Below are 72089 nucleotides of genomic sequence, written 5' to 3'. Positions count from 1 at the left end.
CCTCAATATGATGGTGGTTGATTTGGAATTATGTTAAAAATTTCATTCATTTATATAATATATATATTCTGATAGGGTGCGAGGAAGAACGGGACCCTGACAAGAATTAAAGGCAAGGAATATTTTGAGAATTTGAAGCTTCAACAAGTAAGTGAATAGCATTCCATTCAATTTATTTTAATAGCCTTTTTCTGAAATATTTTATTCCTATGAATTATATTAGTTTTGAAAATTATGAAATAACAATGAAGGACAAACGAGTTATGAGACGTGCACTTATTATTTTCAAAAGTGTATTTTCAAGATTGATGAAAGTATTTTTGTATGATTGTTAAGCTTTGGAATGTATTGGCTATTCAATTACTGCAAGTTTGGTATATTTGCTATAAAGTATGATTTTCATAAATTTTGAGAATTGAAATAGTTCGTGCGAGTTTGGCATTGAGAATGGTAATTTTATTACAGTAGTAATTATTCTTCTCACATGTTTGAAACGTGATTTTTAAGAGGACTCAAAATAGAACACTGCTGCTAACGGCAGTTCCGTTAGCCCGTAGTGCGCTGTGGTTAAACACTAGCTAGTTTGGCTCGTAAGCTTTGTTCTCACATTTGATATTCGTGGGCTTTGTACCCGCGTTTGATTTCGTGGCCTAAGCCGCGTTTGGTCATTTACCCTCGTGGGCTGTGTGTCCATGTTTGTTTTCATAGCTTCGGCTGCATTTGGTTACTTACCCTCGTGGGCTGTGTGTCCACGTTTGTTTCGTAGCTTCAGCTGCGTTTGGTTAATTACCCTCATGGATTGAGTGTCCACATTTGTAATCTGTTTTCTTGAGTTCTCAAAATTTTAAATGTTGATTAATATGTGTTTTTGAAATTTACTTGATTTCGACTAGTAATTTGTATCACTTTGAGTTATATGAGAGCAGATTGTTTTCTTTAAGCATAATAATATAAATTGTTTTCAATTTACTCTTATTTTATAAATATGGTTATGACTTGCATGTTTACAAATTTTGGTGGAATTGCTTTTAACTAGCTGACACTATTATTAGAGATTATTGATTAAAAATGTAAGAACTTTTTAATGGGAATTCTATTCACTGGAAAATTTATTTTGGCCTTAGATTTGTTAGCTGAAGCTGATCCCACCATCGACCTCCAAAGGGAAAATAGCTACAGTGGGTGGACCTTTTGATTGGTATTATTGCTTTAATATAAATATATAAATTTGTATGTCTTTTTGATTTGAAAGAAAGAGTATATGCTCCACATAGGTTGTTGATGAACCTTATTTTTGGTCTGTGTATTGATTACTAGCTGGAAGGAGCTACGCTCCTGATTTATACTAATATTTATAAAAAATTTTGTTGTAAAATTTTTGAGAGATCCTAGTTATAGGGGAGGTTCTGCCAAAATTTCTACAAAAACATTGACACTTTCTTATGATAATGAATTTAAAGAAGTTATTTTAATTCTCATATGATTTGATTGAATTTTGTTCTTTTCTTGAAAAATGGAATAAATATTCACTTGGAGGCTTACGGGAATGTGAGAGTGGTTCACACCCGTGCCGGTCACCCTCTATTTTGGGGCGTGACAGTTTCTAACATAATTAATGATAAATACATATACCTTGACAACTGTCCATGTTGCTGCTGTATCAAACTGACTACTGCCCTTTACTAGTTGTTGAAATTGTTGATCAACATTAGTGTGGTACGTGATAATGGCCCTAACGTGAAATAGAAAACTTGACATGAGAAATATTTATACAAAAAGAACAAATTACATATATGCAAACAAATTAATGAACTTACTAATTAATCATTTTCATAATATATGGTCTGTTAGATGGATGGATACTCCGAATAGGGTCAAGGTACCACACCCTCCCTAAAGTTGGATTAATCATAAGCAACATTCAGTGTCCCCTATGATAAAAATTACAATTAGAAAGTATCATATAAATAATTAAATTTTTAATAAATTAAAGTAAAGCATCGTAAAATAACTTACCCTTCACTATAAGGTGTTATAAATATTGTGTTCTTGTCAACACCACGTTGCTAGAAGTACTTTGAAAGCTTTTGAGATATTTCCAATCCTTACTTAGGACTCATTATGTCATGGCCATAAGGAGAGACCATATGAGGACTGACAAATATAATCCTCCATGTTATATCTCTTCCAGTAAGCATGGTAGTATAGAGGTTCCTTGAATGTTGAAATAAATAGAACAATATATGATTAAAGTGTGTGTGTGTGTATAGCTAAATGTCTAATGAAAGGTTTTAGAAACATACCTCATATATAAGTTACATAGAGCAGTGGTAGCCTCTGCATGGTTGAATAAATCATCCAACACCTCATTATTGACTTGGTCAAAAGACTGTGGATCAACATATATGTCTGCAAGGAAAAGGAGTAGCACTCCTTCTTGCATCTCGACATAGGTCTTAAGTAATTACTAATTTTTATTGGGTGCGACTTGACTTTTAGAGGCTTGAGGCTGAAGGGCAGATGGGCTTCAGGAAGAACCAATGTCTTCTGGGAAAATGTGATGGATTCCTTCAATTTGTCAAAGCTTTTCTTATCCTTTTCCCTCTTTCGCTTAGTAGTGAATGCTTTCATAGCCTTTAGTGCTTTCTTTCACACCGGCTTATCAACAGGCTAATTTTTCCAATATATAAGATTGTTAGATATCAACTATAAAAAAAATGCAAAAACTAGTTAATTTTCAATTATGAGTTTAACAAATATACCTTTGGAGATGGTGCCGAAATATGAAGAAGACGAACCGGTCATGCAATAAAGCTGAGCAATGCATCTATTACTGTCCTTGCATTCGGAATGGGGTAGGGTAAATCATAATTAGGATCCTTAACTGTCTTTAAAGAGACTATCATTGTCCCTTCAGGGATGTGTTTATTATGAAGCATCACTTGCCTAGCAATGTTGTACATGCGCCTCAATGCAACCATATAGCCGTCTTCTACCAAACAATCAACGTCGGCCTCACCCTACACAAATTAAAAAAAAGAAAAAAAATTATGTAATATGAATAATAAAGGTAGTATTATGTGTAAAATTATAGTAAAATGACTAATAATACCTCAAGTAGGAGTTGAGATGGGACTGTGCAACTATCATTCACACTAGGGCTACTGTTGCCCAGTGGAAGCCCCAACTTATACCGGCTCAATAGCATGTCAATGAGTCTAGATTGTTCTTGTCTCTGTTGTGATTGTGCTAGTATCTGCTGCTTCTGTTCCGCTAGCTCTTGCCTCAACTCTTGAACCTTAGCAGAAGAAGTAGCCTTTTTACTGCGCTTGAACACATCACCAAAGTAATCTTTTCTTGTGACTCCAAAGCCAATGCCCCGAACACAACCAGGATGGTCAGTATTCTCCAATACATTCTCTAATATATCCTCATCAACAGTTTGAGTGCCTGCTAACCTCTTGAGTCAAAGTCTCCCATGAAGCAGAAAAAAGCAAAATGAATAAGTAAAAATTAATAACATTATATCAATATATCATTAATACTTACTATTGCTTCAACAACTGCTTTTGTTTTTGGGTTGTCAATATTACCTGCTTTATTTTTTCGAGCCTCAGCCTAAATCCTGCCATGAGATATAGAACCCTCCAACGCTTGCTCTTTCTTAATCATGCCTTTTCAACTCCCGCATATCCCTTGTGTCCAACCTTAAATGTATATTCATTCTTCTTCACCAACTCTTTATTTTTGGCACTTAATGCCTTTGAAAAAAATACAAAATATGGAAAGCCAATTAATATAAAAAGGAGGTGACAACAAAAGCAACAATACATAAATAAAATAACATTAATATTACCTTGAACTTTAGACTGCGGTGTGAGTTAACAAATGCTTTCCATTCATCCTCACTTACAATTGTCGAAATGAGGGAAGGAACTATATCTTTGATACCCTTTATGTTAGGGTTCACTAAAAATTTATGAGTAATAAAACTTCTAAAAGATCTTAGGGCTATCTTAGCTTTTTGTAGAACAAATTTCTTGTGCCTCTCCTCAATCTCAAATCTTGACTGCAAGATGAACTTGTCAATTTAAACAAACGATTGCAAAACATTAAGTTAAAAAAAAAAAAAGCAAAGTGATAGTATCTTACTGTTAAAGTTCTCCACACTGCATCCTTCATTGCTAGAGTTGTATTCTTCCAAGATTTTAAAGTAATAGGCACTGAGGACTTCACTGCCACGCCAATATAACTAATAAAGTTATGATTGTTAACTACTGGATTCTTATTATTCCACTTGACAGTAAATTTTCTTCTTTCGTTTCTTGCTTTAGTGACTTCCTCCATCACAACCAACCCTCTCCTCAATTGTTCTTCCTACCTATCAAGGTTAGCCTTCTTCTTAGCCGGGTCATCACGCTGCCTACTCAGACTACTAGATCTAGATCCAGTATCAAGATGGTCATGCTCAGTAGCCATTTACCTGTGAAAGCAATAATAATCAAGATTAAATAAATAAAAAATAATAAGTTGAAAAAAATTAAAAAATAATAACAACACGTGCATTTTCTTTAATAAGTCAACAATAATATAACTACCTATTTATGTTGTTCTTTTTCCTTTTTTGTTTTAACTACTTTTGTGACTAATTTCTTCTTCACTTTAACAACCTTCTTCTTTTGTTGAATTGATTTCCCCTTCTTAGAAATCCAAATTCCTTCATTATGATCATGTCTTATGTAGAAAGCATTATCTTCAATACTGTCTACACCATCATCATTTTCAAATGGTGTCCCATGAAATGGATTAACCTCAACCTCATCATTTCTTCGACTTTGCTCATTTTTTGCATCTTCCATTTCTTCAACTTCCTTGTTACTCCATAAAACAATAGACCATTTCTTATTAGCTGGATCATGGACATAAAAAACTTGTTTGGCTTGGGAAGGAAAAATGAAAGGATCCTCTATGAACCCTTCCTTATTTAGATTAACCCTAATTAACCTAGAGTCATTAACATCTACCCCATTCTTATATTCAACCTACTTGCAACCGAAGACTGGAACTTGAAAGGAAATGCAATCTAACTCTTAAATATGCTCAATTACCTGGAAGTAATGCATTTTTATGTAAATAAGCTTTTTATCTTTCGTACTAGAAATGTGCATGCTATCACCTATGGTGGATACACCACTATTTTGCATTGTACTTCGATCATCATGCTCCTTTGTGTAGAACTTGTACCCATTGCTAGTATAGCTAGTGTAAGAGAAGACATGTTTACTCGAACCTTGTGCCGGCCATTTTAATCTATCAAGAATTGAATTAGGATCAGTATTGTACTTCCCTTTGATATGCTCTTTCAACCAGTGAATGAACTGTTTATTGTGCAATTTGATGATCTAACTCTCTAATCGATGATGGTGCTGCCTTTTTAGCTCTGCCTTATGAATTTTTGCATACTCATCAATCTCTGGAGAGTTGTACAGCAAAAAAGGTGTACTTTTTCCCATTGGTCACTTGAGATAATGACAACTTTTCTTCCCATTATTCATTCTGTAGCTTCATCATCAACATCCCTTGAATTCTTTAAGTATTGACCGCAAAAGTGAATAGCCTCTTCATTAATATATCGTTCAACAATGCAACCTTCTGGTCGACTCTGACTTTTCACATACCCTTTCAATACTTTCATATTACACTAAAAAGGGTACGTCTACCTCAAATAAGCAGGGCCGCATAATTGTACCTCCCTAACCAAGCGAACGGTTAAGTGGACCATGATATCAAAAATGTAGGAGGAAAAAACATCTCCAACTCACATAATGTTTGCACAATTTGGCTTTGCAACTTCAACAACTTGTTAGGATTAATTACTTTACTACAGAGGCACCTAAAGAAGTAACATAGCTTTATGATTGTACCTTGCACATTATCAGGTAAAATACCATGTATAGCAACCAGAATAAAATTCTCTATTAAAATATGGTAATCATGAGTCTTTAAACCCTTTAACTTTAGGTCATTTATTGAGACAAGGTTTCTAACATTTGAAGAGTAACCATCTGGAACCTTGATTATAGCAAGAAACTCACATAAACTTTTCTTTTCTTTTCTAGACAGTATGTGAGCTGCTGCTTGAAGAAATGTGTGAGTTCCCTTCTCCTGTGGTCCCATTTCTTCTCTTATGCCCATTTCAACCATGTATAACCTTGTATTGATGCCATCTTTCATTTTTCCTATAATATAAAGCAACATCCCAACAAGACTATCGCACATATTTTTCTCAATATACATTAAATCGAGGAAGTGTCACATATTCAAGGTCTTCCAATATGGCAACTCAAAGAAAATTGATCTTTTCTTCAACCCACTTGTTCTAACATGCTTTGCAAATGGTTTACAGATTCACCAGTCAATTGCTTTGGTGGCCTCTCTTCTTTTATTTTTCCATCAAAAGACTTTTTCCACCGATGAAATTGATGTTTGTCACCCAACCATTTATGATGCCCAAGGTACACGTTCTTCATATCATGTTGCAATCTCATTATACGTGCTCCCTCTTCACAAATGGGACATCCAAGTTGTCCTTTAATACTATACCCTAATAGATTATCATACGCTTGAAAGTCATTGATTGTACCAAAAAGCATGGCTCTCAAATTGAATATCTCTTCTTTATAGGCATCATATACCTCCACATCTGTCTCCCACAACATCTTCAAGTCTTCAATCAATGGTTCTAAGTAAACATCTATGTCATTCCCAGGTTGCTTGGGCCTCGATATTAGCAAGGATAGCATCATATACTTCTGCTTCATGCAAAGCCAGGGAGGAAGGTTATAAATGACTATCATCACAGGCCATGTAATATAGATACTACTCTGCATAGCATGTAGGTTCATCCCATCAGTAGATAATGTGAGGCATAGGTTCCTATCTTCTTTTTCAAAATTAAGGTACTTTCGATCAAGCCTTATCCATTTAGGAGAATCAGCTAGATGCCAAATCTTATCATCTTTAATCCTTTCATCTGTATGCCATGTTAAATTCTTTGCCTCTTGACATATGCTATACAAACGCCTAAATCTTAGAATAATAGGAAAATACCACATTGCCTTCTTCGCACTCTTCCCATTTTGCTTATAACATGATGTCTCACACTTAGGACAATAGGTTAGCTCTTCATATTCATTCCTAAATAAAATGCAATCATTAGGGCAAGCATATGTCTTCTTATAGCTTAGGCCAACTACGTGTAACACCTTTTTTGCATCATATAGCCAACCCAGAAGTTTATTATTCTTCAGTAGTATTAGTTTGATTAGAGAGAGCAAGCTTGAAAAACTTGTATCACTCCACCTATTTATTGTTTTCAAGTTGTACAATTCTAACACATTAAATAATAAAGTGAACTCAGTACAAACCTCGTACAAAAGTGTCTCTGCATCAGTTTTTAACCTTTCAAACTTCTCTGAAAAATTCTTGAGTTCCTCTTCCATCACATCAACCAATTCTTCAAGACAATCGGCCTCATTTGCATTTGTGTCAAAAGATGGTGGTGATGAACAACTTTTCATAAACCTTCAGCTACTATTATTCATATCTTCAGGTGTCTCCCCATGCTTTACCTAACACTTGTAACTTTGATCAATTTCATACTTAAACAAGTGAAGTTCGCATGTCTCAGGATAAATCGACTTTACATTGCCACAACTTAAACAAGGACAAACAATTCGCTCATGATTTTTTTGCATTATTTATCACAAACTTAACAAATTTTGCCACCCCATCCCAATAGTCTTTAAATAGGCGATTGGCAGACATCCACTCCTTATCCATAATGCCCTTATTTAAGAAAGATGGTAAAGATAGGAAGGCATTTAGTGAGTCACGAGTTTAATTACTTCAACTACACTTATATTTGTTCTTTTCAAGAGAAAAATTAAAATTAAAATAAATCAACAGCCTAACAATTTCAAATAAGTATTGCCTAAGTATTATGCCCTTTTACACTATTTTAACCTACAAAATTTTAAACTAATTCAAGAAACAAGATAGAAGTATAATTAAACTCCCTCCAGACCATAATTAACAATAATCATATTTGCAAGACTAAATTTTTTTAAAAAATTTGACAGCATAACGGCATAAAACTAAGCATTTTCCAGGCGTACTACCCTTTTTTAACAAATTGAACATTAAAATAACAACAAATTCATATTAAAAATCACTCAATCAATCACATTTAACGATTGGTAGTAAATACAGAGCATTTTCGGTCAACCAAAATTCAAGCACATTGTATATGAAATCATCCCCACTGTAAATAATCATAACCCATTCAATCTATGTTCAAATAAAATACTCAAATTTTATACAATTTCTTAAAAAAAACTTACCTTTTTTTGTTTTGCCGATGTAACCCACGCACGTAACCATGGTTGAATGGAGATGAACCACGAACCTAGTAACTAGAATGGAAGAGGAAGATGAAATTAGGAAGAGAGAGAGGAAGGGGAAGAGGAAGAAGGAAGAGAAAGAGGGAAGAGGAAGAGGAGCGAAACATAATGCAAAGCACTTATGTGTTTGCACACCACAAGACAGAAGACGAAAATGGAAATGAAGGCAAGCGACGGTGTTTCAACGATGGAATATGGAAGGGTTTGGCTAGAAATGTGGACTCGGTGCTTGGGGAAGGAGATTCGACAGTGGGTATCTGGTTTTACAAAGGAGAAATGAAGTTTTGAGCATCTGAGAGTAACGGCTTCAGGAGAATGAAGAGGCGATTTAAATAAAATTATTCAACAGTTCTATTACAGAACCGTTGAATAAACATTTATTCAACGGTTCCTTCATAGAAACTGTTAAATATTATAAATGTTTATTCAACGGTTCTGGTTAAGGAACCGTTGAATAATAAGATGATGTCATAAGGCAATTTTAAAAATGTTTATTCAACAGTTGCTTATTTTAACCGTTGAATATTCTGATTCTTTATTCAACAGTTGCTTTTAATGAACCATTGAATAATATGGTGATGTTAATAGGCATTTTTGTGAGGAGTTTATTCAACAATTGTTATATTTAACCATTGAATATATATAAAGTTATTCAATGGTTATTTTTTTAACCACTGAATATTAGCTTTTCAAAATCTCGCCTTTTTTTATTTAACATTTTTTCTTATAACTGTTGAATATGAGGCGTTATATATACCATATTTTTTAGTAGTGACATTTTTAACCAACAATAATACTAGATGGCCATTAGTAACCATCATAATCATTTAAAAGCAATCCAAGCCCATCAAATTGATAATTAACTAATGAGTTATGCTCAAATCAGCCCAGAATCATGCATAATTTAAAATTTGACAGCATTAAAAATTCATCCACCTAAGAACCACAGTATCATCCAAAAAACAAGAAATCATGACATCAAGCAATTTCAACATCCTTTTTAGCATGGAAAATAAGTTTCAATCAACATAACAAAAGCTTAATTCAAGTTCAACTTCCTTGAAAAATACTTATTTCTCATCAAACTTCTTGATTTTCCTACTTGTACCCTTGACATATACTTTTCTTCATTAGAGGATCTTTCACGACCTATAAAACATAAGACTAAACATAAACTTACTAAAAACACACAAAGATCAAACTAAACACATAAAGAAAGGTCAAGAGATTGGGTTACCTCCCAAGAGTGCTTGATTTATAGTCTTTCAGCCTGACTCTTCATTTCCTCAAGTTGCATCTGATAATTGGATGGTGGATGCTTGACAATCCACTTCACCACCCTAATAGTGCTTCAACTGTTGACCATTCACCTTGAATTTTTCACCGTCTTGGCCTTCCAATTCAACCACTCCATTGGTGAATGCTTGAACCACCACAAAGGGACCTGACCATCTAGATTTCAACTTCTTAGAAAATAATCTCAACTTCGAATTGAAGAGTAAGACTTGTTGTTTGGCTTCAAATTTCCTTAGGATGATCTTCTTATCATGCAGCCTCCTAGTTTTATCCTTATAGAGCTTTGAACTCTCACAGGCTGGCATCCAGAATTCTTCAAGCTTATTTAATTGTAAGAGCCTTCTTTTGCCACTAGATTTGGAGTTAAAATTCAGCTTCTTCATAGCTCAATAGGCCTTATGCTCTAATTCCACTGGCAAATGACACATTTTCTCGAATACCAATTGGTGGGGAGACAAGCCAATATAAGTTTTATATGCCGTGCGATAGGCTTACAAGGCATCATCTAGCCTCAATGACCAATCCCTTCTAATGTCTCCCATAGTCTTCTCTAGAATAGACTTGATCTCTCTATTTGAAATTTCAGCTTGGCTGTTAGATTGTGGATGATAAGCTAATGCTACCTTGTGTTTCACCCTACACTTCTTGAATAGAAGTTAAAATTGATTGTTATAAAAATGAGTTCCTCTATCACTCACAATAGCTCTTTGGGCTCCAAATCTTATGAAAATGTGTTTTTTTAAATTTCAACATGGTTTGGGAATCATTTTTCACACATGTAGCAGCTTCCACCCACTTAGAGACATAATCAATAGCTACCATGATATATTCATTGCTAAATGATTTAGGAAATGGTCCCATAAAGTCTATTCCCCACACATCAAAGAGTTCTACCTTTATCATGTTGTTGACAGGCTTCTCATTCCTCTTAGAAATCTTACCAATTCTTTGACAATGGTCATATTGGAGCACAAAAGCATAAGCATCCTTAAACAAGGTTGACCAATAAAAACCGCTTTCAACAATCTTGTGTGTAGTCTTCACACCTCTAGAATGTCCTCCATATTCTAAAGAGTAGCAGCTATGAAGCATATCATGTTGCTCACACTCTGACACACATAGCCTTATCAACTAATCACAACATTGTCAGAATAGATGAGGCTCATCCCACGCATAATGCCTCACTTTAAATAGGAACTTCTTCTTTTGATAAGGTTTTAGATCATGAGGAAGAGCATGTCACACTAGGTAATTTACAAAATCAGCATACTAAGGTGCCTCATTACACTTCATCGTAAAAAGTTTCTCATTCAGGAATTCTTTATTGATTCCTCCATTAGCTTTTTGTTGAGCATTAGTACTCAACTGCGACAAATGATCTGCCACTTGATTTTCAGTTCCCTTCCGGTTAACAATCTCTAAATCAAACTTTTGCAGTAATAACACCCATCAAATTAGATAAGCTTTTGAGTCCTTCTTGCTAAAAAGATACTTTAAAGCTGAATGATTTGTGTATATAGTTACCTTAGTGCCCGCAATATATCCCTAAAATTTCTCAAATGTAAAAACCACTGCTAGCAACTCCTTCTCTGTAGTGGTATAATTGAGTTGAGCACTATCAAGTGTCTAACTACCATGTTAGATGTTTCCTTATCTTTCTTTACCCAAGCACCATACCAACTGCATAGTCACTTACATCACACATGATGATAACAGGTAAACTCCAATCTGAAACTACAAGAATCAGCACAAAGATAAGCCTCTTTTTTAGCTCTTCAAAGGCTTCCAAGCGTTTCTCATCAAACTTGAACTCAACTTCCTTCTCCAGTAAATTGCACAATGGCTTGGCTATTTTTAAGAAATCCTTAATGAACTGGCGATAGAATCCCGCATGTCCAAGAAAACTTCTAATGCCCTTAACATTTGATGGTAGAGGTTGTTGCTCAATCATTGATATCTTGGCTTTATCCACTTAAAACCCTTCTTTGACACTCAGTGGCTGAGAACAATGCCTTCTTACACCATAAAGTGACATTTTTCCTAATTCAATATTAAATTGGTCTCCTTACATCTTTGCAAGACTGCTTTCAAATTGTCTAAACACACATCAAATGAAGAACTAAAGACATGAAAATCATCCATTAATACCTTAATGGTCCTCTCAATCATGTCAGAGAAAATAGACATCATACAACATTTAAATGTTACTGGAGCATTGTACAAGCCAAAGTGCATGCACTTAAATGCAAAAGTCCCATATGGGTAGGTGAAGGTGATCTTCTCTTGATCCCTTAAAGCAATGATAATTTGATTATAACCAGAATATCCATCCGAGAAATAGAAGAATTCTTGACCAGCTAGCTTATCCAACATTTAATCAATGAAAGGTAGAGGGAAATAGTCTTTTTGTGTGCTTGCATTCAATTTTTAATAATCCATGCACACCTTCCACCCTATTACGATACGCGTAGGGATCAATTCTTCTATGCACACCTTCTACCTTGTTTAGGGACACACTGGACTGGGCTCACCTAATAACTATCAGAAATAGGATATATGATCCCAGCAAAAAGCCACTTCAAGATTTCCATTTTCACCACTTCTTTTATCACTGGATTCAATCTTCTTTGATGCTTTATCAAAGCTTTATGCTCATCATCCAAGAAAATTTTGTGCGTATATAGAGATGGGCTTATACCCTTAATGTCAGTTATAGTCTATCCAATAGCCCTTTTGTGCTCTCTTAGAACTCTCAACAATTTTTCCTCTTGCAAATTAGTTAGGATAGATGACATAATTACTAGCAACAAATTCTCCTCCCCAAGATACATATACTTAAGATGTAAAGGTAATGGCTTCAATTCAAGTATTAAAGCCTCCTCAATGAAAGGCTTGAGTGGAGATGCCAAAGCAGTCAATACATTAAGAGGCTTCACTAGGCTAAATTGCTTAGGTGGAAAAGAATCCACACTAAATATCCCCATGTACTCGTCTTCCTCCATTTTTACAATATTCTTTTGTCCTAATATTAGAGCTGCTAAAAGGCCTTCAACCAAACAATTATTGAAGTCTTCATGTATCACCTTATCAATAATTCCCATGTAAAAGCATTGAGGAGATTTATTCAGAAACTTCATTACATTGCTCATGTTCAATACTACTTGTTCTTTATTTACTCTCAGTGTAATTTACCCTTTTCAACATCAATGATAGTTCGGGCGGTAGTTAGGAACGGTCTCCCCATAATGATAGGAATTTCCCAATCAACATCACAATTTAGGATAATGAAGTCCACTAGAAAGATAAACCGATCTACTTTCACAACACATCTTCAATAATCCCTTTAGGACAAGAAATGCTTTGATTAACGAGAAGGAGTGTCATTGTTATCTGTCTTACCTCTCCTAGCCCCAACTTATTAAAAATGGCTAAAGGCATCAGTTTTACACTTGTGCCCAAGTCGCATATGGCCTTCCCATCAAAATGTTTCCCAATATTACATGGGATGTAAAAACTACCAGGATCTTTTAGCTTAGGTAGAAGCTTTCTTTGTATGATGGTACTGTAATCTTCGGTCAATGCTATAATTTCAAATTTACTGAAATGCCTCTTTTTAGATAAGACATCTTTTAAGAACTTAGCATATTTAGGCATCTGTTCAATGGCTTCAGTAAAAGGAATGTTAATATGAAGCTGCTTAAATATTATTAGAAACTTCTTGAACTGAGCATCTTCCTCCTTGGCCTTGAATCTTTGAGGGAATGGAAGTGGGGGTATTATAGTAGGAGAGGAAATTGATTTTCTCTTTTTTTCTTCCTTCATTAATTCAACCTCTATATGTTCTCTTTCTTCTTCATCATGAGAAGCTAAAACTCCTTCTTCCCCCTTTTTCTTCTCATCCCTTTTTTATTTCTTGTTATCATCATCTTCACATAATATTTCTTCATCCAACCCCTCACCATCATCAAAATTAGCCCCATTGTAACTAGTTACTCTTGGGTTTATCACATTAGGTAGAGTCATACTACTTCTCAAGTATATAGCATTGCATTCTTCTTTACCTTCCCTCTTTGGATTAGGGATGGTGTCACTTGGTAAGCCTCCCCTATTTAAGGCATTTAGTTGTGTAGCAACTTGGCCCATTTACACTTTAAGGCCCTTAATGGCTGTTTTATAGAAAGCGAAGGTAGCTTTATTCTTAAATCGATCTGCCTCTTTATTCTCTAAAATTTGAGCCAACATTTGCTCTATCTTAGAATCACCTTCTCTTGGTTTTTCTGGTGTGTCAAAACCAAGAGCAATAATCGATCTAGGCCTAGAGGATGAGGTTGGATTTAAACTCTGCCCTAGACTCTATGAGAAATTTGGGTGATTTCTCCACCCTGTGTTGTAGGTTTGTGAGTACGGATTATGTTAAAGAGGTCTCCGTGCATTATTCATGTAGCTTATTGTTTTAAGAGTGTAAGGACAATGATCTAACATATGTCCTTTACCACATTATTCAAACCATGCGATGAAGCTTGTAATGCATTTACCCCAAAAGAAGTCTCTCTTTTCATTTGAATCTCAAGACTGTCAAATCTTTGATTTATCACCTCTAATTAAGTAGTAAGCTCCTTAGAGGAGCTAGATTCTTCCGAACCTCCCTTAGCATGTTTTCTCTTATGGGATTGTTGCATGGTAATAGAAGCAATGTCTTCATATAAGTTATACAACTCATTTACCTTCATCTTACCAATGCCACCATTAGAAGCATTATTCAACATGGTCACTGTTGCATCATCTAACCCATTCTAGAAAGCTTTCATGAGGACGTACTTCTTTTGTTCATGATTAAGATAGCTTCTTACCAACTCCTTGAATCATTCCCAAGCTTCATAGAAAAGTTCCCCCAGTTGTTGTTCAAAATTGAGAAGCTCACCTCTCAATGTTGCTCTTTTACCTCTCAGAATAAACCTTGCCTTAAAGCTACCAAGTCATCCTATGTTTCAATCAAATGCTCAGGAAGAGAATTCAACTAGACTCTTGCTTTGTTTTTTAAAGATATTAGGGATAACCACAATCTTAGTGCGTCCTTAGAGACACCGTTTTGCTTGAAATTCTCACATACCTTCATGAATATTGATAGAGGATCATTAGAGTCTTTATTAGAATTACCCTCAAATTGTCCATACATTAGTATCATTTGGATCATGACTTGTTTAACCTCAAAGTTTCTAGCTTGAATTTCTAGTAACCGGAAGCTAGAATGATAAGATTGTGCTTCCCGGTCAAGAAAGTCATCTAAAGTAAAGATATCTTTCTCATCTTGATCAGCTCCCTCCATATTGTTGCCAAGAAGAGGAATGTCTTCTCCAAATTCAAGAGCAGCTTCCTCACTTATTTCACCTTTTTCTTCAACCACTCCTTCAAGAACAACTTCAAGTTTATCGGGAAAGAGTCCTTGCATGCGTCAATAAGGTACCTAAAAGGTGAAACTAAGGAACAAGTATCAAACTTATCAATAAAATTTAAAACTATAAAACAAAACTAACTAAACTACCTATACCTATGAAAATGTCAAACAAAAAGCTCAAGCGTAACCTACTAACACAAAAGCAAAAATTAACCAACACAAAACAATTGCCACTTATCCTCAGCAACGGTGCCAAGAACTTGTTTGCTGTCAAGCATTACCGCAAGCGTATGGGTTGTCACAAGTGTAGAATATTCTAGAGTTATCGTTCCCACGAGGATTTAGGCAAATGAGGATTAAAATTTACTATTGAGCTTTAAGATAAGTTGAGCAAAATTAAGAGTATTTTTGTATGTGAAGGTAATGAAAATATGATTAAAATGGTTTTAAAGCAATTAAAACTTGTTAAAACCTTGACTTTCAGAGGTGAGGAACTAGGATTATCTCTCTCCTTTGTATTTCATAAAACTTAAATTAATTCCTCTCTAATATATTTTTAATGAAAATAAGTGTTAGTCCAGGATTCTAATTCACTTGAAGAAGCTTTCTCAAGTCAAAATCAAGTATATTTGAAAACACTAAAATTTTACAATCTCTAAAAAATAATTAGCGAAAATAAATTTTAAGCACCAATCTTAATGTGACTATAAAGGGTTAATAAAATATCTTTATTTTACCAATAAAACCATCCATTTACCTTTGTAAATTTCAAGTCCAATACTATTTCATCTAAGTTCTATACCTAAATTAGCTCTCTTAAGCACAACTCAAGTGAACAAAACAATATAAATGGTGATCAAGCACTTAAAAGCAGTAAGCATAGGATAAAATAAATACATATATATCATTAACTACCAAAAGAGAGGAACATTCAAGTATTAATCCATATAAAGGTTTGAAATAATCCTAAAATAAGAAAACTAGCTACTCATGTTCAGAAAAGAGCCATAAATGTTACAATATATGGCATCCATATCAGAAACAAAGAGAAAAAAGAGAAAAGAAGAAGAAAAACTGAAGGAAATCTACTTAAATCTCTTCAAATCTTCAATCCTTGGCCAAATCTCCTTCAAGAATCCCAAACCCTAGTAGAGTAAATGTCAAAGAATCTTTGCAAGTCATGGTCTACGATCTAGAGGCATGTTTATAGTTTTTCTACCCTAATTTTTTCATTCTAAAACTCAAAACGCGCAGCAAAATTAAAGTCGTGCACCATGACTTGTTGTCAGTGCATCGTGATGCATGTGGCAAATGTGGATTTGTGCCACAACATGTTGGCAGTGTGCTACAACGCACGTGCATCTTTAGGACTCCTCGCCTCTGTGGCGGCACATGACACAACCTCTAATCTTCTATTTTGGCTCCTAATTTTTTGCTGTTATACTTCCATATGCATCTTCAATCATCATTTGGCTCTATGTCCTTGAAAATATCTAAAATAAACCACCTGAAACAGTAAATATAGCTATAAGATCTTTTCAAGTTTAAAATCAAAGTCAGAATCTTTGCAAAATTCTCAATAAACTCTATTTTCTATGTCAATTTGGAATAATGCTCATTTTCCTTTATTTAACTCAAAATATTCACAATTGATCTAATTTAGCACATAAAGTGTAGGAAAATGCACTGAATTGATATTAATTTCAATAGGTTATCAAACACTAACGAATCTTGCTAGTCATATGCAACTTGATATCTCATTTGCTATTAATTTATTAGCAAGATATAGTTCTTTACCAACACTAAGAATGGATATGGGATTATTTTATGGCATTGTAATGGTGTTAAGCACGTTTTTTGTTATTTTAGGGGTACTATGGTTGTGGGATTATTTTATTCCAAAGTACTTAAAGCTAACCTTATTAGTTATACAGATGCTGGATTTTTTTTCTGATCCTCATGTTTGTAGATCATAGACAGGGTATTTGTTCAAATATGGTGGTACAGCCTTCATGGCGATCTATGAAACAAACAATATTAATTAGCCACATCATCTAATCATGCAAAAATTCTAGCCGTACATAAAGCAAGTTGAGAATGTGTGTGGTTAAAATCATTAGCTCATCACATACGACCTACTTGTGATCTATCTTCTAATAAAATGATCCCGACAATCATATATAAAGATAATACTACTTGTATTACCCTATTGAAAAAAGGGTGTATTAAAGAATATAGAACATAAAATATTTCATCAAATTCTTGTTACTCACAATCTTTAAAAGAATGGTGGAATTAATATCCAGTAAATTTGTTCCAAAGAAAATCCAGCTGATATGTTCACCAAGTCACTTCCTACTAAAATATTTGAAAAACTTGTTCATGATATTGAACTTCATAGACTTAGAGATATTAATTGATGCTATCAAGATAGCGAGTTAATACGCGCTGTACTTTTTTTCCCTTGTTTAAGGTTTTTTCCCATTGGGTTTGCCTAAGAAGGTTTTTAATGAGATAGCATTGAGTAGCATATCAATGAATGATATACTCTTTTCTTTTGCTAGGCTTTTTCCCACAGGGTTTTTCCTAGTTGAAGTTTTTAATGAGACACATTCTTATATAATAGACATTCAAGGGGGAGTGTTATAAATATTACAAGGATAGTGGATGTCCATCTTCATCACCTCTTCATCCTCATCTTCTCCCATGAAACTCCCACCATCATGAGAGTTGATTACCCCTTATTTGCTTTTATCATTTGTGTAACCTTTGATGTGTAAGACCATGCCTATAAATAGGGCATGTAATTTGTATTAAATGACACAATAATTCATAATAAATTCTCTCATTCTCTAGTCTCTATTTCTTCTCTCAATATCTTTATTTTCTAGTTGCTTAATTTTATAACATGTACATCGTTTTCTAATTCTCCTTTTGTTTTGCTTATGTTTTTTGTAGGTTGGTGTTACTGAATGAGGCAATATTTTTCTTTTAAATATTTTTTAATAATTTAATGCATTTGCAATAATAGATTAAATTAAAAATAATTTAATCTGTTAATTTTGATTTTGGTTTTTTCTTTTTTCTTTACAATCTTTTTTTTGCATATAACGTGTGTTTCACTTTTAATTTTCCTTTTTTTTTATGCATGCAATCTGTTATTTGTTAAAAAAATACATCTTCTAAAATTTTATTTATTTAAACTTCTAAAACACTCATAACTTCTTTTAAAAAGTTTCAATTGTTGAATAGCAAGTAATATTTAACTTCTTTTTTTTTGAAAAAAAAATTGGTATTATATGTTCATGAGAATAAGTATGGTTATATTTATTTAAGTTCAAGCAATAATTATATTTTCTTTTAATAAATATAATTTCTAAAAAATTATATAGATTAAACTTATAATACACTAAGAATTTCTTCTTCTAAAATATTACAATTATTGAATGGCATGTAATATTTAAAATCTTGTTTGATATAAAAATGGTATTACATGAACATGAAATTAATTATAGTCATATTAATTTTAATTATGGAGATATATATTTTTCTTAAAAAAATGGAACCAAATCCCTTAAAATTGAAATCCCTAAATTCCCGCGAAGTTGATAATATAAATTGGAACTAGTCTTTGCTCGGGGGGGGGGGGGGAATTGGAACTAGTCATATGATTTATCTTTTGGAGTATCTAGACTGTAAGATTTGAATGTTGCATCTTTTTTTCCATTTTTAATTATATTTTAATTTTAACACTTTTTTAGTTTAAATGAAGCAAAATACAAAACAATATCAATCTTGACACTTGTGGCTAATTGACTAACTGTAGTGGTACACTAAATCCAGACACAAATATAATTATGTGTGGAGAAAAAGTGAATGAGCTTGAGACGGCTTGACGTTCGGCAAGTCTGATAGCAGCCATCGTCTCTTACAAGTAATTTCTATTTGAAAAGGGAATATTAGAGCAAAATATAATAGGGACTTGGACAAAATTAAAAACCATGTCTGATATTCATGCATGGGGGTTGAATGTTCTTTTAAATAATAAGCACGACAATCAACGCATTTATTAGAAAAAAATGGAAATTGCCTGATATAATATTTACATATTTTTTTTCTCTTTAAATTATCATTCTAGGAACGTTTCGGAACATAAATTTTTTTGTGTACAATATTTCCTTTCAACAATTAAAGATGGCGCAGTGTTGCCCTTATTGTTAACAAAAATTAACTTTAATTGTTAGTTGAGTAGAAAATTATAAAATAAAATCTCAAAAATTGCAAAAAAAAAAAAGACCCAAAAAATGATAAATAATTACCTTATAAGAAAATCACTGTAGATTAAGTATCTTATATTACAAATAAATTCTAAGAAACTAATGTTATTTTTAATCCACATAAAAGACCAAGATACCATTTTAACTAGTTATTATGATAGGCGACCTAGTGATTATCAGATCACAATTACTGGTGAGTAACTAAAAAATAATATATTTGTATTAATAATATCTTATTAAAATGTTAGTACTTTAATAAATAATAATTTATTTATTATTTAGGGTTTTGAAGGAGAACTTATAAATAATGTTGGTTGTTGATTTATAATTTATTACACTATTTTAATTTACAATTCAGCTAGTGTGAAAAACACATTCATCTATAAATTATGGATACACTAGTTGAGATGTTAATATTCCAAAGACAATTTATAAATTTTTAAGGAATATTTATAAATAATAATATTTAAATTATTTAATATTTTAGTATTAATATTTAAAAAGATATTATTAAAAAAAGTATTGTATATTTTTCAATTTCTTACTGTGATAAACTTGAGTCATAAGGTACCAACTCATAACATAAAGTAATCAAAACCAATTATCAACAATTACTTAAATGTCAACCAAATCAATGTTCAGAATTACTTTTGAATTGACACGATACTTTGACATTTTTGGGTCATGAAATTACCGATGTTATCAATAATAGTGATCCCACAATCAGTCACTAGCGTGTCAACGTGGATGGTCAAAAATGATATTTTAGTCTTAATTTGCACATGAAAAATGACTCTTGTCTCTTGGTATTTATTTATAATATGAGAAACTTAATTGTTATTAATTTTTTATAAGATGCCTATTTGTAATTTTTCTGAGTCATTTTCTATAATTTTTCAAGCCATTTTCTGTTTTTTTTCTGGTCAATTAATGGTCAAAGTTAATTTTCATTAATGATAAGGAAAATATTGCACCCTTTTCAATTGTTGAAAGGAAATATTATAAAAGAAAACAATAGTTTAAGGTCCCATATGATCTAGAAGCTAGCTACAGTTTAAGGGTAAAATTACCCATTAACCCTAACCTTAATATATGTTATTTAATTTTGAAAAATATTGTAGAAAATATTTATATACTTTTTATGTTATACCGTTCTCATTACTTACATATACTTTATGGTTGGCCTATTTCAAACCATGGACTGTCTATGGTTAAAGATTTTCTATTATAGTAAGCTTTCTTATTGGGTTATTTCTGTTTTTGCATATCACTATCTGGTGAGGTTAGATTGAAATATTGTTTAAGTCTAATTAGGGGTAGCTCTTCTAAAGATTTTAATTTAATTTTTTTATTCATACAAACTCAAACTCAAGATTTCGTACTTAAACAGTCATGTAACTCTTTCTACTAAGACCAATACCTATTGATTATTAGTTTATTTCTTTATTATTAGGGTAGAGCTAATTGAGTTTAGTATTGGAGGACAATTCAAAATCCCATAAGACTAGTTTACCGACTTTTTGATTCAATACATTCACACATTGCAATTTTGGTCAATTACTTTTTTTGCATAAACTCAATTTTTATCTATAAAACTTAGTCTCTTACTTTTTTCTTTAATTAAGTATTAATCTTGAGTTTTGATTTTCTTGATTTTCTTTTTTTAAACTATTTTCTGTGCATATAATAACGTGTGTTTAACAACTAAAAATTTGTGTTTGAAACTTATAATACACTCATAACATCTTCTTTTTGAAAAAAAGTACAATTATTAATAACATAGAATACTTAAATTCATTTTACTATATAAAAAAGGTATTAAATGAACATGAAATTCACTATATTTATTTTTATTTTAATTCTAGCAACAGGTATCTTTTCCTAAAAAAAATTATAAGTGCATCTTTTGTTAAGAAAAAATAGAAGAATATTTTCTCAATAGAAAATAATTACGGTTGCAAACTTCTTGCTAGGTGTATGGTCAAATTAGGAGAATATTTTACTAATTAATGTAATGGAAAAAATTGTAAATGCATGAACTTTCTAACCTTAAAGCACGTAAGTTGTTAAAATTCAAAATTATAATTGGTCTTACATGATTTGGCTACATGCATATAAATTATAATTAGTTGGAGGCTATATTTATTTATAACAATATTTTACAAAAATTTTATAACTGCATATAAATTAAATAATTATAATAATCATTTGTAAATTTCACAGCCATATTATGGCTATTGATATGCTTGTGGACGTTACTGTCACCGACAAAGGTTTTATTTTCATTTTAATTATATATACGTGATATGTAATTCGTATTATTTAATTTGGGCTTAACAATTTATTCAACCTGTTATGTCGTACCTCTATCTTTCAGTTTACACAAAATATATTTTTATTCGCACATGGTGCTTGACCCTTGTGGCAAAGTAATCCCTTTGAATGGGGTGATCCCATGAGACTAGTTTAGCCACTTTTTAATTCAATATAGACATATATATTGTACTTTTTATTCAATAATAACTCTATTATGCTGATTAGATAGACTCAATTTCTATCTAATTAAAACATTAAAACATTTGAGTTTTTACAATTCAAAATTGGAATTGGTCTTATATGATTTAGCTACATGCAGGTATACCTAGTTGGAGACCGTATTTATTTATAACAATATTTTACAAAAAATTTACAACTTCATCTAAATTTAATAATAAGAATCATTCAAAAATTTGTTGAACCTTAGTTTTGATAATTACAAAATAAGAGAAGTTTGTGTTTTACAGGCTTACTACTTAAGAAATAACTGTTCGTATAGGAATTGGAGTCTAGCTCTTTGTGTTATATTTTGACTCTTGTTTCTTATTCCCAAATAGGCACTCTTATTTTCAAATAAGTACCTCATCCCCAAATAACCAAGAAACAAATTAGAGAAGTTTGTGTTTTATGGGTTTAATATTTAAGAATTAATGGTTTGTATGGGAATTGGATTCTGGGTCTCTGTGTTATATTTTGACTCTCGTGTCTTATTCCCAAATAGGCACTCTTATTTTCAAATAAATGTCTTATTCTCAAATAACCAAGAAACACATACTCACTTCCCATATCCTCTCATATGATGTTTTTCTCTAAAAAATTAAGTATTAGACTTAATCTTTATTCCATAAGGACCCCTTGTGTTACTCAAAAGATATATCAATTGATCTTAGAATCAAAAATTCAAAATCTGAGAACCATTGTATTTTTTCTGTGAAGTGGTTCTTATTATAGAATAGCTTATTCGTAAATGTGGTCTCTTATTCTCACGTATAAACTCTTTTGCTTATTTGGAAATAGCTATCTTTATTTAGGAATAATGGGTCTTTGCTTCTAAGCTATTCTTGATACCTTTTTCATAACATTATATTTTAGGAATAGCTTGTTTAAGAATAGCCTATTTAGAAATAGCTTATTTGGGAATAGTTTTTCTTATTCTCAAATGAAGACTTTTAGATCAATGTGTACATAAACTTCTTCCAATATTAGTTCATTACTTTGAAATAGTCATCTCAGCTTCCTCGTTGAAGTTGTTCTTCACTATTTCTAAATAAGCTCACTTATTTTGAAATAAGCATGATGTTTCATGCTCTGCTTTTTGCATGAATGACAAGGGAACTTCGAAACTTATTCTAATCCCTTTCCTTTTACCTTTTGAGAGTTGTGTTAGTTATTTAATCTTCCTAAAATCATTTTAAATGCAACTTTGGGTTAGATTAAACACTTATTAATCTTATCCCAAAATCCTTATTCCCAAATAGCTTCATTCTTTTGAAAAAGTCTCTCACCTACCTTGTCAAAACATTTAATGCAAAGAGACATTACTTTCCTTATTTGTCATGAGAGAGGAAACTCCACCATAAAGCATTGTTCCATTGCCAGAAGATGATAACTCTAACGGGTATATTCATGAGTTTAACGGATCATTTATGAAGCCCAACTATAAATTGAAGCATTTACGAAAACGCGAACAAGAACACACTAGAACGAACAACACAAGCTATTTCATTTATTTTTTGCCAACTTTTTGAGTTTATATTCATTATAAGTGAGCTTCATTGATTATATATCAACTCTTAGATAGAGATTTGATCAAGTAGTTCATTGTTAAATTTACTTTGTTCATCTCTATTTTTCATTCTTGAAACAAATGATCTTAAACTTGAAGAGTATAAGAGGGATAAATCATTACCAATGTAAGGGAGAGTGATTTAGACTTTTGTGTAAGTCTAAGATTGTAACTGCCTAGAGACAGAATTAATCTTGGTGAAGTTAATGCAAAAAATCTTAAGTGATACTTAGGGACTTGATGCAGGCTCAACTGATTGGAGCTAAACAGGAATAAACAATATGTGCAAGCTTCTCTTCTTTACTCTCTAGTATGTTTGGTGATATTATTCTAAACTCATCTCTCTTATTTTATTATTAGCCACAGTTTTTTTAAAGCCCAATCATCCCCCTCTTGAGTGGACTTTCTAAATTAAATAGCCATAATATGCTATAGATAGTGTTTGAATTTTCTGTTGTTGTGAAATTTCTAAGAGTTATATGACTTGGAGCATGTATGTACAGTCTGAGAGGCATACATACAATGTGGTTGAGGACGTTAATGTCACCCACAAAGGTTTTATTTTCATTTTAATTATGTTATATATACTTAATATGTAATTTGTGTAATTTAATCTGGGCTCTGCAGTCTATTCAACCTTTTTGCCTCATATTTTTTTTATCTTTTCATTTCACACAAAATATATCTCTATTTAACTAGCATATAATATATTTTGTACTTTTAGTCAATTACAACTACATTATCCTAATTACATAAACTCAATTTCTGTCTTCAAACTCAGTCTCTTGCTTCCTTTTTACGAATTAATCCTTTAATTTTAATTAATAAACGAATTTTGCTCTTGTTTTCTTTTTTCACTACCATCTTCTGTTCTTTTTTTTTTCTGTTCTTTTCTCTCTCTCTCTCTGTTTGTTTTTTTTGGCCAACACTACTATCTTCTGTTCATATAAAGTATCTTTCACTTATAATTTACTTTTATTTTATCTGCATGTGGTCCATTTTTCATTAAAAAGTACAATATCTAAAAAGTTATAGATATAAAAACTAAAAAAGCACTCATAACTTCTTCTTTTGATCGAAAAGTGACAATTGTTAACTATAATATAATATTTAACTTCAATTTTTCAAATAAAATTTTGGCATTATATGAACATGAAATTAATTATTGAAATACTATTTAAATTCTAACAACAAATATTTTTCCCAAAAAATAATATTAGAGAAATCTCCTTTTTAAAAGAATTAGAACTATATTTTCTGAAAAAGAAATTAATTATGGTTGCAAAATTCTTGATGAATTGACGTTCAAATTAAATAGGACATTTTACTTACTAAATGAATGAAATAAAATGTAAGTGCTTTTAAACTTCCAAATAAAATGAATGAAATAAAATTGTTCATGAAAAAAATTTCAAATAAGGTATATAAATTTTGCAACTTTACACCCTCACTATGTGAAACTATTATTATCAATGGCGGTTTTACAGGTATCTCAAGGATGCTTTTGACATATTTATTTAATGCTATGCATATTTCAAAACTCAAACTCAAAATTATAAAACATTTTTAGTTTGCAATGTGTAATTAATAAGATTTTTTTTGAAAAAGTACTTAATAAATAAATCATGCTCAATGCTTCACTTTTAAGTGAAACAACATATTAAATAAGAGCAAACATGGAAATATAATATTATTTCAAAAATAATTAATTAATTTATTGGGAGTGTAATTATATTTTTATATTCTTTTAACGGAGGAGCAATATTAATCTTGCCACATGTAGCATTTGACTAACTGTAGTTGCCACTAAATCAAAACACGATAAATATAATTAGGCGGGGAAAGTGAATGGGGTTGACAGGTCTCATGGCAGCCACCCTCTCTTCCAAACAATTTCTAATTGAAAAGGGATATTAGAATTAAGTATAATAAGGACTTATACAAACCTGAAATTTGAGTTCAAATATTTTGCTTTCTTGAGTTTAAGATTACTGTTTCATTAAACACGTCAATGAAAACATTTATTAGAATAAAAAGGAAATTGCTTCTTACAATATTATACAACATTTATTGATGTAAGCTACTTAAAATATTATATTTGTTTTACTAATATCTTATTAAAATGTTATTTCTTTAATAAATAATAATTTAAATATTATTATTATTTAGAGATCTTCCAAAACAATATTCAAGTCAACTTTTCAAATGTATCAATTTTCCAAAAATTACAACTTGACTAACCTACCTGTGATTTAAAAGTGAATGTATTAGTCATAAATTTTTGGAGGATGTATAAATGTTGGATGAAGATTTATAATTTATCACACTATTTTTATGTACAACTCAACTACTGTGAAAAACACATTCATCTATAAATCTTGGATACATTAGTCGTAATGTTAATTTTCAAAGGAGGATTTATAAATTTTGGAGTCATATTTTTAAATGATAATATTTAAATTAATTAAAATTTAATTATTAAATTTTAATAATATAATTATTAAATTTTTTTTGTAATTTTATTCTTTATAATTATAATTATTTTTTCTAATCAATAAATATTTAAATGAAGAATTATTAATTTTTATTATATAATGTATAACATAATGATATTTATTATTATCATGATGATCGTCGTAATTATTATTATTATTATTTACCATTACAATAATTACCATATTAATTATTGTTGTTGTGTTTAATTAATTACCATAATAATAATATTTAATTATTAATAGTTATCTTTTATGAAGAATAAAAAATATAATTATTAAATTTCAACTAATATGTAGTAGTATTATTTTTTTTATAAAATACTTATTTTTAATTTCTCTAGGTCCATTTCCACAATATTTAAAATTACTTTTAATAATTTCCAATTAACAATATATCAAAGTTAACTTCTGTTAAAGGTAAATGGAATATTGTATGTTTTTTCAATTATTGGAAGGAAGCATTACACCCAAAAAGTCCAAGGTCCCAAACACTTGTGGACTTAATAGTTTTAGTACAAAATTACTAATTAATCCTAGTCTTAATTCTATATGTAGTTATATAGAGGTATAATAATAATAATATAAAATTAAGTACATATAATATCATATATATTATCAAATATAATAAATATAAATATAATCTTATAAATGTTCTATTATTATTTAGAGAGGAATATGAAACATACAGAAATATTATAATTATAATATATACACATGAAATTATATATTCCCTTCGTTCCAAATTATAAGACACTTTTAGACAAAATCTCACATACCAATAAATCTCATTAAATATATATAACAACATATATTTCTAAAATAAAATATAAACTTTCAAAAATACCCATAATTTAATATATTGAAAAGAGAAGAGACATAAATTAATTATAGAGAGATAAAAGATAATATTAGAATTGGTATATTTAATGAAACCTTAATTTATTCAAAGTGTCTTATATTTTTGGATGATGAAACTTCTTTAAAAGTGTCTTATAATTTGAAATAGAGAGAGTACTTTAAATATTATATAAGTTTGATTTACGAAACCGCCACCCTCTTGTGGTTATAAATAGTGGTCATCTATCGCCAAAGCCATACTCATTTCGAAGAGGATTGCTCCAAAAACATCCCAACAAGAAGCACACACATCAATGGCTTCTCAACCCACCAATATGTATCACCAAGCCACCCACTCTCTTCCTTGTTTTCCTTCTTCAACTCTCCATCTGAATAATTCTCACTTCTTCCGTCATAGGATCTTTCAATATGGTAATCTAAGCTTCATCTTGCTGTCTTTTTAAGTCTATAGCTATGCGTGTATCTTCCTCTGCAAGTAAATAAAAGCTTACATATATAGTATTGTTATTGTTTATGTCGTTATAGGGGTTTTGCCGCCATTGAAGGCTGGAGTCACAGTTTCAAAGAGAAACTCTGATTTCAGAGCAAGAAGCAGCAGTATGAGACCGGAATTAATATCTTCGGAAGATGAAGGTTCGACGCTCCCAACATATAATTGGACTAAGGAAGAAGATGAAAAAGCTTTGGAGGTAATATCTAGGATTATTGGACTATCTAGGATTCTAAACCGTTTTTGGCAGAGTGTTCCCCTTCAACTTTTCAAAACAATGCAATATTCCTCCTACCCTTAACAGTTAATTTTGACAGTCATTTGACCACAAAATTACCCAAAAGAACCCAAAAGATTATAGATAAGATCAAGGTCCTTTTCTGTAATTTTCTGAGTTCTTAGTTGTATTCTTTGTCCTTTTCTGTAATTTTTTAAATTTTCTAACAACTAATGGTCAAAATTAACTTTTGTTACCGGTAGAGGTGAAATTGCACCATCTTCAAAGGTTAAAAGGAAGCATTGCATCACAAAACAGTTTAGGAGCCGTTTGACTGCTGGAAATGATTGGAATATATATTAAAAAAATAAGAACAAAAATAAACTAAATTATCCTCCCCTCCTATTAAACATGAAAAACTTAATACCACATATCTCAAATGTGAAAATTACCACACCCATCATAAATCTAAAGAATCATGACTCCCATTCTCATAAACTGATTTACACTCCTTTCATGAACATGATTGACTTATCTCTTCTTTGCATCTTAATCATTATCCTTTTATCTTTATTTTTTTAATATGTTCCATTCCATTTCTTTCCAACAAGCAAATGGGCCTTTAGGTTCTAGATTTAGATGCTATTGGATCTATAGTTTAAAGATCAAAATGCACTTTAGCCCATATATATATATGTATGTATGTATGTATGTCTGTATACATGGTGAGTTTGATGTCATATATATTGTTTTGATTTGGAAAAAGGATTCTGTAATGAATGAGGAGATCAAAAGGAGAGTGGATGCCATCAGATTGGACTTAGAGTCAAATGAAGGAGAGAAGAGGATATCAGCCTCAGCTTATCCCACAGCAATGGTAGCTCTGATTGAAGATGTGAATGGAAGTGGGTCCCCTCAGTTTCCAGAATCTCTTCAATGGATAATAGACAATCAGCTTCCTGATGGTTCATGGGGAGATCCTCATATATTTGTGGCTTATGATAGGCTTATTTGCACCTTAGCTTCTGTTATTGCTCTAACACGCTACAACGTTCATCCTGAAAAAGTAGAGGGAGGTAATCACACACTGAATTTATATTATATTGTATTTGTGACCCCTCATAGGATTAAATTAAAGTAACGACGTATGTGTACTTGTTATTATTGGACATAGGGCTACAATACTTCAGAGAGCATGTGAACACACTGGAAACGGAGAACAGAGAGCACATGACATGTGGGTTTGAAGTCATTCTGCCGTCACTTCTCCAATTGGCAAAGAGTTTCAACATTGATGTGCCCAATGACTTCCCTGCCCTCCAAGAAATATTGGCAAGGAAAGATGCCAAGCTCAAAAGGTACATTAACATTATTTATTTCATTGTCCTTGAACTATTGACTATGTTATAGCTCAATTCTTAAACTTTGACTCTTGGTCCTTATAGCTTTGACCTAATTGTAATTCAGCTCCTGAACTCTAACCTGGTACAACCTAGTTTGTATAGTTTTAACCATTTAAAATATTGGTTCTTATATTTTATAAAGAATAAAATTATTTTGAAACTTAGGGACTAAATTTTTTAATATTTATAAAGATTAAATTTCAAAATAATTTTAATCTTTATAAAATATAGGGACCAATATTTTAACTGATTAAAATTATAGTGATTGAGTTGCATCAAGTCAGAGTTTGGGAATTGAGTTATAACCTAGTTAAAACAATAAAGATTAAATTACAATGAGTCAAAGTTCAAAGATTGAGTTACAATATAATTGAGTCAAAACTAGAAGGATCAAATGATTCATTTTTCTTTTATTTCTTTTGACATGCATTTTGTTTTGGCTGATTTATGATGGGAAAATTAAAGGATACCGATGGAGCTGTTGCAGAGTGTGCCAACATCATTGCTGTTCAGCTTGGAAGCAATACCAGAGCTTCAATGGCAAAAGCTTCAGAGAGTGAGAAGCAGAGATGGCTCTTACTTGTTCTGTCCCTCTTCCACTGCTTTTGCTTTCAATCAAAGCAAGGACCTCCACTGCCTCAATTACTTAAACAACGTGGCTCAAAACTTTAACGGCGGAGGTATATATACAGATAAATGTCCTTCAATTTTATGATTATGATTTCACATTGAACAAAATTATTTTAATCTAACTCACTAAACTTCTCTAAAATTTTAGTCCCAGAACTATATCCCATAGATATCTTCGAGCAATTATGGATTGTTGATCGATTGGAGCGCTTAGGGATTGCCAGATACTTTCAATCGAAGATTAAAGAGATTCTAGAGTATATTTACAGGTATAACTGTCTTCTCCTAGGTTATCATCCTTCTTCCTTTATCTCAAATTGTAAGACACTTTTGGGGGAGATTTGGCATGCAAAAATATAAGATATTTTGAAAAAAAAATTACTGTCTCATTAAATAGATTTATTCTAATATATCCTTTCTCTCTCTCTATTTAATTTCCGTTCTTCTCCTTTTCAATATATTAAATGAACAATATTTTTAAAATTTTATAATTTTTATCTTATCATTTGGGACGGATGAAGTACTATCTCTTAAAAATATTTAATAGAGGGTAACATGGGAAATTATTATAAAAAATTCATGATGAGACTTACAAATAGGATAAAAAATTCTTCCCTCTCCATCTTATAAATAAGACGGGTGAGAATATATTATACTGTATTTTAATAACTTAATGTAGCTGGAGTTAAATTTAATGTCAAAATATTTAGAAGGTAAGAGATTACTGTGATCAGGTTATTACCTTACTACTACTTATTACAACTGGAAGTGACAGTTGTGTGAATAAGAGTGATTTTTCCAGAAATTAGTAAAGTGAAAGGAACCATCTTTCATAACACTCGTTTTTGTATCAGAAATTGGAATGAGAAAGGTCTTGGATGGACAAGATATTCAGATTTGCCAGACCTTGACGATACAGCAATGGGATTCAGACTACTCAGATTGAATGGCTATGATGCTTCCCCTGGTAAGTAAAATGTTAAACGTTCATATAAATAATACAGCTACAAATAGATATAAAGTACTTTGTAATTAAATAAATTTTCAAGAAAAATATAGATTAATGCAGTCGGTATCGTATTTGATAGGCGTATTTAAAAATTTTGAGAAAGATGGAGAGTTCTTCTGCTATCCCGGTCAATCAGATGAAGGAGCAACAGTGATATTCAATTTTTACAGAGCAACTCAAGTTCAATTCCCAGGAGAGATGATTCTTGATGAAGGCAAGAACTTTGCAATTAATTTCTTGTCGAAAAAACAAGCTACTAATCAAATCCTTGATAAATGGATCATATCCAAGGATCTATCTGGCGAGGTATGTATATTTTATTTCAATATTCAAGTTTTTTTTATTTGTATTTTAAATAACAACCGTAGTTTGATTTTGTATTTTTTTATTAATTGTCCTAAATAAAAATAACAGGTAAGCTATGCGTTGGATTTTCCATGGTATGCAAGCTTGCCTCGTGTAGAGACTAGATTTTACTTAGAACAATATGGTGGTGGAGATGATGTCTGGATTTCCAAGAGCCTTTACAGGTAACTAAAGTCTCAATAAGATATTCAGATTTTGCTCTAATATATATATATATGTACACAAAATATTATATTGAACTCAAATAATTCTTTCTTTTTCTGTTTTTGACAGGCTGCACAGAGTAAATAATAACAATAATCTTGAACTTGCAAAATTAGACTATAACACGTGTCAAGACTTGCATCGTAGAGAATGGAAAAGAATCCAAGAGTAAGGAAAAGCCTAAATCTCTTTTCCCTACTTAATTCGCTTCAAAGATAATCTGAGAACTTAACAAGAAAGAAACTTGAAAGAAAAAGTAATGACGTCCAAGACACCCTAATTAATGTTTTAGGAAATGACAATTAAAGAGCAAGATCTTTTATGCTTCTTTGGAAAATACCAAGGGTCAGAATGCCCCATGCTCATCAGAAATAGACAATGACTTTTCAAAACCAAAAACGCAATTGTGAAAATTAGAAACTCATTTTTCAAAGAGTAAACTTTCATTATCTACTTTTTTGCCTTTCATTATTTACAACTACTGCATTTTTTTTATTTTCTGTTAATTTTTGCTTTTTAGAACTCAAATAATACAAGAATATGAAAATGAGGATTTGGATAATTTAAGACTGAAGTTCTGGCATTTACAACAGAGTCTCCAATTTTTACATTGACATTGGCCCTTAATTGCCACTTCTTGAATAAGAGGTCTTCAAGTGTAATGACTTTTCTACCAAGATCCTTCATTCTCATTTTTCTCATTCTATTAGTAACGATCCGATTAGATCAAAATTGTTAACTGATGACATTTTATTATATATGATGGATTTTTATAGGTGGTACTCAAAATGGGGACTAGAAAGTTTAGGATTGAGTAAAGAAAGGCTTCTTTTGGCTTACTTTTTGGCTGTAGCCAACATATTCGAGCCTGAGAGATCACAGGAACGGCTTGCATGGGTCAAAACTTCTGCTCTTATTCACACACTTACGTCCACATATCATGACCAATACCAAAGAAAAGCCTTTGTGCGTGATTTCAATAACGTCAGTAGCTCCTTAAATGAACGGTAATTACACTTCTCAGAGAGCGGTAATTATCTCCTAAATTTTAACTTTAATTAAAACAATTACTTAATTATAAGCATTGTTATTGCAGATGGCTGAATAAAAATAGAAGTAGAGAAGGGTTACTGGGGACTTTAACAGAAACTTTGCATTGCTTTTCTCACAGCTCACCAGCGGCAAGTTTCGATATTCTTCATGATATGGTTAGTCTCTCTAGTTACAAAGCTTACTTTCATGAACTTTTGATAATGAACAAGAACACGAGTGATTTTAAAGAAAATTAAAAAAAATGTGGGACAATTGATTTTGTATGGGGGGAAATTGCAATTTTAAAGGCACGAAGTGTAATTTTGACTGAAAAGTAAGTGTAATTTTTTATGGGTGGAAATTGCAATTTTAAAGAAAATGTGAGTATGTCCCTACCCATGGAGGGTTATGACCAGTGGATGCCTAGTGAAGTATCATGGATTGGAGCTGTTGGAGACGTTCCCTCTTAAAAAGGGGTGTCATTATCATGAGCTCTTTTAAAACGACTCTCCTACCTAACATACTAGTCTTTTAGGATGAGCTTTCTTTGGACTTATTCTCATAAAATAATAGTAAAACCAATATCAAGTAATTTCATTCAGCATTATGATGATTTGCAGTGGAAGAAGTGGCTATTGGGATGGCAAAGCGAAGGAGATAAGTGGGAAGGAGAAGCTGAGCTGTTGGTGAACATGATTAATATTAATGGCGGCTGCCAACTTGCTAATGACTTACAGAGCAATCCTCAGTACCAGAGACTCCTCCAACTCTCTAATCAAGTATGCCACCAATTACGTTCTCTCCAAGGCACCAAGGTGATTATTACTTAATTACCAGCTTCAAATAAGCATCATTAATAAATGAGATTATTTTTTATATCTTCTTAATGGTAATGTATGGATTGGGTGTTATAATTCACTAATGTGTGTGTGTGTGTGTGTGGGGTTTTAAAATTATTATCAGGAAAACAATAGTGGAAGCTACATGGCCACTACAAGTGTCAGCTCCAACCCAGAAATAGGGGTGAAAATGCAAGAGCTAGTGCAATTGGTGCTCTCTCCTAATGGCATGGATCTCAACATGAAGAAGACATTCCTCAATGTGACCAAGAGTTTTTACTATGCTGCTCACACTGATCCAGACACTATCAACTCTCACATTGAAAAAGTTCTCTTTGAGAAAATCATATAATCTTCAGAACTGCTGCTTGAATAACTTTTCATTGTGTCTTCATGTCACCTCCATCTATATATTTGAAATTTATATTTACTTTTCTAAAATAACTTCATCCGATGTGGAACGTTCTACATCAACTCAATTGTACACTCATATTTGAACATTCTACCACAAATTAATTTTGTTGGTTCCACAGGACAAGCTTCCAATAATAAAATGTTACTTTTTTTTTTACAAAATACATTTTATTGATATCTTATAAGTTATATATATATATATATATATTGTCATGTTTATGAACTATGAAGCCCAGATTTATTTATCAATACGAATACAAATGGCTAACACTTCTGGTTCGTTTACACCTATAAGAAAGGGCGGGCTTATATTCAGGTTTACTCTATTTTAATTGAATAAACTTGATTCTTTGCCGTTTCTATTCTTGCTGATCAATAAAAAAAAAAAAAAAGTGAATAAGCTTGATCGTACGAAAGCTTCACTCATTTAAGGTTCCGACTAAAAGCTCTACGTACTCATTTAAAATGTTAGTAAGAACCTCGTAGGCACAAGATCTATTTATAGCTACAACTTAATTTGCAAGTACACGGACTGTCTCAAGTAAGAAGATGATAAGTAAAGTATCTTCTAAAGAAACTTGGTATTAAATATTATATTTTTTGATAATATAATTATGAAATTTATTTGAATTATTTGTTTAACATATTGATCAAATTTTAAACCCGCCTTGTTTGATGCATGTACGGTTTAATGTCAATAATTAATTATTATATTAATTAATGAATAAAAATTCACTTGATCATTGATGATCATCTTCTAAGATAGATTAATTATTATATTTCAAATTGTAATATTTTTTTATAAAATAAGAAAATCAAAACAGACCGTCAATCAGGATATGGATCCAAAATGAACCACATCTAGAAGAGACTCAATAAATTAACATGTTTCAAAATAAAAAAAACTTATTCTACATGTACGCAGGACAGACCTTTTTATAATTTTTAAAGATTTGAATATGACGATATCTCATTTCATAAAATTCATTTAGACTTTTTATTAGCAATATGCTCTTCTCCATACTACCTTCGTCCTAAATTATAAGACACTTTTGAATATATCAATATCCTAAAATATTAGACAATTTGACAAAAACAAAATATTAACGATGCTTTTTCAATATTATCCTTCCTATTATATTCTCTCTCTACAGCATTCTTTTATAAATGAAGTATTAAATAAAAGAAATATATTTTTTGAAATTTTATATTTTTGTTTTTAAAAATAAAGTTTTAAAGTATATTTAATGAGCTTTATTGGTTTGCATAATTTTGTCTAAAAATTCATTATAAATAAGAATGGAAGAAGTGAGTAAAAACAAAAAATTCTAAAAGCAAACATCTTTCATCATATTTCCCAAGCCTTTTTTTATAAATGATATTTATAGTTGCAAATCATGATGTTGAGGAATGCGCTTGTGTGTTTAGAAGTAACCTCTCTAGCTCAATGAAATCATTAGGATTAAATCTTGATTCCAATATACAGAATCAACATAAAAGAGTTCATCTTCATTTATGAGAAGTATCTTATGTGTACTAGTGAGCAAATATAGTCGAATTAGGTATTTTCTTGACGTGTTATTTATTCAAGGATGTGGCAGCCTATATACGCAATTGCCTCCTCAATAATTTTGTTTTTAGATCCTGACTTTTGTTGACATTGCTTTGTGCTTATTAATTATTAATCACACGAAAGAACAATAAATTAACAAGGAAGTGTCTTTGACACGGAAGGATACCTAATTAGAGGTAAATTCCAATATTTTAAATTTATATAATGTGTATGTGTGAGTGTCAATGTAATTTACATTTTTTGGGTGATGTAACTTATGTTTTTATAAAATATATTCCTTGATATCAACCATAGAAAAAATCAAACATCGTAATTTTTTGGGTGATGTAATTTTACCGTAGGAAGATTTCTAAACCTGGTTTTAACTTTCATAATTCCAATTTTGTCAAAAGAAATTGTATATTTTAGTTAGCTTTCCTCCACACAACCTACCTATTTTGAATAATTCGATTTTCTTCAGAAGAATTGAATGCCATCAAAATTATGCGCAAATACAAAAGAAAGTGTTCAAAATTGAGTCGTAGATTCATATTACTTGGCTTTGTGTCGAAATTTTTTTAAGCTTCTTTTCCAAAATAATAATACATAATCCATTTCGCTGTTCACTTTCATTTGTAGTGCAACATTTAAGCTCCATTTTGTATATCTATAATTATAACAACTTTTTATGTCGTTATAAAAATTAATTGTAGAGAATAATGTATTCAAATTAAAAATATCAACAATATTAATTATTATTCATAAATCACAAATCTTAGATATTTGGACAGTTTGGCTAATCAGCATAGACTTTCTTAATGGCAACTGATGCGTGATTTCGTGTATAAGTTTGTTGAAATGAGGAATTTATTTTGAAACAGGAAAGTTAATTTAAATACTCCCTCCATTTTTTGAATACTCCCCCTGCTTCTTATTATATGACACTTTCAATCGTTTTATGTATATTAAGAAAAGTTAGTCTTTTACTTGATATCATAAAAAAGTGATATGTTTAGTTTTTAACTTGATATCATAAAAAAGTGATATGTACTTTTATTTTGACCCTTGACTTTAAATAATAATCCAACTATATTAAATAATTTCATGCTAATCAAAAATGGGTGAAATTGGAAAAAGTAGTTTAATCATTATTAGATATTCTATATTTTAGACCAAAAATTATTTCTAGAAGGTGTTTTATAAATAAGACTGGATGGAGTATAAGAGAAAATAGCTAGCTCACATAATTTAATAATGTTGGTTAGGTATAATAATTATGTCTACAAATAAAAAAAAACTAAACTAAAATATCTTTGTGCTCAATCAAATAAGTTTGCATTAATGTTTGCTGTCTCACGAATGAAAACTATAATTTTATTAGGGGTAATTTAAGAAAATTGTAACAAATGTTAATTGAAATTTATAATTTTGCATATAAATAACACATTATTAATTTTTTCTTAAAAGTTTATATATAGATGTTACATACATCTTGCCTCCTTAAAATTTATGTAAACTTTGTAGTATACACGTGTTTTAATCTAGCTTGCCCCCTATTATTAAATCCTTGCTCCGCCCATGTTTCCTATGTTCAGAAATGGAAGAAATAATCGGGACACCAACAAGTGAATTCATCTTAAATCTTTTTTTCAATATTCAGACTCATTATATTTGATATAATAAAATACTAGGAGACTTTTCTGAAAATATTTTAGTTGAGTAGATTAATAATATATTATGGGATGTCAAATCACCTCTTCAATTATCTTGTAAATGGGAACAAAGGGAGTAGTGACTTATCAACACAAACATCTTTTTTCTTATTTTTGGGATCTATATTGATATACAGAGAAATGAAAGTCATGAGTTGGTAAATTTAATGGAGAGAAGTTTCCAAATACTGGTCTCATTATTCAAATTTTGACTCAAAGAATGGGACCAATCATCAAGTATTTCATAAAATGGAGTCCGATTTTGTACTAAAATTTCATTATTTTTGTCAAACTTCCTTTGCATGACCTACATATTTTGTACAATTCAATTTTTTTTGGAAGAATTACATGACATCAATAGTATGAGTTACAGGCTGACTGCTGACCTTTCCCTTTTAGAGGAATTGAGAACCAATTTTTGGCCATCAGTTCTCAAATGTTAAATGAGTTTAGGAGTATAATATGTAGCATCAAGAGATGAACATGTTACGTTGATTGTAAAATATGCAGCTAGCCTAGAAATAATCAAACATGCAAAGTCATGGGTAAGAAAATTTTACAATGGGAAGATTTCTAAACCTGTGTTTTATTTTCATAATTTGACTAAAAAATTTGGGGGGGGGGGGTAATCAAGTCAAATACTTCATAAAGCCAAGTCCAATTTTGTTAAAAAAAAAATATTTTAGTTAGCTTTCGTTCACACAACTTACCTATATTTTGTCAAATATGACTTTATATAAAATACTAGTTGCTAACAATCCTGTTAACCCTTGGCATGCTATAGTTAAAACCTAACTAGCTTTGTACTTGTGGGCATAGTACTCACATTTCATATTTGTGAGTTTCACACTCACGATTGTTAATCGTGGGTCTCATACCTACATTTGATTTTACAGCTTCAAGCCACATTTTGTTAGTATTTAGAGAGAATGATGAATAAAGATCTTATAAGAATATTAATGTCAAATTAGGATTTTTCAACACTAACGTTCTCAAATTTCAATACTCCTCCAACCATGTTTCAGTATTAAAGTTTTAAGTTTGACGTTAATATTCTTATGAGGTTTTTACTTGTCATTCTCCCTAGTATTGGACTATACGTCCATGTTTGTCTTTGTAGCCAATGAAGCATTTAGTTATTTACCATCATAGATTATATATCCACATTTGTCTTCATGCCTTTGAGCTGTGTTTGATTAGTTACTTCCCTTTGTAAATTGTGTGTCCATGTTTATAATTTGTTTTCATTAGTCGTCCTTCACAAAGCATGGATTTTACTTAGTTTGTTTATTTAGATATATACTCCATTTGATTTCTAATAGAAGATGATACTACATTCTTCATTATTTTGGCCTAATAATTCATGGTTTGAATGTCCATCATTTATCGTCGTTCAAATTGAAAACCAGTGATGAAGGATAAAATAATGCTAATGTAAGCATGGACAAAAGTTATAAAAGATTCATCGAATTTGAAGCAAAGTATTGATGCTATATTAAATTGTTTCTTTATTATTTGGTACATGCTTACTGATTATATTCCTTATTATTGTTTTAATTTCTATAATTGAGACATTATTTACCAGAAAATATTTGTCTCAGATGGAATATCTCTGATAAATCATTGAAGGGGTTTTACTACTGAATTGAAGTGCGACATCATTTTTGGTTTAATCTCTATCTTGATGTAAAATTTGAATTTATATGTTGTATTTTATACATCATGTTTTAGGTGTTTCACATAGACTATAGTTTGGATTCTCATTTGTTTACCTATATTATTGTAAAATTTTGGATAAATTAGTCTACTGGCTTAAAAAAAAATATTATGCCCAAGAAATATGGACTAAATTTTTAAAAATTTGGGAGTTTGGCCTGTTCACATTAATATATTAGAGATTTATCATTAGTATACAAGAGTATATCATTGACAAATATAATAGATTGATCATAATGAAAAATATAATAAATATTAGACTATTTGCTTAGTTTTGTCTAATAACATGGACTATATCTACAAGAACCCTTAAAATTTTTGGGAGCTCATATTTATAGGGGAGATTTTGATGAAATTTCTATAGAAATTTATATGGTTTTTTTTTTATCATGAAAAGTGTATATATCAAATAATCTTCCTCTATATGATAGATACATTCATGGTTGAAATTGGGCACATCTTGAGTTAAGACTTAAGGGATATAGTTTGTGCATATATCCTGTGCTAGTCACAGATTAAATTTTGGGGCATATCAATAGCAAAAACACAAAGAGAATAAGATATTTGAAGTCATTGGAATTCCAAATGAGAAGGCTGTAGATGGAATTTGAAAAAAAATCCAAATTCATATATTTTTGTGCATCCAAATGAGGGATTTAGTTCAAATCCAAATGTAAATTCCTAGAAATCCAAAAAGCACCAATTGATTATTATTTTTGACGAATCTAGTAAGAAAGTTATACTTAAGAAAAGCTTTTGAAAATTAAAATTACGTGTATTCTATTTGAGATTAATTGTTACACGATAAATTGAATGGTTTGTCAGGTAAAATGTTGCCATTATTTTATCATTAAACTATGACAAACGATTTTGTAATTTAGAAATCCAGAAAAAAATAATATGAGAATTAATAAATTACAATACATTATGCCTTTAGGTCCTGAATTTTGTTGACATTGCTTTGTGTTTATTAATTAATCACGTCAAAGAACAATAAATTAACTAGGAAGTGTCTTTGACACGGAAGGATACCTAATTAGAGGTAAATTCCAATATTTTAAATTTACGTAATGTGTGCGTAAGTGTGTGAATGTAATTTACATTTTTTGGCTGATGTAATTTATGTTTTTATATAATATATTTTGCGATATCAAGCATAGAAAAAATCAAACATGCTTAAAGTCATGGGTTGGAAAACTTAGCTGTGGGAAGATTTCTAAACCTGGTTTTAACTTTCGTAATTCCAACTTTGCCAAAAGAAATTGCATATTTTAGTCAGCTTTCTTTTCGTAGAGCCTACCTATTTTGAATAATTCGATTTTCTTCAGAAGAATTGAATGCCATCAAAATTATGTGGAAATAGAAAAGAATGTATTCAAAATTGAGTTGTGCATGCATGTTACTTGGCTTTATGTGGAAATTTTCTTAAGCTTCTTTTCCAAAATAATACTCCCTCAATGCCAAATTTTATCTCACATATCAATAAAACTCATTAAATATACTTTACAACTTTCTTTGTTCAAGACAAAAAATATAAACTTTCAAAAAATGACCATCATTTGACACTTCAATGATAAAAGAATATTGAAGGGAGAGAATATATAGGAAGGGTAATATTGAAAAAGTTTCATTAATGAAACCTTATTTTTATCAAAGTTTCTTATATTTTGGGACTCTAAATCTTCCCTAAAAGTGTTTTATAACTTGGAATGGAGGGAGAAATCCATAATCCATTTTGCTATTGACTTTAATTTGTAGAGAAACATTTAATTAAGCTCCATTTTGTAAATATATAATTATAACAACTTTTTATGCCATTATATGCAAATATTTTACTAAAACGATAACTGTGAGCGAAAAATTAATTGTAAAGTATAATGTATTCAAACTAAAAAGATCGACAACATTTATTATTATTCATAAATTATAAATCATAGATGTTTGGACAGTTTGGCTAATCAGCATAGACTTTCTTAATGGCAACCGATGCATGATTTCATGCAAAAGTTTGTTGGAACGAAGATTTTATTTTGAAACAGGAAAGTTAGTTTAAATACTCACACACAGTTTAATAAAGTAGATTAAGTGTAATAATTATGTTGGCAAATAAAACTAAACTAAAATATCCTTGTACTTAATCAAATAAGTTTGCACTAATGATTTGTCTCGTGAATGAAAACTATAATTTTATGAGGGGTAGTTTAAGAAAATTGTAACAAATACTTATTGAGATGTATAATTTTTCTTATAAAAAACAAATTCTTAATTTTTTTCCTAGAATTTTATATATAGATGTTACATAATTCCTGCCATATTAAAATTGATGAAGACTTAGTAGTATATAGGTTTTTTAATCTCAGCTCTCCCTTGATATTAAATCCTTGTTCCGCCCTTGTCTCCTATATGTTCAGAAATGGAGGAAATAATTGGGACACCAGCAATATATATATATATATATATATTTTTTGCATCTTATACCTTTTTTTTCCATATTTTGGAATGCTGAATCACCTTTATAATTATTTTATAAATTTTATAAATTGAAACGAAAGGAGTAGTGACTTATCAAAGCACACATTCTTTTTTTTTTTTTTTTGTGATCTATACCCACAACAAAAATAAAAGAACTTTTGGTGGCAACTTTTAACCGTAACTAAAAAATTGCCACCAAAGGTCTACTTTTGGTGATAACTTTTAATTATTGTTGCCAAAAGTATAATTTTAACATTTTTTGTGGCAACTTTTAATTGTTGTTGCCGAAAATATAATTTTAATGGTGACTCTTAATAGTTGCCCCCAAAAATAACTTTTGGTGGCAACATTTGTCATCACTAAAAGTATTTTTTAAAAATTTAAATATAATCTTAAATTACATGAAATAATTTATAAAATTTTCATTTAAATTATTGGAAAAATTTTTATTATTAATTATTTTAAAAATTTAAAAATAAAAAAAATATTCAAAAGATATTTATTAAATTAAATTTCTTATTTTTATATAGAAAAAAAAATATATGAAATATAGGATTGTGAAACAAAAAGAATAATAATGAAGATGTATTAAGTTTAATTATTAAATTAATTTTTAATTTAGTGTTATTCATAATCTTGTTTTACACATATATAGCTCATATTTGTTTAAGAATTATATTATTAAGCTAGTATTTTAATATGATATAATAAAAATATTAATGGATTATTATTTCAATTATAATCAGATTAAGTTGTACATAAGTTATTACTTACATACAAATGCATAAATGGCATTAGGATGTTAAAGTTGTACAAATGTTATAAAATGCAAATAACATTGCAGACTACTTGACATATTATGCACTTGATGCTTGGCCTAGTATACACATGGTGTCTACTTCGTCTGTTGAGTTAATGGCTTTTGGACAAGGATTTCATGTGATTCTTTATTTTGGTTTCCATTATTATAAAAAAGAAGTTACTTATAAGATTTTCCTAGGGAAAATGATAATAAAATTCCTTTGAAATATGTAAATGATAATTTGACCCCTCAAAATACCATAATTCCCTATAAGTCCCTAGGGACTTTTTTGTCATTAATGAATTTATATAAATTACAAAATTACCCTTGTTGAAATTAAATGATTCACAAGTTTTTTTTAAATATTCACAACTTTTCTTCTTATACTTGCAACAATGCAACAGCAAATAAGAAATTTAACATGTAAAGTTATGATTTGTTGTTGTCTTGTTGCGAATATAAGAAGAAAACTTGTGAATATTTAAACAAAACTTGTAAATTATTTATTTTCAACAAGGGTAAATTGATAATTTAAATAAAGTCATTAATGATAGAAAAGTTCCCAGGGACTTCTGAGAAATTATGACATTTTGAGGGATCAAATAATCATTTATATATTTGAAAGTGATTTTATTATCATTTTCCCATTTTTCTAACTAATTATTACAAACAAGAATATGAACAATTATTCAAATCCACCACGCTATGAGGTAGAGAAAGATTGGAGGTTGGCTACATTGATCACATATAAGATCCTTATAATTGTATTGTAAAAGTTATTAGTACTCATTAAAAATTTAAAATTGTACAAAATGACTATTAACAAAATTTATGTCGTTAAAATTAATTTTTATTAAAAATATTTTTAAAAGATATTGAAAAATTATAGATAAAATATATATTTTAATAAAAAGGGTAACATTTAAACATTTTGATGGGAGATAAAAATTTAATCATTTAAATTAATTTTTGAGAAAAATATGGAGAAGATAAAAGTAAAAAATATTTAACATAAACTAATACAATATATATTTATAAATAAATTATATATTTAACAATTTTTATTCAAAAGATAAAAATAAAATTTTTAAAAATAGTCACAATTTTTATAATAAAATTATTTAATATTTAAAAGTTATTTATTTTAATTTTTTCAAAATAAAAATAATATTTGCTAGTAAAAAATAATATTTCATTAAAAATATAGTATGAATGGTCATATAAATTATTTTTTCATAATAATAATTGAAAAAATATGATATGTGTATATATTTTTAATAATATATTATTTAATATATGTGTGTGTAGTTAAATAACATATCTTTAATTTTGCATATAATAATTGCAAGTGCATTTCACTTCAACTGGATAAAAAGAAAAACTTAAGACTTGGAGGTAGGAGGTCATGGGTTCAAATTATGACTGTAGCATATTTTGCAACAAATATGTAATGTGTTGCATGGTAGTGATATGGCATGAGGTGACCAGTAACGTGGCATCATTGGCTAAACACATGGTGAGTGACGTGGCACGAGGTGCTAAAATGGTATGGCATCATCTGGCATACACGTGGCGGGTGACATGGTATCCCGTGGCATAAAATGAATTATTTATTTTTTTAAAAAAAAGTTTTCATGGCGACATCTATCATTGCTAAAATGAAGTTTTAGCTGTGAAAGTTGTTGCTAAAAGTATGCTTTTAGTGAGAACAACAGAAGTCATTGTTTTTGTAGTGCAATTGAAAGTCATGAGTCAATGAATTTAAAGGAGAGAAGTTTCCTAATACTGGTCTCATTATTCAAATTTTGACTCCAAGAATGGGACCAATCATCAAGTATTTCATAAAATCGAGTCCAATTTTTTTCTAAAATTTTATTATTTTTGTTAAACTTCCTTTTGCATAACCTACCTATTTTGAACAATTCAATTTCCTTGGGAAGAATTGAATGACATCACTTGTATGAGTTACTAATTGACTGCTGACCTTTCCCTCTGAGAGGAATTGAGAACCAATTTTTGCGCATCAGTTCTCAAATATTAAATAAGCTCAGGAGAATAATTTGTAGCATCATGAGACAAACATGTTACGTTGATTGTAAAATATGCAGCTAGCCTAGAAATAATCAAACATGCTAAAAGTCATGGTTTAGAAAAATTTACAGTGGGAAGATTTCTAAACCAGGGTTAATTTCATAATTTGACTAAAAAATTGGGGGACAAATCAAGTCATGTATTTCATAAAGCCAAGTCCAATTGTGTTCTAAAAAAAAAAAAGTTAGCCAGCTTTTGTTCGCACAACCTACCTATATTTTGTCAAATATGACTTCATACATAATACTAGTTGCTAACAATTCCATTAGTTCTTGGTGTGCTATGGTTAAAACATAGCTAACTTGGTACTTGTGGGCATAGTACTCACGTTTGATATTTGTGAGTACCACATTCATGATTATTAATCATGGGTTTCATACTAGCATTTGATTTCATAGCTTCAAGTTACATTTGGTTAGTATTTACTCTCACGGATTATATGTTCATGTTTGTCTTTGTAGTTGATGATGCGTTCAATCATTCACTCTCATAAACTGTGTGTCCATATTTATCTTCATGCCTTTAAATTGCATTTGATTAGTTACTTGCCTTTGTAGATGTGTGTCTGCGTTTGTTCTTTGTGTGTCCATGTTTGTTCTTTGTTATGATAAGCTGTCCTTCACAAAGCATGGTTTTTACTTAATTTGTTTATTTACATATATACTGCATTTGATTCCTGCTCGAAAATGTTGCCACATTTGTTAATTATTTTGGCCTAATAATTCATGGTTTGAATGTCAATCATTTATCGTCCTTGAACTTGAAAACCAATAATGATGGATAAAATAATGCTAACGTAAGCAGGGACAAAAATTATAAAAGACTCATCGATTTCAAAGAAAAGTATTTATGTTATATTAATTGTTTCTTTATTACTTGGTGCATGCTTACTTGTTTATATTCCTTCTTTTTGTTTTAATTCTTATAATTGGGACATTATTCACTAAAAATTATTTTTGTCCCAGAACCTCCTGATGGGGTTTTACTACTAAACTGCAGTGCGACATTATTTTGGTTAATCTCTATCTTGATATAAAACTTGAATTTATATGTTGTATTTTATAAATCATATTTTAGGTACTCCACATGGACTATAATTAGGATCCTCATTTGTTACCTATATTATTGGTCTGCTAGGAACTGAGCTTTTGAATTTTTTTTTTTTGTGCAAGAATGTTGTTGTAAAATTTTTTGGGAGGTCCTATTTACAATACTTTGTTGAGATTTCTATAGAAATTTATATGACTTTTTTATTATCAAATAATCTTATTCTATATGGTAGATACATTTATGGTTTAAATTAGGCAAAACTGGTGTTGAGACTTAAAGTAGTTTGTAAATAGTACTGTAGATGGAATTTTAAATTAAAAGGAATTTTAATAAAATGTGGATTTTGATTTGAAACAAACCCAAATTCATATTTTCTTCTGTATCCAAATGAGGGATTTAGTTCAAATCCAAATGTAAATTCCTAGAAATCCAAACACACTAATGGATTATTATTATTAACGAATCTAGTAACAAAGCTATAGTTAATAAAGGTTTTTTTAAATTACGTGTATTTTATTTTATATTACTTGTTACAAAATAAATTGAATGGTTTCTCAGGTGAAATGTTGCCATTATTTTATCATTAAACCATGACAAATGACTTTGTAGTTTAGAAATCCAGAAAAAATAATATAGAATTAATAAATTAATTACAATACATTATGCCTTTAGATACTGAATTTGTTGACAATGCTTTGTGTTTATTAATTAGTCACATAAAAGAACAATAAATTAACTAGGAAGTGTCTTTGACACGGAAGGATACCCAATTAGAGGTAAATTCCAATATTTTAAATTTATATAGTGTGAGAGAGAGGGAGAGAGAGAGTGTGTGTGTGGGTGTATCATTGTAATTTATATTTTTTGGGTGATGCAATTTATGTTTTTATATAATATATTTTGCGATATCAAGCATAGAAAAAATCAAACATGCTTAAAGTCATGGGTTGGAAAATTTTACTGTGGGAAGATTTCTAAACATTGTTTTAACTAAAATAATTCCAATTTTGTCAAAAGAAATTGTATATTTTAGTCATCTTTCCTTCGCGCAGCCTACCTATTTTGAATAATTTGATTTTCTTCAGAAGAATTGAATGCCATCAAAATTATGAGCAAATAGAAAAGAAAGTATTCAAAATTGAGTGGTACATGCATGTTACTTGGCTTTGTATGGAAATTTTTTTAAGCCTTCTTTTCCAAAAAAAAAAAATACATAATCCATTTCGCTGTTGACTTTATCTTGTAGAGAAACATTTAGTTAAGCTCCATTTTGTAAATATATAATTATAACAACTTCTTATGCCTTTATATAAAAATATTTTGTCATAAATATTTTACTAAAACGATAATTGTGAGAAAAAAAATTGTAAAGTACGATGTATTCAAATTAAAATGATCAACAATATTAATTATTATTCATAAATGATAAATCATAAGTATTTGGACAGTTCGTCTAATCAGCTTGGACTTTCTCAATGGCAACTGATGTTTGATTTCATGCAAAAGTTTGTTGAAACGAGGAATTTATTTCGAGAAATAAGAAAGTTAGTTTAAATATACTTCCTTCATTTTTTATTATTAGAGAAAGTAACCAATTTACTCAGTTTAATAAAATTGATAAAGTGTAATAATTATATTTTTAAATCCTAGTTCCCATGTCTCCTATGTTCGAAAATGGAGGAAACAGTGGGAAGCCAACGTTATTTCCTTGCTTGTTTCCTTTTGCCGAATCTATGGGTTACCATTATGAATAGGACAATCCTATATGACTCAACTAGCCCAAGCTCTCAAATTGTGAGAGGTTACTAGGCTAAAGGTTCTCACATTCACTCTGAAATAATGAATTTCCCCTTTCTTGAATCGTAGAGGTGTCATATTCTTGACCCATACCATTTTCCATAGGGATTCAATGATATAAGGCAATACCAAACCCTTGTCACTTCCCCAAAAACAATGACAACACAAGGCGATATATATCTATGTGTGCATGCACATTTACACTGACCGCTAGCCACCAAGGCCACTTGTAGTAGAGGCTTATACCATGTGGATTTAAATAAATTCTCTTTCCTTATGTGAACTCCTACCCAAACATGTCATCATGCCAAAACACATTTCATACTCATAATGCATGATAACATATTCTCATGCTTAACTTTAGCAATAAATGAGCCAACATGCTTGAGATTCACTTTATAAACATCAAAGCATTTCAATAGGATATTATAGTATACCCACCCTCTTTACATGATTTTCTAAAACATATACATAATAATTTCATATTAAAATACACACGACGCATTTCAGAAATCTCATAATTACAATTCCAAGCATGTACAATAATTTAAGTTCCTAATTACTACAACCCTTGGTTTTACCAACCATCTTTCCCAGTACAATGCACAATAGAACTTCCTCTTGCTCAAGAGACATAATGAGATATCAATCTACATATTAATATGATCATCATTATAATCAATGACTAATTTATAAGAACTTCCTCTATTTAAATCACTAACCCAACAACCCCAACTTGTTCATTACTAATCATCAGCTCACATTTCTAACTCCCATTAACTTGGTTTAGACTTCCATTAGCCTAATAATCATCACGAGACACTCATTTTGTCATTACTCTCTTACTTAGTTCTAGGGTTTAGACATGTAGTAATCCATTTGAAGTTAGAATAATGGATAGAACATCCCCCATTTTTGGAATTCACTCCAACAACCCAAAAACATAAGGAAAAAAATTCACAAGTGCTATATATCTAGTTCTTAATAGCTCCTAAGAGTTGAAAATACCAAACCTTAGTGGAGAAAAGTTGCCACTCTAAAGTTCTCATGTTCCTCTCTTTTGTTTTAGACGATAATCACAAAATTGATATATCAAATTTTGCACAATCCAACCTGACACATTGAAATAGATATTAAACAAAAGCAAAGTAGTTATAAAACTGAGAAAAATAATATGATCTGAGATGAGCCTCAGATATGTGACTTCCATTTATAGAGGCTCTGTACTTATTTACACATTGATGTATACATGCATGCTAGCTCATAGCTAGAAATAACAATGTGATACACAATAACATATTCAATTCAAACTATTTAACAATATTATACATGTAATCTTCTTGCATTAGGTTTAATGCCATCAGGCTTAACACCATAATTCTTGAGTTTTTGTCTGGGCTGTTTGGGCTTAGCTTTAGACTTAACCTTGGGCTTAGTAGCATCCTCAACATCCCCCTGAAATGAGAGGGTGGTACTACTGACCGAGTTTACCTTGAAGTGAGAGAAACCGACCTAAACACAGTGGCTTAGTCAAACAATTAGCTAGCTAATCAAAAGAAGGAACATAATGCATAGCAATATGTCCACTAAGAACATGATCCTTAAGAAAATGAGCATCAATCTCAATGTGCTTAGTTCAAGCATGAAAAACAAGATTGGTAGCAAGGGAAGCAGCACTGGTGTTATTACACTAGATTATAGAAGGAAGATGAGTTGGAAAATATAGCTCATGAGGTAAGGAATGAAGCCAAAGAAGGTCAGCAAATGTGTTGGACAGAAACTGATATTTAAACTCAATGCTGGAGTGTGCAACAACATGTTGCTTTTTGGATGACCAAGAAATGAGAGAATCTCCAAAATAAAAAAGATAAGCTCCTATAAAACAACAATCATCAAGGCAAGAAGCCCAATCTGCATTAGAATATGCCATGAGAGACAAGGGAGAAGCATGCTTGAGATGAATCCCCAGAGATAGAGTGCCCTTAAGATATCATAATAAATGCTTGAGAGCTTGCCAATGAGCAGTTGTTGGGCCTACATAAACAGACTAAAGCCTATTAACAGAAAAACTTAATTTAGGACAAGTGTAGCACAAATATTGAAGGGCACCAATAGCTTGACGATAAGCTGAAGGGGTAGCAAGAGAAGTCTTATAAAGAGCTAAGATAATCAAACTAGTACTCATAGGTGTAGTTGTAGGATTATAATATATCATATCAAACTTATGTAATAGATCAGTGGCATATTTACTCTAAGTAAGATAAAACCCAGAAGAATCATGAAAAACCTCAAACCCAAGAAAATATTGAACGGGACCTATATCCTTAAGAGCGTACATGGAATGGAGACGAGCAATGAATTGAGTAACATTGTTAATATTATTACCAGTCACAAGAATGTCATCAACATAAACTAAAACTAGAAGAATCTAGTTTTTGTTGATAAAAATCAATAAAGAAGAATCAATTTGACTGCATTGAAAACCCCATTCCAGTAACACATTTTTGAGAGGATCATACCATACGCAAGGCACTTGTTTGAGATCGTAAAGAGCCTTAACGAGTTGCAAATATGAGTAGGTCAATTAGGATCAAAAAAACCCTAAGCTTGAGTCATATAGATAGTCTCATCAAGAACACCATTAAGAAAAGCATTATTAACATCAACTTGACATATTGGCTAGTCAAATGAAGTAGCCAAAGTGAGAACAATATGGATGGTAGATGGCTTGATAATTAGACTAAAAGTCTCACCAAAGTCAACACCAGGTTCTTGATGAAAGCCTTTAGCTACTAGTCACACTTTATGTGTCTGAAGCAAACCATCTAGCCTGTATTTTGTATGCCAAACCCACTTGCATCTAACTAAGTTATAGTGAGACTTATAGGGCATCAAATCCCGTATTTTGTATGCCAAACCTATTTAATGATACCATTCTTAGCTCTTGTGATCATTGGATGAGAAGGTTGAATGAGAGGTCATGATAGAGCAGGAGGTGGAGAAGATCTGACAATGTAGTAGATGATAAATAAGGTAATTCATCAGAAGGAGATACTACATTAATGATCATAGCTAAACCAAAACTATCAGAAGATGAGGTGGAATCATTAGAAGTAGCGTGAGTAGGGTCAAGATTATCAAATTTAGAGACTTCAAACAATTTAGAAGGATGACCACTAGTCTGTACAATAGGAAAAATAGGGGTCATGTCATCAATAGTAGATAAGAATGGGAAAAAATTCTCATTAAAGATAACCTATCGTGAAATTTAAATTAGACCCTGAGATTTCATGCACTTGAAACCCTTATGATTGCCACTGTACCCAATAAATATACACCGTTCACTCCAAAACTAGATTTATTTTGATTATACAACCTAAGATATGGAAACATCCAAACACCTTTAGATTGCCATAGTTTAGAACTTTATGCCATAGAACCTCAAATGGAGATTTATTCTAAAGCATAAGAGTAGGTAAATGATTAATAATATGTACACTGGAAGTAAAGGCATCCCACAACAAATAAAGAGGCATATAAGCCTCAGCAAGTAATGATAAATGAACTTCAACAATATGGCAATGCTTGTGTTCTACTCTGCCATTCTGAGCAGAGGTATAAGGACATAAAGCCTGAGTAATAATTCCTACTTTGTTAAACAATGACATAAAAGATTGATATTCACCTCCATTATCACTATGAAACATCTTTATTTTCTTATCAAACTAATTCTCAACCATGTTTTTAAAGTGTTTGATGGCAGACAAGGCATCACTCTTAGCCTTAAGTAGAGATAACCACGTGTAGTGACTAAAGTCATCAATAAAACAAATGTAATAATGAAAACTAGAAGAGGACATAATAGGTGCAGGTCCCCACAAATCTAATTGAATCAACTCTAATGGTATCGATACTTGAGAATCAGATAAAGAAAAAGGAAGGGTATGAGATTTGCTAAGTTGACAGGCATGACAAAAATATATATTCTTATTAATCTTAGACACAATACTACAAGCTTTCAATACATTTGTAAGTGTTTTAGTGGAATAATGCCCAAGTCGCTTGTGCTAAGTTTGTAAACTAAAAATAAAAAGCTTGTGCATCAATAAGAAATGAAGCAACAGAAGTAACAAATTGAGGTGTGTGGTCAGCACGATAAAGTCCACCTTCACGAGGCTTCCCTATGAGAACCACTTTGTTTATTTCCTTGTCTTTAACATAACAACAAACAACATCAAACATGATTAAAGCATCATTATCAATAGCCATTTTGTGAACACTCATGAGATTCTTCTAAATCTTAGGAACAACTAGAACATTATTCAACATCAATTGTTGAGAACTAGAGTTACAAAATTGAGCAGAAGTAACTGTATGAATAAGTAACTTGTGTTTACCTCCTACTTCAAGAGTACCTGACCCAACTATAGCAGGAGTGGAAGAACTAAGAATATGATGAGTAATATGATAAGTTGCACTACTATCAAAGTACCATGCTAGATCATTAACTACTTCAGGTGTAGCAAAATATGTTGCAGGTTCAGTAGAGCGTGAGTAATTTGGTTTTATGAACTGCTTATCATATCTATTAAAATAGTCAAATGCTGTGTGTCCTGGCTTAGTGCAGAGTTGACAAGGAGGTTTGTTGCTTTGGCCAAAATGACCTCGTCCTCATCCACGATTATTTCTATTAAAACCACCATGACTAAAACCACCACAAGGAGCATCCCTATTCTAGACACATGAAATAGAGTCAAACTAAATAGAGATTAGAAATGGCATTGTTCAAACTTGCTGTAGAAGATCGATGCACATGATCCAGTCTAGACTCATATGAGAGTAGCCTAGACTGTAGTTCAAGCTAAGTTAAATTCTCTTTATCAGTAAGTTGTATAACAATTGGAGTATAGTCAGAATCCAAACCAATAAGAGTTGCCATGATCAGCGCTGATGTCGACAACGAACTACTAGCTAATGCTAGATTATCAAAGAGAACTTTTATTTTGTCTATATATTTTTCCATACTTAATTCAACTTTTTTGCGCTCAATGAAACTCATCTTTCAATAATAACACTCGAGCTTTTGATTATGCTCTAATGAGTTGTTGTGTAGCACTCCACAATTGGGTTGAATGACATAGTGAAGCATGTGTGAACTAATATCTGGACCAATCGATCCAAGTAACCATCCAAACAACAATTGTTCAGTAGCAACCTAGTCTTCATATTCAAAATTAATTTTTACCTCATCATTGATAAAAGTGTATTGAAATGGATATCGCTTCATTTTGAGCAGATATCCATCCAGTCAATGTCCTCTTACAATTAACAGGACTTGAGAACTCTATAAAATGTAATTTTCACATTCCAACTTGATCATGCCAGCTTGATTCAAGCTACTAAGTAACAGAGTGACTTTTGTTATCACCATTGGCACTGGAGGTTTCGATCGACGGTGTGTCACTAGTGCTAGAAAGTTGAGCTTAGACCCATCTATAATCGTCTATGCTCTGATACCAAAATTGATATTGAACAAAAGCAAAGTAGTTATAAAACTGAGAAAAATAATATGATCTGAGATAAGCCTCAGATATATGACTTCCATTTATACATGCTTTGAACTTATTTACATGCTGACATGTACATGCATGCTAGCTCATAGCTAGAAATAACAATATGATACACAATAATTGATTCAGTTCAAACTAATTGACAATATTATACACGTAATCTTCTTGCATAAGTTTTAACGCCATCAGGCTTAACACTAGAATTCTTGAGTTTCTGTCTGGGCTATTTGGGCTTAGCTTTGGACTTAACTTTGGGCTTAGCATCATCATCAACACATTGTGCATCTATCATGGCAATTGTATAGTGTGCAAAGCCCACAATCTAGTCAATCCACTTAGGCCTAATGTGCCTAATAACCCTCTTGTGTCCAATCTTAAACCCACCCTAAGGTCTAATAGACCCAAAGACCCCTATCAAAAACATTTTTACTTGAATTAGCACTACAATTACCAATTTACCCTTATTTGGTCTAATTATTCTTATAGAATTTCAAGAATACACTCTCACGCCAACTTTAGTTGGTAATTATTAGTTTATTTTTTATTACTGTGGTAGAGTTAGTTGAGTTTAGTCTGAGATGATATTTCATGATCCCATGAGACTAGTTTAGCCACTTTTTAATTCAATACATATAGTAATTATATAAACTCAATTTTCATCTCTAAAATTTAGTCTCTCACTTTTTTATGAAGTATTAATATTTATTTTTTCCCTTGTTGTTTTTCGTTTTTCTTTACTATTTTCTGTTCATCTCACGTGTGTTCTCTTATAATTTATCTTTATTTTTTTGCATTCCATTTTTTTTAAAAAATACAACTTCTAAAAATTTATATATTTTAAAATTATACACGCTCATAACTTCTTTTTAAAAAATTACAATTGTTGAATAACATGTAATATTTAACTTCATTTTGTTATATAAAAATGATATTGCAATTTATATGAACATGAAATTAATTATATCTAAATTGATTTTAATTATGGAAATAAATATTTTTCTCGAAAAAAATATAAGAAAATCCTATGAAGTTGAGATTCCTGGATTCTCGTAAAGTTTTTCTTTTATACGCTATATATATATATGTATTATTAAATATTTTTTATAAAACATAAAATTTTCTCCTTCTTTCTTAAATTAAAGGCAGACTTTATGAAGTTTACATATTCCAAATTTTGGAAGATTCTTTTCCAGAAAGAAGATAACATTAGAGCAATCGTCTTTTTAAAAGAAATTACCTATCGTTGCAAACTTCTTGATTCATTGATGATCAAAATAGAAAAATATTTAACTAATTAAAGAAATGGAATAAAATGCAAGTTCTTTTGAACTTTGAAACTCTAAAGCACGTGAGAATAAAAAAAGTTAAATTTGGAACTGGGCCAGGTCTGATCTGTGATTCGTCTGCATGCAGTCAAGCTTAGAAAGAGACTACATTTATTTATTAAAATATTTTTTAAATAAATTATGAGTGCATTTATCATCTAGTCATTTAAAGAATATTTTATCATTATTTCTTTAGGAAAAATTGAACTGTGCAGAAGAATATTGTTTAATTGGATATATCTGACTCAGTGATTTGGTCTCTCCAAATTAAATATGATGTATATTAATACATATGCCAATTGGCGATTGCATGAAATCGAGTTAGTAATTATTACTTTTGGTCCTATTTGTATAACACTTTTAACCAAATCATGTGGATTAAGGAAAGGTAGTTCGAATTAATTAAAAGTTTTGATTATTTTTTCAAATTTTTTTATAGAAATCCCAAATTACCTTCAATTAAAATTATTTATTTTACCTTTAAATCTTAAAGTTAAACATGTAATTAAGATTGTCAAACTCATGAGTTTAAGTAAATTCACCAAAGGATGTAAACTTGGATTGTAAATTCTTATGAGTTTAACTGTATTAAGTATATAATTAAATAATTAAAATATAAAATAGGATCATAATTTAATTTATATTTATATATATATATATATTTAAATATAAATAATTGAAACTAAGTCTATCTACCTTGATATATTGTCATACTCAACAAAAAAAAAAAAATCAAATAGGCATCTCATTTTTTGTATTTCTTGTTTTCTTTCTTATTAATATTATTATTTATTTTATAATTTTTTTTGGAACCGGTCCTACCACTTCTATGAACCTGAATTTAGCATAATTTATATTTAACTTACTTAACTTTGTAAAAAAAAAATGATGAGTTTAGCAAGTTTAATCCTCTTTGAATCTAGTCTGAGTTTATAAGAGAGATGACATGATTTTATAAGTTAAAAATATAAAAATAATAAATTCAGAGATTCCACTCTCAAGCTTAATCAAACTTGCATACAATCCAAATTTTTGAATGAGTTCGCATCATCGTTTGATGAAAATTAATATGGATTGTGTAAAAGTCAATCAATTCCTTGTTTCAAAACTTTATTGCCATTTCTCCCTTTACTTTTTTATAAAAGGGGTCCATATCTTTCATCAAACCCACACCATCCAGTTCTGCATATCCTTAGCCAGCCATCAATGGAGACTCAAATCCCATATTCTATCCTCCTTGCAATCTCTTTCTTCTTCCTTATAATACTGAAGAGATCAATCTCCAACAAATCCATCAAAACCCTACCCCCAGGGCCATTCAAGTTGCCTATCATTGGCAACTTACACCAACTTAGAGGGTCGCTACCTCATCACGCCTTGAGAGACCTAGCCAACAAGTACGGACCTATCATTCACCTTCAACTTGGAGAGTTGTCCCACGTTGTCGTGTCTTCCCCAAAAATAGCCCAGGAGATCATGAAGACACATGACACAACCTTTGCTAATCGTCCCGCTCTTCTTGCGACCACATTAATATCTAATAACACAAGCATATCCTTTTCTCCATATGGAAGCTATTGGAGGCAACTTCGAAAGATTTGCAGTTTGGAGCTTTTGTCTGCCAAGAGGGTCCAAACATTCAGAACAATAAGAGAAGAGGAGGTGTCGGCACTTGTGAGGAACATATCAGAACACGAAGGCTCCATCATCAATCTCACTGAGAAGCTTTACGAGCTCACAAATTTCGTAACTGCACGAGCGGCCTTTGGTGCTAAGACCAAGAACGTTGGAGAAATCCTTTCAACTATGCAGCGTGTTCTTGAGGTGATGAGTGGTTTCTCAGTTGCTGATCTCTACCCGTCAGTCAAAATCCTTCAACTGATCACTGGCATTAAATTTAAAATTGAGACGGTGAACAGGGAGATTGATATGATGGTAAGGAATATCATCAATGATCACATAGAAAAGAATAATAATCCTGATGGTCAAGTTGGTGAGACGACAGAAGATGATCTGATCGATGTCCTCCTAAGGATTCAAAAGGAAAATGAGCTTGAAATCCCATTGTCTGAAGAGAACATTAAAGCAATTATCGCGGTGAGTATTTGTGTAAATTTATGATCCAATTATTTTGTCATTTATTTACTCATCAAGCTAGGGGGCTTCTAATATGCCTTTTCTCTAATGCTCTTTATAACATTTCAACTTCCCAATGTCATTTTTTTTTCTTGGGATTATTGGCTTCTATTTCAAGAATAAAAAGGTGTAATTGCAATATTGCTTATTTCTATTTCAACTCCAAGATAACAAAATATTTCTTATTTTAAATAGAAGCCAATAATTCAAAGAAAAAAAAAATAAAGCTGGAAAGTTAGGTATAAATGACATTAGAGAAATACACATTAAAGACCCCTTGCTTTTATTGGGTTCTAATTCAAAACACACGTTGTTATCTCTGACCGTGAACTTATATATATGTATTTTCAGGATATTTTCCTTGGTGGAACTGAAACATCAGCAACAACTGTAGAGTGGTCAATGTCAGAACTTCTTAAAAACCCCAACAAAATGAAAAAGGCACAAGAAGAGGTAAGAAGGGTTTTCGGAAGTAAAGGATATGTAGATGAATCAGAATTTCGTCATTTGAAATATGTATCTGCAGTCATAAAAGAAACTCTAAGGCTCCATCCACCAGCGCCATTGCTACTTCCAAGAGAAAATAGCAAGGGGTGTAAGATTAATGGTTATGAGATACCTCCTAAGACTAAAGTCATAATCAATAGCTGGGCCATTGGAAGAGATTCAAAGTATTGGGATAAGCCAGAGAAATTTGAACCAGAAAGGTTCCTGAATGCCTCAATTGATTACAACTTTAAAGGCACAGAGTTTGAGTACATCCCATTTGGTTCTGGAAGGAGGATATGTCCTGGAGTCTCATTTGCTGTAGTTCTTGTTGAAATCATGCTATCCACTTTGCTTTACCACTTTGATTGGAAACTTCTGAATGGACTTGAGCATGAAAAGTTGGACATGACTGAGAACTTTGGTCCCACTGTGAGAAGGAAAAACAGCCTTTGCTTGATTCCTATCAGATATCACCCTTAATTTGTCCATCTACGTTATTATCTAACTCGATCGACAAATGTCTCCTTTATTCATAAGCCTCCATTTTCTATTTTGTCATTATGCAAACTGCATGGAATTGTATGTTTCTGATCAAAAAGAGTTGAACAATTCAGAAAATAACCATCATTTTCTTATGTCTTTCACACACTTTTTATTGTCAATACTGTGATTTTAGTGCATTAGAAGTTTAATGATAAATCTTAAAATATTTTCAAAACTTATTGTCATAGACGTCACAACAATACCCACACACATAGATATATATGTATATATATATTATTTTTTGTGGTTGCATCAATACAAATCTGTATATTCAAGCCATCATTTTTATTCTAAACACTAGTTATTACTTATATGAAATATTTTGCCTCATACATTGAAGTGTATAAGTGGTCCCATAATAATAAGTTTTTGTTTTTTTTTGGAATCAAGTGGTCTTGGGTTCTACTCCCATCAAGACCACCCCTTCCCAAAATATAATTAACCAACCATTGCTTGCCGGCGATGGCCAAAGTGATTGATAGTGGAAGGGTCAAGATTTATTTATTTTTTTTCAATGAACTAAGGATACTTTGGTAATTGCATATGAAAACCTATTTACAAGAGCATGGGACTTGATAGTAATTTGTATGTTTTGTGAAATTTTTTAATAATTACAATCTTTATGAGGGACTTTACACTTTACAGTGATTCTCCCCATCATAATAAGAAAGGTGTTAGTTTAGAGGTAGTGAGAATCCTTGAATTGTAGGGATTAAAAAAATAGAAACTTTTTTATATAAAAAAATAATGGGAAAATTGCAAATAAGTTCCATATAAGAAATTCATTATTTATAAATAAGTCGCACAAATTTGTAAGAATGCACTCAAGTCCCACAAGACTTAGTTGTAACTAATTTATCATGTAAAATGACACAAGTGCCTCTCACTCCTTGCATTAGCATTGATCGACTATTGGTGGTCATTGGCGGACATTGACTAGTCAAAAATAATTTTTTCCAAAAAATATTTTATTAAAATATCAATACTTTAATGTTTACCAGTCAAATATCATAGATTAATAAATAAATAGTCATGATTTATCAACCTCTTACAATATTAATACTTTAAAATTTATAAATTAAAGTTCACAAATCTGAAAGTTAAAAATGTAAATTAAGATATCTAACTTGTAAGTCTGTGAAATTTATGAACTTATAAATTTGCAAAGTTGACCTGTAAACATTAACCTATTAATAGTAAATGTAAGAAGTTTGAGCAGTAAATCTTGAAGATTTATTTGTAAATTTTTGGTATTTGACTTGCAAAATATTAAAATATGAATAATTCAATTAAAATATTTTTCAAAAAATATTACAACATCTGCTTATGATGGTCAATGGCTGTTGGCCACTGGTCATTGACCATTGATGGTCAAAGGGGTGGGAGTCCAAGGGTATTTGTGCCATTTTAAATGGTAAATTAATTACAACCAAGTTCCATCGAACTTGAATGTATTTTTGTAAATACATGGGACTTAATTGTAAACAAAATTTTTTATATGAGATTCATTGTGCTTTCCCAAAAATAATACAATTTTTTGTAGAGAAAATAATACACTTTTAAGAGCTCATCAAAATGTTTCTTAGAGATTTCTTAATTTTCTCAAGATTAATACATAAATAAATCAAATAAAATTAAATGGATATGTTTTCACTTTTATAAATAAATATATCATATGATGAATACAAATTAATTTTCAATTTTTGTCAACTTTTTTTCTTAAGTTTTGGTTGATTCTGATAAACTGAACAGATTACAAAAGTATGCAACTAGTTCAATTCATTGTTCCCACAACTGATTCCAATTTTTGGAGTCAAAAAAGTTCACCTCTCTATATCAAAACTTCAAGATAATTTACATTTAAGGGTCTTCAAAGAATATTAATGGCAGTTAAGGACCTTAAAATTTATGAATTTTCATAAAAAGATCTTGATCTTTAGTTGTGATTAAATTTTTTTAATTAATTTTTCTTAGTACTCATCTTTTATATTATCAGTACTCCTTTTTCTCATTTAAAAGTCATTTTTAGTATTCTCAGTTCTCATTTTTTATTTTTTTAGTAGTCTAGTCATAAATATTTTCAATACTTATTTTCCATGGTTTCAGTGCTGAAAAGAATTAAAGATAAGTGTATTTCAGTACTAAAAATATGAGAGATGAGTATTGAAAACATCTAAGATGACAACTGAAAGATTGAGTACTAAAATTCTAAACATGAGTGCTGAAAATTTAGCTGATATGTTCACAAAGGCACTTCCTGCTAAAATATTTGAAAAGCTTGTTCATGATATTAGATTTCGTAGACTCAAAAATATCAATTGATGTTGTCAAGAGGAGGAGTTAATGTGCACTGTACTCTTTTTCCCTTGTTTAAGGTTTTTTCCCATTGGGTTTTCCAAACAAGGTTTTTAATGAGACAGCATTGTATAGCGTATTAGTGAATGATGTATTCTTTTCTTTTGCTAGGCTTTTTCCCATTTAATGAGGCACAGTCTTAAATAATGGACATCCAAAGGGAAGTGTTATGAATATTACAAGGATAGTGAATGTCCATCTTCATCACCTCTTCATCTTCATCTTCTCTCATGAAACTCCTATCATCATGAGAGTTTATTACCCTTTATTTGCTTTTATCATTTGTGTAACATTTGATGTGTAAAACCATGCCGATAAATAAGGCATGTAATTTGTATTGAAAGACACAATAATCCATAAGAAATTCTCTCATTCTTTTGTCTCTATTTCTTCTCTCAATATCTTTATTTTCTAGTTACTTAATTTTATGACATGTACATCATTTTCTAATTGTCCTTTTGTTTTGCTTATGTTTTTTGCAGGTTGGCATTACTGAAGGCGGCAATATTTTTCTTTTAAATATTTTTTTATAATTTAATGCATTTACAATAATAGATTAAATTAAAAATAATTTAATCTGTTAATTTTGATTTTGGTTTTTTTTTATTTACAATCTTGTTTGCATATAACGTATGTTTCACTTGTAATTTTCCTTTTTTTTATGCATGTAATCCGTTATTTGTTATAAAAAATACATCTTCTAATATTTTATATATTTAAACTTCTAAAACACTCATATCTTCTTTTAAAAAATTTCAATATTTGAATAGTAAGTAATATTTAACTTCTTTTTTTGAAAAAACAAATTGGTATTATATGTGCATGAGAATAAGCATAGTTATATTTATTTAAGTTCAAGGAATAATTATATTTTCTGTTAATAAATATAACTTCTTAAAATTTATATACATTATACTTAAAATACACTGATAATTTCTTATTTTAAAATATTACAATTATTGAATGGCATGTAATATTTAAAATCTTTTTTTATATAAGAATGGTATTACATGAACATGAAATTAATTAAAGTCATATTGATTTTAATTATTGAAATATATATTTTTCTTAAAAAAATGGAACCAAATCCCCTAAAATTGAAATCCCTAAATTCCCGTGAAGTTGATAATATAAATTGGAACTAGCCTTTGCTCGGGGAAAAGGAAAATTGGAACTAGTCATATGATTCATCTATTGGACTGTCTAGATTGTAAGATTTGAATGTTGCATCTTTTTTCCCATTTTCAATTATATTTTAATTTTAACACTTTTTTATTTTAAATGAAGCAAAATACAAAATAATATCAATCTTGACACTTGTGGCTAATTGACTAACTGTAGTGGTACACTGAATCGAGACACAAATATAATTTTGTGGAGAAAAAAAGTGAATGAGTTTGAGACGGCTTGACGTTCCGCAAGTCTGATAGCAGCCATCGTCTCTTACAAGTAATTTCTATTTGAAAAGGGAATATTAGAGCAAAATATAATAGGGACTTGGACAAACTTAAAAACCATGTCTGATATTCAGGCATGGGGGTTGAATGTTCTTTTAAATAATAAGCACGACAATCAACGCATTTATTAGAATAAAATGGAAATTGCCTCATATAATATTTACATATTTTTTTGTCTTTAAATTATCATTCTAGAAACGTTTGGGATCATAAACTTTTTTTTGTGTGCAATATTGGTTTTTAACAATTAAAGACGGTGCAATATTATCCTTATTGTTAACAAAAATTAACTTTAATTCTTACTTGAGAAGAAAATTATAGAATAAGATCTCAAAAATTACAAAAAAAAAGACCCAAAAAATTATAAATAATTACCTTATAAGAAAATCACTGTAGATTAAGTATCTTGTATTACGAATAAATTCTAAGAAACTAATGTTATTTTTTATCCACATAAAAGAGCAAGACACCGTTTTAACTAGTTATTATGACAAGCAACCTAGTGATTATCAGATCACAATTACTGGCAAGTAACTTAAAAATAATATATTTATTTTAATAATATCTTACTAAAATGTTAGTACTTTAACAAATAATAATTTATTTATTATTTAGGGTTTTGAAGGAGAAGTTATAAATAATGTTGGTTGTTGATTTATAATTTATTATGCTATTTTAATTTACAATACAGCTAGTGTGAAAATGAAATTCATTTATAAATTATGGATACACTAGTTGAGATGTTAATATTCAAAAGATGATTTATAAATTTTAGAGGAATATTTATAAATAATAATAATATTGAAATTATTCAATATTTAAGTATTAGTATTTAAAAGGATATTTTTAAAACAAGTATAGTATATTTTTTAATTTCTTGCCTGTGATTAACTTGAGACATAAGGTACCAACTCATGACATAATGTAATCAAAACCAATTATCAACGATTACTTAAATGTCAATCAAATAAATGTTCAGAATTACTTTTTAATTGACACGATACTATGACATTTTTGGGTCATGACATTACCGATGTTATCAATAATAGTGATCCCACAATCACTTAGTAGCATGTCAACGTGGATGGTCAAAAATGATATTTTAGTCCTAATTTACATGGGAAAAATGACACTTGTCTCTTGGTATTTATTTATAATAGGAGGAACTTAATTGGTATTAATTATTTATAAGATATTTATTTGTAATTTTTCTGAATCGTTTTCTATAATTTTTCAAGCCATTTTCTGTTTTTTTAATTGTCAACTAATGGTCAAAGTTAATTTTCATTAATGGTAAGGACAATATTGCACCCTTTTCAATTGTTGAAAGGAAATATTGTAAAAAAAAAAAATAGTTTAAGGTCCCATATGTTCTAGAAGCTAGCTACAATTTAAGGGCAAAATTACCCATTAACCCTAACCTTAATATATGTTATATAAGTTTGAAAAATATTATAGAAAATATTTATATACTTTTTATGTTATATCATTCTTATTACTTACATATACTTTATGGTTGGCCTATTTCAAACTATGGACTGTCTATGGTTAAAGATTTTCTATTATAGTAAGCTTTCTTATTGGGTTATTTCTGTTTTTTCATATCACTATCTGATGAGGTTAGATTGAAATATTGTTAAGTCTAATTAGGGGTAGCTCTTCTAAAGATTTTAATTTAATTTTTTTACATTCATACAAACTTGAACTCAAGATTTCATACCTAAGATCTCATATGACTCCTTCCACTAAGACCAATACCTGTTAATTATTGGTTTATTTTTTTATAATTATTATCATAGAGTTAATTGAGTTTAGTATTAGAGGATATTTCGAAATCCCATAAGACTAGTTTACTGACTTTTTGATTCAATATATACATATATTGCAATTTTGGTCAATTACTTTTGTTACATAAACTCAATTTTTATCTCTAAAACTTAGTCTCTTACATTTTTTTAATTAAGTATTAATCTTGAGTTTTGATTTTCTTGTTTTTCTTTTTTTTTTTAACTATTTTCTGCGCATATAACGTGCGTTTAACAACTCTTAAAATTTGTGTTTAAAACTTATAATACACTCATAACTTCCTCCTTTTTTGTGAAAAAACCACAATTATTGAATAACATGGAACATTTAAATTCATTTTACTACATAAAAATGGTATCAAATGAGCATGGAATTAATTATATTTATTTTTATTTTAATTCTACCAACAGTTATTTCTTCTAAAAAAATTATAAGTGCATCTTTCGTTAAGAAAAAATAAAATAATATTTTCTCAATAGAAAATAATTACGGTTGCAAACTTCTTGCTAGGTTTATGGTCAAAATAGGAGAATATTTTACTAATTAATGGAATGGAAAAAATTGTAAATGCTTGAACTTTCTAACCTTAAAGCACGTAAGTTATTAAAATTTAAAATTGGAATTGGTATTACATGATTTGGCAACATGCATGTAAACTTAGTTGGAGACTATATTTATTTATAACAATATTTTACAAAAATTTTATAACTGCATATAAATTAAATAATTATAATAATCATTTGTAAATTTCACAGCCATATTATAGCTATTAATAAGATTGTGGACGTTAGTGTCACCCACAAAGGTTTTATTTTCATTTTAATTATATATACGTGATATGTAATTCGTATTATTTAATTTGGGCTTAACAATTTATTCAACCTGTTATCTCATACCTCTATATCTTTCAGTTTACACAAAATATATTTTTATTCGCACATGATGTTTTACCCTTGTGGCAAAGTAATCCCTTTGAATGGGGTGATCCCATAAGACTAGTTTAGCCACTTTTTAATTCAATATATACATATATATTATACTTTTTATTCAATAATAACTCTATTATGCTGATTAGATAGACTCAATTTCTATCTAATTAAAAACATTAAAACATTTGATTTTTTACAATTCAAAATTGGAATTGGTCTTATATGATTTAGCTACATGCAGGTATACCTAGTTGGATACCGTATTTATTTATAACAATATTTTACAAAAAAATTATAACTTCATCTAAATTTAATAATAATAAGAATCATTCAAAAATTTGTTAAACCCTGATTTTGATAATTATAAAATAAGAGAAGTTTGTGTTTTACAGGTTTAATATTTAAGAAATAATGGTTTGTATAGGAATTGGAGTCTAGCTCTTTGTGTTATATTTTGACTCTTGTGTCTTATTCCCAAATAGGCACTTTTATTTCCAAATAAGTGCCTCATTCCCAAATAACCAAGAAACACATAAGAGAAGTTTGTGTTTTATGGGTTTAATATTTAAGAATTAATGGTTTGGATGGGAATTGGAGTCTGGCTCTTTGTGTAATATTTTGACTCTCATGTCTTATTCCCAAATAGGCACTCTTATTTCCAAATCAATGTCTTATTCCCAAATAAGCAAGAAATAGATACTCACTTCCCACATGCTCTCATATGATGCTTTACTCTAAAAATTAAGTATTAGACTTAATCTTTATTCCTTAAGGACCCCTTGTATTACTCAAAAGGTATATCAATTGATCTTCGAATCAAAAATTCAAAATCTGAGAGCCATTGTATTTTTTCTATGAAGTGGTTCTTATTCCAGAATAGCTTATTCCTAAATGTGGTCTCTTATTCCCAAGTATCAATTCTTTTGCTTATTTGGAAATAGCTATCTTTATTCAGGAATAATGGGTCTTTTCTTCTAAGTTGTTCTCGATACCTTTTTCATAACATTATATTTCAGGAATAGCTTGTTCAAGAATAGCTTATTCAGAAATAGCTTATTTGGGAATAGTTTCTCTTATTCTCAAATGAAGACTTTTAGATCAATGTGTACATAAACTTCTTCCAATATTAGTTCATTACTTTGAAATAGTCATCTCAGCTTTCTCATTGAAGTTGTTCTTCACTGTTTCAAAATAAGCTCACTTATTTTGAAATAAGCATGATGTTTCATGTTCTGCTTTTCGCATGAATAACAAGGAAACTTCAAAACTTATTCTAATCCCTTTCCTTTTACCTTTTGAGAGTTGTGTTAGTTATTTAATCTTCCTAAAGTCATTCTAAATGCACCTTGGGTTAGATTAAACACTTATTAATCTTATCCCGAAATCCTTATTCCCAAATAGCTTCATTCTTTTGAAAATGTCTCTCACCTACCTTGTCAAAACATTTAATGCAAAGAGACATTACTTTGCTTATTTGTCCTGAGAGAGGAAACTCCACTGTAAAGCATTGTTCCATTGCTAGAAGATGACAGCTCTAACAGCTATATTCATGAGTCTAACGAATCATTTATGAAGTCCAACTATAAATTGAAGCATTTACAAAGACGTGAATAGGAACACACTAGAACGAACAACACAAGCTATTTCCTTTATTGTTTTGCCAACTTTTTGAGTTTGTATTCATTATAAGTGAGCTTCATTGATTATATATCAACTCTTAGATAGAGTATTTGATAGAGTAGTTCATTCTTAAATTTAATATGTTCATCTCTAATTTTCATTCTTGAAACAAAGGATCTTAAACTTGAAGAGTTTAAGAGGGATAAATCATTACTAATGTAAGGGAGAGTGATTCAGACTTTTGTGTAAGTTTGAGATTGTACTGAGACTGCTAAGAGCCAGAATTAATCTTGGTAAAGTTAATAGAGAAAATCTCAAGTGATACTTAGGAACTTGATGTAGGCTCAACTGATCGGAGCTAAACAGGAATAAACAATATGTGCAAGCTTCCCTTCTTTACTCTCTAGTATGTTTGGTGATATTATTCTAAACTCATCTCTCTTATTTTATAATTAGCCACAATTTTTTTAAAGCCCAATTCATTCCCCTCTCGAGTGGACTTTCTAAATTAAATAGCCATAATATGCTATAGATAGTGTTTGAATTTTTTGTTGTTGTGAAATTTCTAAGAGTTGTATGACTTGGAGCATGTATGTACAGTCTGAGAGGCATACATACAATGTGGTTGAGGACGTTAGTGTCACCCACAAAGGTTTTATTTTCATTTTAATTATGTTATATATACTTAATATGTAATTTGTGTAATTTAATCTGGGCTCTGCAATCTATTCAACCTTTTGCCTCATATTTTTTTATCTTTTCATTTTACACAAAATATATCTCTATTTAACTAGCATATAATATATTTTGTACTTTTAGTCAATTATAACTACATTATCCTAATTACATAAACTCAATTTCTGTCTTCAAACTCAGTCTCTTGCTTCCTTTTTAAGAATTAATCCTTTAATTCTAATTAATAAATGAATTTTGTTCTTGTTGTTTTTCTTTTTTCACTACTATCTTCTGTCCTTTTTTTCTGTTCTTTCTCTCTCTCTCTCTCTCTCTCTCTCTCTCTGTTTTTTTTTTTGGCCAACACTACTATCTTCTGTTCACATAAAGTATCTTTCACTTATAATTTACTTTTATTTTATCTGCATGTGGTCCATTTTTCATTAAAAAGTACAATATCTAAAAATTTATACATATAAAAACTAAAAAAGCACTCATAACTTCTTCTTTTGATCGAAAAGTGACAATTGTTGACTATAATATAATATTTAACTTCAATTTTTCAAATAAAATTTTGGTATTATATGAACATGAAATTAATTATTGAAATACTATTTAAATTCTAGCAACAAATATTTTTCCCAAAAAGTAATATTAGAGAAATCGCCTTTTTAAAAGAATTAGAACTATATTTTCTGAAAAAGAAATTAATTATGGTTGCAAAATTCTTGATGAATTGACGTTCAAATTAAATAGAAGGACATTTTACTTACTAAATGAATGAAATAAAATGTAAGTGCTTTTAAACTTCCAAAGAAAATGAATGAAATAAAATTGTTCATGAAAAAAATTTCAAATAAAGTATATAAATTTTGCAACTTTACACCCCACTATGTGAGACTATTATTATCAATGGCGGTTTTATGGGTATCTCAAGGATGCTTTTAACATATTTATTTAATGCTATGCATATTTCAGAACTCAAACTTAAAATTATAAGACATTTTTAGTTTGCAATGTGTAATTAATAAGAATTTTTTTAAATGTACTTAATAAATAAATCATGCTCAATGTTTCACTTTTAAGTGAAACAACAAATTAAATAAGAGCAAACACGGAAAGATAATGTTATTTTAAAAAAAATTAATTAATTTATTGGGAGTGTAATTATATTTTTATATTCTTTTAACGGAGGAGCAATATTAATCTTGCCACATGTAGCATTTGACTAACTGTAGTGGCCACTAAATCAAAACACGATAAATATAATTAGGCGGGGAAAGTGAATGAGGTTGACAGGTCTGATGGCAGCCACCCTCTCTTCCAAACAATTTATAATTGAAAAGGGAATATTAGAATTAAGTATAATAAGGACTTATACAAACCAGAAAATTTGAGATCAAATATTTTGCTTTCTTGAGTTTAAGATTACTGTTTCATTAAACACGTCAATCAAAACATTTATTGGAATAAAAAGGAATTGCTTCTTACAATATTATACAACATTTATTGATGTAAGTTACTTAAAATATTATATTTGTTTTAATAATATCTTATTAAAGTGTTATTACTTTAATAAATAATAATTAAATATTATTATTTATAGATCTTCCAAAACAATATTCAAGTCTCAACTTTTCAAATGTATCAATTTTCCAAAATTACAACTTGACTACCTACCTGTGATTTAAAAGTGAATGTACTAGTCATAAATTTTTGGAGGATGTATAAATGTTGGATGAAGATTTATAATTTATCATACTATTTTTATGTACAACTCAACTAGTGTGAAAAACACATCCATCTATAAATCTTGGATACATTAGTCGTAATGTTAATTTTCAAAGGAGGATTTATAAATTTTGGAGTCATATTTTTAATAATAATATTTAAATTAATTAAAATTTAATTATTAAATTTTAATAATATAATTATTAAAAAAATTTTGTAATTTTATTCTTTATTATTATAATTATTTTTTTCTAATTGATAAATATTTAAATGAAGAATTATTAATTTTTATTATGTAATATATAACATAATGATATTTATTATTATCATGATGATTGTCGTAATTATTATTATTATTATTTACCATTACAATAATTACCATTTTATTTTTATTTTGTTTTTAATTAATTACCATAAAAATAATATTTAATTATTAATAGTTATCTTTTATGAAGAATAAAAAACAATATGATTATTAAATTTCAACTAATATGTAGTAGTATTATTTTTTCTTATAAAATACTTATTTTTAATTTCTCTAGGTACATTTCCACAATATTTAAAATTATTTTCAATAATTTTCCAATTAACTATAGATGAAAGTTAACTTTTGTTAAAGGGAAATGGAATATTGTATCTTTTTTCAATTATTGAAGGGAAGCATTACACCCAAAAAGTGCAAGGTCCCAAACACTTGTGGACTTAATAGTTTTAGTACAAAATTACTAATTAATCCTAATCTTAATTATACATGTAGTTATAGAGAGATATAATAATAATAATAATAATAATAATATATAATTAAGTATATAAAATATCATATATATATCTAATATAATAAATATGCATATAATCTTATAAATGTTCTATTATTATTTAGAGAGGAATATGAAACATACAGAAATATTATAATTATAATATATACACATGAAATTATATACTCCCTCCGTCTTAAATTATAAGATACTTTTAGACAAAATCTTATATACCAATAAATCTCATTAAATATATCCAATAACCGTATATTTCTAAAATAAAAATATAAACTTTGATGACTTCCAATATTTTAATAAATTTAATAGTGTTTTTAATGCAATTGGAAGTCATCTTGGGGAATTAATTAGCAAATATGTGATTAAGTGGATAATTATTTGTGAGATTTGAGGTCGGTATCGTATTTGATAGGCATATTTAAAAATTTTGAGAAAGATGGAGAGTTCTTCTGCTATCCCGGTCAATCAGATGAAGGAGAAACAGTGATATTCAATTTTTACAGAGCAACTCAAGTTCAATTCCCAGGAGAGATAATTCTTGATGAAGGCAAGACCTTTGCAATTAATTTCTTTTCGAAAAAACAAGCTACTAACCAAATCCTTGATAAATGGATCATGTATAAGGATCTATCTGGCGAGGTATGTATATTTTATTTCAATATTCAAGTTTATTTTTTTATTTGTATTTTAAACACCAACCTTAGTTTAATTTTGTATTTTTTTATTAATTTTCCCAAACAAAAATAACAGGTAAGCTATGCGTTGGATTTTCCATGGGACGCAAGCTTGCCTCGTGTAGAAACTAGATTTTACTTAGAACAATATGGTGGTGGAGATGATGTCTGGATTTCCAAGAGCCTTTACAGGTAACTGAAGTCTCAGAAAGATATTCAGATTTTGCGCTAATATATATATGTACACAAAATATTATATTGAACTCAAATAATTCTTTTGTTTTTCTGTTTTTGACAGGCTGCACAGGGTAAACAATAACAATAATCTTGAACTTGGGAAATTAGACTATAACGTGTGTCAACACTTGTATCGTAGGGAATGGAAAAGAATCCAAGAGTAAGGAAAAGCCTAAATCTCTTTTTCCCTACTTAATTCGCTTCAAAGAAAATCTGAGAACTTAACAAGAAAGAAACTTGAAAGAAAAAGTAATGACGTCCAAAGACCCCCTAATTAATGTTTTAGGAAATGACAATTAAAGAGCAAGATCTTTGATGCTTCTTTGGAAAATACTGAGCATCAGAATGCCCCATGCTCATCAGAAATAGACAATAACTTTTCAAATCCAAAAAACGCAATTGTGAAAATTAGAAACTCATTTTTCAAAGAGTAAACTTTCATCATTTACTTTTTTGCCAAAAAATAATTTTCATTATTTACAACTACTGCATTTTTTTTATTTTCTGTTAAATTTATGCATTTTAGAACTCAAATAATACAAGAATATAAGAAAGAGGATTTGGATAATTTAAGATTGAAGTTCTGGCATTTACAACAGAGTCTCCAATTTTTACATTGACATTGGCCCTTAATTGTTATTTCTTGAATAAGAGGTCTTCAAGTGTAATGACTTTTCTACCAAGATCCTTCATTCTCATTTTCTCATTTTATTAGTAATGATCCGATTACATCAAAATTGTTAACTGATAACATTTTATTATATATGATGGATTTTTATAGGTGGTACTCAGAAGGGGGACTAGAAAGTTTAGGATTGAGTAAAGAAAGGCTTCTTTTGGCTTACTTTTTGGCTGTAGCCAACATATTCGAGCCTGAGAGATCACAGGAACGGCTTGCATGGGTCAAAACTTCTGCTCTTATTCACACACTTACATCCACAGATCATGACCGACACCAAAGAAAAGCCTTTGTGCATGATTTCAATAACATTAGTAGCTCCTTAATTGAACGGCAGTTACACTTCTCAGAGAGCGGTAATTATCTCTTAAATTTTAACTTTAGTTAAAACTATTACTTAATTATAAGCATTGTTATTTCAGATGGCTGAATAAAAATAGAAGCAAAGAAGGATTACTGGGGACTTTAACAGAAACTTTGCATTGCTTCTCCCAGAGCTCACCAGCGGCAAGTTTCGATATTCTTCATGATATGGTTAGTCTCTCTAGTTACAAAGCTTACTTTCATGAACTTTCGATAATGAACAAGAAAACGAGTCCCATATTCAGAAGCTTCAAACATCAAGTAGGGTTTATAAATATGAGAGGCTCTTCTACACTTGGTAGTCTTGTGAAATGGGTTCTTCTTTTAAACTTGTGCTCATAACATTAGTGCTTTCATTAATTGATTAGTGTTATGGATTAGAAGGGATTATCAACAAATAGTGACGGACCTAGAAAATTTTAGTAATGGGGACAACATTTATGTCAAATATAAATATAAATATTTTTTAAAAATATAATTCTAGATATTAATTAAAGTAATACATAAATAAATTATATGAGAAGTTTAAAAATATATCTTAATTTCATTTAATAAATACAAGAATAAACAATATTTTTAAACATGTATACTTGATAATTTTAAAGAAAATGTGGGACAATTGGTTTTTTATGGGGGGAAATTGCAATTTTAAAGGGGCGAAGTGTAATTTTGACTAAAAAGTAAGTGTAATTTTGGCATATTTCATGGTTTCAATTTCCTCTCTCTCTAATGTGGGTTTGTCCCTGCCCATGGAGTGTTATGACCAGTGGATGCCTAGTGAAGTATATCATGAGTTGGAGCTATTGGAGGTGTCCCCTCTTAAAAGGGGTATCATTGTCATGAGTCCCTGTTAAAGCAACTCTTCTACCTAATATGCTAGTCTTTTGGGATGCGCTCTTTTTGGACTTATGCTCATAAAATAATAGTAAAACCAATATTATGTAATTTCATTCAGCATTATGATGATCTATGAATGCTTGCAGTGGAAGAAGTGGCTATTGGGATGGCAAAGCGAAGGAGATCAGTGGGAAGGAGAAGCTGAGCTGATGGTGAACATGATTAATATTAATGGCGGCTGCCAACTTTCTAATGACTTACAGATCAATCCTCAGTACCAGAGACTCCTCCAACTCTCTAATCAACTATGCCACCAATTACGTTCTCTCCAAAGCACCAAGGTGTTTATTACTTAATTGCCAACTTCAAATAAGCATCATTAATAAATGAGATTATTTTTTATATCTTCTTAATAAATGATAATGTATGGATGATACAGTTCACTTATACTTATTTATCTGGTTTTAAAATTATAATCAGGAAAACAAGAATAATGGAAGCCGCATGGCCAACACAAGTGTCAGCTCCAATCCAGAAATAGGGGTGAAAATGCAAGAGCTGGTGCAATTGGTGCTCTCTTCTAATGGCATGGATCTCAACATGAAGAAGACATTCCTCAATGTGACCAAGGGTTTTTACTATGCTGCTCACACTGATCCAGACACTATCAACTCTCACATTGAAAAAGTTATATTTGAGAAAATCATATAATCTTCAGAACTGCTGCTTGAATAACTTTTCATTGTGTCTTCATGCACGTCATCACCATCTATATATTTGAATTTTTATTTACTTTTCTAAAATAACTTTATTCAATGTAGAACGTTCTACATCAATTCAATTGTACACTCATATTTGAACATTCTACCACAAATTAATTTTGTGGCTAAGTAAAAAGGCTGGGGAAGTGAGGAGTGTCATTGGATTCATCTTGAATTTCTTTTGCTGGTCCCACAGTTCAAGCTTCCAATAATAAAATGTTACTTTTTTTTTTTTTACAAAATACATTTTATTGATATCCTATAAGTTACATATATATATATATATATTGTCATGTTTATGAACTATGAAGCCTAGATTTATTTATCAATACGAATACAATTGGCTAACACTTCTGGTTCGTTTACACGTATAAGAAAGGTCGGGCTTATATTCAAGTTTACTCTATTTTAATTGAATAAACTTGATTCTTTGCCGTTTCTATTGTTGCTG

At 30.1% G+C, this 72089-nt stretch overlaps 3 protein-coding genes across 3 annotated transcripts; all 3 read left to right on the top strand.

The window, feature by feature from the left end:
- Window positions 1-27175: 27175 nt before the first annotated feature.
- LOC129314894 (ent-copalyl diphosphate synthase 1-like) lies at window positions 27176-33586 on the top strand. The gene is made up of 14 exons (XM_054958377.1): window positions 27176-27296; window positions 27411-27574; window positions 28359-28668; window positions 28767-28950; window positions 29461-29675; window positions 29774-29894; window positions 30480-30592; window positions 30714-30940; window positions 31049-31164; window positions 31274-31372; window positions 31981-32211; window positions 32301-32412; window positions 32857-33051; window positions 33200-33586. Exons 1-14 carry the CDS (start codon window positions 27179-27181, stop codon window positions 33425-33427), a joined length of 2433 nt encoding a protein of 810 aa, XP_054814352.1. The 5' UTR covers window positions 27176-27178; the 3' UTR covers window positions 33428-33586.
- A 21174-nt stretch (window positions 33587-54760) lies between these two features.
- LOC129316877 (cytochrome P450 71D10-like) lies at window positions 54761-56845 on the top strand. The gene is made up of 2 exons (XM_054961252.1): window positions 54761-55673; window positions 56064-56845. The coding sequence occupies exons 1-2, from the start codon at window positions 54783-54785 to the stop codon at window positions 56679-56681; spliced, it is 1509 nt and encodes a 502-aa protein (XP_054817227.1). The 5' UTR covers window positions 54761-54782; the 3' UTR covers window positions 56682-56845.
- A 1235-nt stretch (window positions 56846-58080) lies between these two features.
- On the top strand, window positions 58081-71588 carry LOC129316521 (copal-8-ol diphosphate hydratase, chloroplastic-like). The gene is made up of 9 exons (XM_054960944.1): window positions 58081-58137; window positions 59582-59600; window positions 68500-68726; window positions 68838-68953; window positions 69060-69158; window positions 69780-70010; window positions 70100-70211; window positions 71024-71218; window positions 71358-71588. Exons 1-9 carry the CDS (start codon window positions 58081-58083, stop codon window positions 71586-71588), a joined length of 1287 nt encoding a protein of 428 aa, XP_054816919.1.
- The last annotated feature ends 501 nt before the right edge of the window (window positions 71589-72089 follow it).

Source organism: Prosopis cineraria, unplaced genomic scaffold (genome assembly GCF_029017545.1).
Source record: "Prosopis cineraria cultivar Desert tree isolate PC_DT_omini unplaced genomic scaffold, ASM2901754v1 PC7, whole genome shotgun sequence".
Taxonomy (NCBI): Eukaryota; Viridiplantae; Streptophyta; class Magnoliopsida; order Fabales; family Fabaceae; genus Prosopis; species Prosopis cineraria.
The sequence above is the reverse complement of the archived record's forward strand: the minus strand, read 5'-3'. Positions and strand labels throughout refer to the sequence as shown.

Coding starts and splice junctions, on each gene's coding strand:
- LOC129314894 (XM_054958377.1), top strand. CDS start 27,179: ATGGCTTCTCAACCCACCAATATGTATCACCAAGCCACCCACTCTCTT. Junction 30,593..30,713: donor TGGCTATGATGCTTCCCCTG/GTAAGTAAAATG, acceptor CGTATTTGATAG/GCGTATTTAAAAATTTTGAG. Junction 31,373..31,980: donor GAATGGAAAAGAATCCAAGA/GTAAGGAAAAGC, acceptor GGATTTTTATAG/GTGGTACTCAAAATGGGGAC.
- LOC129316877 (XM_054961252.1), top strand. CDS start 54,783: ATGGAGACTCAAATCCCATATTCTATCCTCCTTGCAATCTCTTTCTTC. Junction 55,674..56,063: donor ACATTAAAGCAATTATCGCG/GTGAGTATTTGT, acceptor ATGTATTTTCAG/GATATTTTCCTTGGTGGAAC.
- LOC129316521 (XM_054960944.1), top strand. CDS start 58,081: ATGGCTGTTGGCCACTGGTCATTGACCATTGATGGTCAAAGGGGTGGG. Junction 68,727..68,837: donor ATAAGGATCTATCTGGCGAG/GTATGTATATTT, acceptor CAAAAATAACAG/GTAAGCTATGCGTTGGATTT. Junction 68,954..69,059: donor ATTTCCAAGAGCCTTTACAG/GTAACTGAAGTC, acceptor TGTTTTTGACAG/GCTGCACAGGGTAAACAATA.